The sequence below is a fragment of the Eschrichtius robustus genome, chromosome 9 (assembly GCF_028021215.1).
Source record: "Eschrichtius robustus isolate mEscRob2 chromosome 9, mEscRob2.pri, whole genome shotgun sequence".
Classification (NCBI taxonomy): Eukaryota; Metazoa; Chordata; class Mammalia; order Artiodactyla; family Eschrichtiidae; genus Eschrichtius; species Eschrichtius robustus.
Window position 1 is genome coordinate 52,178,535 of NC_090832.1, and position 72,089 is coordinate 52,250,623.

The following is a 72,089-nucleotide window of genomic DNA, read 5'->3' on the forward strand; positions in this document are numbered from 1 at the left end:
TTGGGAGTGGCAGATCATGTAGATTCTTCTAGGACATAGTAAAGACTCTGCCTTTAACTTTGAGTGAGATGTATAGCCACTGGTGTGGTCAGAGCATAAGGGATGATATCACCCAACTGAGGCTTTGAAAGGATCACTTTGCCTGTATGGTTGAGTAGACCACAGGGGAGAAAGACTGTTAGCAGGGAGACTGGTTATTGGCCTTGATCTCTGAGCTCTTCTGATCATCTTTGACTACCTTCTTGGCTTATATCCTTAGTTTTCCTCCATTCTACATATTTTGAAGGAAAGAACTGTCAAAATACAATTTTCAAAAAGATAAAAACATGACTCTCATACAAATATAGAATAAAAATGTGTCAAGTATTTACTAGCTCATTAATGTTTCTCAAACTGAATAAAGGCACTGAAAAAAAGAAAGAATATTGCTAGGTTAGATGCAAAACATGCTAATGTCCCTTAGGGTAATCAAACCATAATCTTTGGGGTTATCTTTCCTAGCAGAGAGAAATCTACACATTAACATGTAGCTTCATAGTGTCTGAGCTCTAATTAAATAGTAAAGAGCCAAACACAGGTTCATTCTCCTAGACTTGAAAATTAAGTAATCCTTGCTTGCCCCAGTGTAGTGACTCTTTTGCTTTACTTCTAAATTTGGGGTAAATTTTCTTAAAAAATTTCCATGAAAACAAATTTTTGAGAAGTCTCATAGATAGTCTTGATTCACATTTTTAACTTACTAGAGGAATCTGGGATGGTACTAAGGTCAATTTCTCTTCTTCTCTGGGTTTCTTGCCTTTTTTCTTTGATCTCTATCCTTTGCTGTTGCACTAATGTATGTAAGAGATGCAAAGTACCTGCATTTAGGCAGTGGCATTCCTTTGGTTATTAAGTTTACACTCAGAACAAGACCTTTTCTTGATCCTATTCTGATATTCCAGGGCTATTATGCATATCATCTATGAAAATAATGTTCTTCAACAATCATTAATTAATCAGTGTCTCAATCTCTGGTTGACTTACTTTACCTCCAGGGATTCAACCACCACAATGATTCCCAATTCTAAATCTCTAACCTAGGCCACTCTACTATATACCAGATATGTAATTTAAAATGCTCCCTGGGTATCTCTATCAGAAGCATCCTGAACTGACAATTCCAGCTGAATTCATTGTTTCTATTCCAGTCCAAATGTATTCCACTCTTCCAATATTTCTATTCTATTCCTGTCCATGGCACCACCATTTACCCAGTTATCTAAACTTGTAAACTTCGAGTCATCACTGGTTCACATGCCCATATCTACATAACCATCAATTCTCGTTCTTCTCTATCATAACTATCTCTTTAATCTAATCCCTCTTCTCTCCCACTTCCACCTCAGCCTCCTTTAGGCCTTTAATGTAGTTACTTTAATTAGGCTTTAGTCTTAGTACTGTTAAAAAAAAAAATCTCCACTGCTGTGAGTGTTCTCTTCCTAAAATGCCTGTATGATTATATCATTGTCCTGCTTAAATCTTTTAATGGTTCCCCACTGCCTACAGGATAAAACTTAAGCTTTTTAGCATAGAAAGTACCAAGTGGGCAGATTGCTTTTAGCACCATCCCTATAATCTCCATCAGTAACCCTAATAAACATAAGCTCTAAGTAAAAATAGTGTGCTTGCCATGCAGCTTCTGCTTTAAGACAAGTTCTCCAGTCTTTCCTTCTATCTAGACTGCTGCCACTCACTCCTCTGATAGAGACATTCTAGAGCTGCCACTGGGTGAATTCCTATTCATTCTATAAAACCTCACTCGAAAATCACCTCCTCTTTGAAAAGGTTTCTGACTCTTCTCCAAACCCCTAGGCACAGTTATTTCAATATTTAATGCTCCTAAAACACCTCCACATTACCGCCTTTAATATTTAACTTTATTGTACACAGTTTGATTTTATGTCCTATTCTTTGTGAGCACAATGGTGTTCTAGTGATCTTTGTTTATTCTAGTGCATACCACAATAAATTACTGTTTTTTTGTTTTGCTTTGTTTTTTGTGTCACATGTTCTAAGATACGTGAGATAAAAAGCAATTTAATGTAATTCTTAAACTTGTAGGAAGGAATTTTATTTGGGTTTATTTTAAATCTATGGTTCTTAATCTTTTGGATCACAGACCCCTATTAAAAACTATGATGAGGGGCTTCCCTGGTGGCGCAGTGGTTGAGAATCTGCCTGCTAATGCAGGGGACACGGGTTCGAGCCCTGGTCTGGGAAGATCCCACATGCCGCGGAGCAACTAAGCCCGTGCGCCACAACTACTGAGCCTGCGCGTCTGGAGCCTGTGCTCCGCAACAAGAGAGGCCACGATAGTGAGAAGCCCGCGCACCGCGATGAAGAGTGGCCCCCACTTGCCGCAACTAGAGAAAGCCCTCACACAGAAACGAAGACCCAACACAGCCAAAAATAAATAAATTAAAAAAAAAAAAACTGATGAAAGTTATGTCATTCTTCTCAGAAAGATATACATATGTACAAAATTCTATGAAAAAGTTTCGTAGGATTCACAAATGCCCTGAACCCACTGATAGCTGACAAGGTAAGAAACTATCTTTTCATTTTTATTAATTTTTTGAGTAAGAATAATATTCACACGGAACAAAAATTTAAAAGTAATAAAGTTTACAATGAACAGTCTCTCTTCTAGCCCTGTTCCCATACTACTCAATTCAATTCCTCTTCTATCAAAGTGACCACACTTAGTGTATCCTTCTGGAGACAGTCTATGCATATGTATGCATGAGCATTAAAAATTCTTTTTCTTGACACTTTCTTTTTTTCCATTTAATTTATGTTGGCAATTGTTCCACATTGGGTACATAAGACGTCAAATGCACAGAATTCTATTGCACTGCTGTACCCTAATTTTTTTACAATGTATTTTAAATTTTGAAACAATATCAAGCTTACAAAAAAGTTGGAAGCACAGTACAAATCATTTCTTTCCAGAACCAACTGAAAGTAAGTTGCTGAATCAAAACGACAATGAGATATCACCTCACACTGGTCAGAATGGCTACCATCAAAAAATCTACAAATGATAAATACTGGAGAGGGTGTGGAGAAAAGAGAACCCTCTTACACTGTTGGTGGGAATGTAAATTGGTGCATCCACTATGGAAAAAAGTATGGAGGTCCCTTAAAAAACTAAAAATAGAGCTACCATATGATCCAGCAATCCCACTCCTGGGCATATATCCAGAAAAAATGAAAAACTCTAATTTGAAAAGGTACATGCATCCCAATGTTCACAGCAGCACTATTTACAATAGCCAAGACATGGAAGCAACCTAAGCGTCCACTGACAGATGAATGGCTAAAGAAGATGTGGTACATATATACAATGGAATACTACTCAGCCATAAAAAGAATGAAATATTGCCATTTGCAGCAACATGGATGTACCTAGAGAACATCATACTAAGTGAAGTAAGTCAGACAAAGACAAATATTATATGATATCACTTACCGGTGGAATCTAAAAAATAATACAAATGAATGTATATACAAAGCATAAACAGACTCACAGACAGAAAACAAACTTATGGTTACCAAAGGGGAAAGGGAGGGGGAGAGGGATAAATTAAGAGTATGGGATTAACAGATACACACTACTGTATATAAAATAGATAAGCAACAAGGATTTACTGTATAACACAGGGAATAATATTCAATATCTTGTAATAACCTATAATGGAAAATAATCTGAAAAAAAATATATGACTGAATCACTTTGCTGTACACCTGAAACTAACACAGTATTGTAAATCAACTATACCTCAAAAAAAAGTAAGTTGCTGACCTGATGTCCTATCACCCCTGAATGCTTTCCTGTGTATTTTATATTTACAAATAAAAACATTCTCTTGCATAACCACAATACAATTATAAAAATCAGGAAATTAACATTATACATTACTACCATCTAATTCTCAGATCCCATTCAAATTTCGCTAGTTGTCTGAATAATGTCCTTTCTGTCAGGTGCAATTCCTCAATCTTTTCTTGACTCTTGTAGACATAACACTATAGATTACAGGCTAGATATTTTGCAGAATGAAACAACTTGATTTATCTGATGTTTTCTCATGATTAGAATCAGGTTATGCATCTTTGGTAGGAATATATAGAATTGGTGCTATGTTCTTCTAACTGCATTCTATCAGGTGGCATACAATTTCTATCTGTCCCATTATGATGACGTTCATGTTGATCATTTGATTAATGTGGGATCTGACAGACTTCTCCACTGTAAATTTACTCATTTTTTCCATTTATAATTAATACATATTTTTTTAGCAGATGACTTTGAAAATATGTAAATATTTTAATCCCCATGAAACATTCAGCTTATTCATTTATTTAAATATATCACTATAGGTTCCTGGTTTCCTGTTTTATTCAATGGTTTATGACCCATTGACCACCATTATTTGTTTTGATGCTCAAATTGTTCCAGATTTGGCCCGTGGGAGCCTAGTTAAGCTGGCTTCTGTGTGTTCTTGACACGTCCCCATCATTCTTTCAGCACTTCCTTACTTTCTGGTACAAAAAGATGATCCAGGCTAAACTTCTGCTTTTCCTACCCCAGCGGTAGAATTGGCTATTTCTCCAAGGATTCTTGATTCCTTTTAGTGGAGAATGACATTTAGAAGCCACAATCTATTTCTATATGCATTTGCAGCCACTAATAATACATACATTGCTAATTTTAATCCAACACTACAGAGTTCATTCTACTTTTCTCCCTTTTCATATTTGTAACTCCCTTCTTGGACAATGAGAAACCAGACTCCCATTATCCTTAATATATTTACCTATTTGATCAATCCTTCTGAAGGTAAGCAAACTCCCAGTCACTGCTGTACCCTCCCTTACAGGGAAACCCTTCTTACCCAACTCAGGATCCAATACCCTGCATCAGGATTCCCCGCCCCCCCACACCGTCATGTCTTCCTCTTCTTCCCTGTGCTCTGACACCCCTCTCTGGGCCTCTGACACCCCCACCCGACCAAGCATGGATGCCAACCTTACGCTACTTGATCTAACAGCTTTAGGATGGAATTGCTCCAGGAAGGGAAGTTTGAAATTGAGTGGTTTGCCCAGGATTTTCCAGGTTTTTGCATTGGATGCAGGTTTGTGCTGCACTCCAGGAACTCCTTCAGTCCTAAGGAAACCTGGACATTAGCCACCCCAGTAAAATAAGTTGTCTTAATTTTCTCAAATGTCATCCTATAACTTTTAGGTCTTTCTACATGTTAGAATTACCATTCTTAAGAGTTCTTTAGGAACCATTATGAGTAAATTATTAAACCTCCGTGGAAAGTAATATAGCACAATCAACAACATCACAAATGCACATACTCTCTGACCCAGCAAGTCTACTGCTAGGAATTTATCTTAAACATATACCAACCTGTATAGATATGATTATTACCTGCAATATTGTTTGTAATAGTAAAAGAATAAACAGGCATGTTAAAGAAATTATGGAACTTTACTCCCTTCCCATTAGGAACACAAAACAATAATCAAACAGACTGGCTAAAAAAGTAACTCTACCAACTCTCAGAAACATAAATTAGCACCATAAGATGAATAGGAATTAGGACAGTAGCTCTGCAATTTACAAGGCAAAAACGAAAGCGGGATGACACAAAACAGCCAGGAAATAATTCTTCTACCAAATCTGTTAGCAGATACTTGTCAGAAAACCGTTTTCCAGGTCACTAGCTAAATTCTTTTACAGCCCAGTAGTGGTATCAGGACGCTTTTCAGAGTGTCCCCAAAGATTGCCCTGGGCTTGTCAGAAACTGGATAGGAGTTTGAAATTGAGCGGTTTGGCGAGGATTTTCCAGGTTTTTGCACTGGGATACAGGCTTGTGCTGCACCCCAGGAACCCCTTCAGTCGCAAGGAAACCTGGACATTAGCCACCCAAGGACCAGGCTACACAGTGAGAGAACTTAGACCGGCGCTGTCCGACACAGCACTGCTCGCCAGATAGGGCTATTTACATTCACATTAAATACAGTTAAAAATTCAGTTCCCCGATGGCAGTAGCCACATTACGAGTGCTCCACAGCCGCAAGTGGCTAGTGGCTACCGTATGAGCGCAGATACAGAATCTTTCCATCACCTCAAGAAGTCTATCGGACAGCGCTGACACAGCTGAGTTTAAGAAAAAAAAAAGCTTGTAAGCCGCTAGGCTCCACTATCAAAAATAATCAACACACGTCATTACTCTTTCCAAATATTTTGAGGGGGAAAATTATGCTAAGAAATACGAAGTAAAAAAAACCTGCCAAGGCATGTGCCAGCAGGCTTTCTCAGGGAACTCACTCGTAATTCCCACGGCGGAGGCCGTCCGTCTTTCTGTGGCACATAACTCCTCAGACTTCTAGAACTCAGCGAACAACTAAAGAGGTGGGCAACCGAGGGCAAGACCCCCGAGATTTAACGGCTAAAAGCGGCCGACGCCTGTATTCATAGGGCAGGCGAGCCTCAGCTCGGGGCTCCACAGCCGACGCCACCCGGGTCTCGCGCGCCCCTCGGTCAGGCGCTTGGCACAGGATGAGAGCCCGAAACCGCCCGTGTGGGCGCGCTCCCGCACACGCGCCGGTCCGTGGCGCGAGAGTCTCTCTGCAACCAATGGGGCGGGGCGCCGCGCGCCGGAGGCGGGGCCGTGACGCGCGCGCCTCGTGACCCTGCTCGCGGCCTGCGCCCAAGGAAGCCGGAAGCGGCCGCTGTCCGCAGCACAGACTAGGGGCGGAGAGGTGGAGGTCTGCGCCTTGGGGTTCGTGAACCCCGCGATGGACCCGGACTGGACAGTCGCGCGGCGGAGGTCATCGTTGCTGCTGCTGCGGCTGCTATTGGTGGCGCTGCTGTGGTCGGGGCTGGCTCTGGGCACCTTCTCCTTGGGCAGCAGTTCCCACCGGGTCCTCCACGACCTCCTGTCGGAGGAGCAGTTGCTGAAGGTGGAGGACTTGTCCCTGGCTCTACTGCAGGGCGGAAGGATGGGGCCACTGTCACTACCCCCAGACTTGCCGGATTTGGATCCCGAGTGCCGGGAGCTGCTGCTGGACTTCGCCAACAGCAGCGCAGAGCTGACCGGGTGTCTAGTGCGCGGCGCCCGGCCGGTGCGCCTCTGTCAGACCTGCTATCCCCTCTTCCAACGGGTCGCCAGCAAGATGGACAACATCAGCCGAGCCGTGGGGGTGGGTAGAAGGCACACCCGGGACCTCTGGCGTGGATTGTTGGAAAGGGAGGAGGATGGAATGATGGTTAACTTGGGGTGAGGGGGTGCTCAGTTTCCCCATTTGTGAGAAAAGGGGGTCGGATTGGGACTGTGGAGTTAGGGGCATCAGAAAAGTGGGTGGCCATTATGGGGCTTGGGGTTTGGATTTTTGCTTCCATGGCTGCTGTTGGGCATCTTTTGGTACATATTTGCAGATAGGTATGACTAGTTTTCTTGGGGCTTCTGCACGCCAACTCTACCTTTCTTCACCTCTTTCCCCCCAGTCTGCCGCAGCTTCTTCCCATCTCCACCTGGAGTTCCCAGGAAGGACTCTTTCCTGAAACCCCAGGTGGAGTGGGGAAACTATAGTGTGCTGGTGGTAAGGAACTTGAGCTTTGTAGCCAGGCATTTTCAGATCCACCACTTTCTAGCAGTTTGACCTTGGATTAATTACCTTGGAGTCTATCTTGGAGTTTCCTCCTCTGTAGAATAGAGAAAAACCGCTGCCAGATGTGACTGTTAAAAAAATAAAAAGAGATAATGCATGAGAGTTAATTTTAGTCATTAATACAGCCTGGAGCCATTCTGCCAGGAGACCAGTTCTTCTCTGCTTATTCGAGGTGTACTCTGGGCAATTTATATTCTCTGTAACTGTTGTCTCATCTGTAAGATGGGTGTGAGAGGAACTCTGAGAAAACTATTACTACACATAGTAATAGTTCTCAGTAAATGGGAACTAAAATCTTACAAAATGGTAAATCTGCCCTCCACTCTTGGTACTCTTAGAGCTCTTCTGGTCATGTGGTTGGTGCTGTGAGGGTCTTGATTAAAAGAAAGAAAGAGAAAGAAAGAAAGGGAGGGAGGGAGGAAGGAAGGAAGGCAGGCAGGCACAGAGACATGTCCTTGTTCCTAAGTACCTTATAGGGGCTAGAGTAGGAAAGGATTAGAGTGTCAGGGCTGGCGGGAGTCATGAGGTATGGGCTGGATATGCCTTGTAAAGGAAAAACAGGAGAAATGACTTTGCGATTATGGAGTGGAAAGTTCCTCTTGTACTGAGAAAAAAAGTCTCGTGAAAATGTGGTTGGAATTATTTCATAAATCATAGTTGGTTTGACAGAATATAAACATATAGAGTTGCATCCTACTTTGTCAGCCTGATATTACTTGACATAAATATGTATTTTTTACAAAAATAGGGAATTTATTTGCATTAAATAAATTCTGTGGCCGGTCTCTGTAAAGAGCTACTTTTCAAGGTACTTTAAGTAAATGTAGACCTACATGCAGTATTTTTCAGGCATACTTCTACTGGGTATAGCAAGGGCTATATATATGTGTGTGTGTGTGTGTGTGTGTGTGTGTGTGTGTATACATATATATATAGTATATCTCACCATGATTTTAAAGTAAAACACCAAAGACTTGTCCCTGTCAACTACAGCAGGATATGATATGGCATCATATTCTGTTTTAAGCAATTAGGTGCATTGTTCTGTGGCCAGAATGACCGTGAGTCATTCTTTCTCACCTCTTTAGGATGAATCCATGTCCATGGATTGATTGAGAGGAGGGGATTATAACAAGGAGAAAAAGAATCAAAGGTAGAAATTAGCAAGCTATTTCTGTGGTACAGCAAGCTGATTCATTTAACTGTAATAGAGTTATCTGATGAGAATTCTATTTTCTAGTCACTTCCTCTTGGAATTACTGGGTCAAGGACTCCATATAGTTTTATTATCTCAAGGTAAAGAATACAGTGATTTGTGAAACCTGAATAGTAGAATTGACGGATTCCCTCTTACTTAGAGTCATACTTTCTTCTTTAATTTAAACTGAATAGAGATGTAGTTTCATTGAGCTGTTCAGCATCACCAGAGTGGTTGCCAGGATGCTTTGGCCCCCCAAAATCTCAATTGCTAATCTTCATCTTATACTTGGTTTGTTTAAAATTTATATAAGCAGATAGATAGACATATAGATATGTATATATATATATTACCTATGATTGGAGGTATGTATCTAGAAGTGTTCAACATAGTTTTAGTGTAGATTAATAAATTGTTAGGAATATAGGGAGAAAATTGGAACATAGCATAACGTAATCTCTGTCTTTCATTGGAGATCAGAAAATGTAGTGCTTCTCATTCACTAAAAAAAAAAATTATTGAGTACCTGTTATGTGCAGGGTAGTGGTAGTAACTAGGGATATAGCTGTGAATGAGCAGAGCTTGTAGTCTGGTAGGGGAAACAGACATTAAACATATTGTTATAAAAGTAATTATTTAATTCAGGTGTGATAAGTGTTGCAAAGAAAAAAATCCCAGATGCCACCAAAACATATAACAAGAATGCTGATCTTGAGCATTCAAGATCAGCTGGGAGTAGATAGAAGTGGTCAGTGATTAAAGCTGACAACTAAAATTTGAGAAGGTCGGGGAGGAGAGAGAATGTATACATGTAACGAAGTAGCAGGTGTGAAGACTCTGAATGGGAGTCTGGTGTATTTGAGGACTAGAAAGAACTTAAAGCACTGTGAGCCAGGAGGAGACTAGTGATCTGAGCCTGAGGAAGTGGGCAGGTGTCAGGTCATATTACCTATAGGGTAGTACTAAGGGTTTTAGTCTTTGATTTTAAAGCAGTGTGATATTACTGAAGGGTTTAATTCTGTGAATGATATGATCCGATTTGTACTTTAAAAGGTCATTATGGCTACATGAGAGAAAATGGAGGGGACAGGGACTGGGGAGGGTAGGGAAAGAGTATGTGTGGGGAAATGAATTAAGAGACTCTTGCAGTGATGTGAGAAATGTTGGTGGCTAGGCTACATGTGGGCCATTGTGACGGGGAGAAATGGATAGATTTCAGAGATATTTAGGAGGTAGAACTGACAAAACTTGGTAGTTATTTGAATATGGAATGTGAAGGAAAGGAACGATGATTTCCAGGGTTTTAATAAGAGCAGCTTAGTGAATAGGGTTGCTATTTAGTAAGATGGAGGGAGGAACCTGTTTGGTGGGGGAAGATCATGAACTTGATATTGAACTTGTTGATTCTGAGGTGTTTATGAGACACCTAGATGGAGATATTGCATATGTGGTTGAATATGTATGTCTAGAGATGTGGATTGGGGATAATCGGTTTGGGAGTAGTCAGCTTAAAAGTAGTGTTTGAAACCATGGTATGATGAGTTTGAGTAAGAAGTGAGAATACATAAGAAATGCTGGGTTGAAGATTTGGTTAGAGGATAAAATATTGAAAGAGACCAAGAAAGAAGAGTCGGAGAGATTAAGAAAAATCAGGAGAATGTGCTGTCCTATAAAAGGGAAAAGGGAAGGGGTGGTTATTTGTGTCAAATCCAGCTGAGAGGACCAGAAGTGAATCTATCAACATTGGCATTCTTGGTGCCATAAGAGCCATTTTGAGGGAGCACTTGGGAGTGAGAGTAAGATTAAAGTAGATTAAATAGTGAATGGAAGATGAGGAAGTGGGAATTGTGATACTACACAACTAAAAGTTTGGCCATAAGGAAGAGATAAGAAAGAGAGGTCACTAAAGAGGAATTGAGACTCAGGGATTTTCTTTTAATTTCTTTTTGTTCCTTTGTCCCTCCATCCCTCTGTCTCTACTTCCCTTCTTCCTTTCTTAAGATGGGAGAGACCTGAACATGTTTAAATGCTGATAGGAAGAATCCTATAGAGAGAGTGAAGATATAGGAAACAGTGGGAAAGTAAACAAGGTCAGTTTTCCTGAGAAGGCAGAGTAGTTGAGATCTAAGGCATCCACAGAGAGAGAGAGAGAGAGAGAGATGAGCCTTTGACAGGGGCAGGCACGTTCTGCACTCTAACAGGAGGGTAGAAGGAGAGGTTGGGTGTAGAGGGGTAGGCAGATCAGAGTTTCAGCTTGATGGTCTCTGTTTTCACTGTCAACCAGGAGGCTAGATCTTCACTTGAGAGTAAAGGGTGAGAGGGATATCAGAGTTTCAAGGGAGAGTGGAGAAGATTGCAATAGTGGTGTTAAAGAGGGGAGAATGAGCAGACAGGCAAGTGAGGAGTACAGTTTGGGATTATGGATTTATTGTGGAAATAATCTGCTTGGTTGTTTGCATTTTGCCAAATAGGCATGATGAAAGTGGATTGTTGGATTCATTGTGGTTAGGTTTCTGCTAAGTGGTTGTGACAGATTTGAGTATTAAAAGTTCTAAATATAAACCAAAGGCCAATGTTTTTTGTCATGTGCTAGGTGTTGGGAATACAAAGATATAAGACAAAGTTTCCATCCTAAAGGAACTTTTGTCCAGATGAGGAACCTAGACATATATAGATGGATATCATGCTTTAGGAAACTGAGCCTCAGAGTGATTAAGTAACTTACCCAAGGCCATGCAGTGAAAGAGGCTGGGTTTGAATCCAAAAGGATACCACTGCCTATTTCATAGAGTTGTTACAAGGATTAAGTGAGTTATACATTTAGAGCTTTTAGAACCATTAGGTATTCAAAAGTACATCATCATTGTTGGGATTATTCATCACTTACCTTCCATTCTCACTGTTGCTACTGTCTTCTCATTATACATGAACTATGGAAATAGTCTATTTAGTCTCCTGCTTCACCCTACATATTGTGATATAGACCTATGCTCTCCAAACTCTGCTTTTCATGCCATCTTCCTCAAAAATCTTAAAAAGTTTCCCACTGTGTGACTCTCATAACCCTCAAGACCCTTCATTACCTTGCCCTGACTTCTCCCTATACTGCCTCTACTTTCATAGAGGTACCTTCCACTGGCCTCCTGAATACTCCCTGAATACTACATAACCATTCCTATTTTCACCCCTCGATCATTTTATTTACCCCATTTTAGAACCTTCTTCCCTTTCTTAGTATAGGGCTTAGTTCAAATCCTGCTTCCTCCATGAACTCTCCTTATTTCTCCCAACTACACTGATGTCTTCCTCAACTGAACTATTCCGCACATTGACCACTCATACAGGTTATTCTGTATTGATTTTTTTTTCTTTATACAGCAGGTTCTTATTGGTCATCAGTTTTATACACATCAGTGTATACATGTCAATCCCAATCTCCCAATTCATCCCATCCCCACCCCCCGCCACGGCTTTCCCCCCTTGGTGTCCATACGTTTGTTCTCTACATCTGTGTCTCAATTTCTTCCCTGCAAACTGGTTCATCTGTACCATTTTTCTAGGTTCCACATATATGCATTAATATACGATATTTGTTTTTCTCTTTCTGACTTACTTCACTCTGTATGACCATCTCTAGATCCATCCACGTCTCAACAAATGACCCAATTTCGTTCCTTTTTATGGCTGAGTAATATTCCATTGTATATATGTACCACATCTTCTTTATCCATTCGTCTGTCGATGGGCATTTAGGTTGCTTCCATGACCTGGCTATTGTAAATAGTGCTGCAGTGAACATTGGGGTGCATGTGTCTTTTTGAATTATGGTTTTCTCTGGGTATATGCCCTGTAGTGGGATTGCTGGATCATATGGTAATTCTATTTTTAGTTTTTTAAGGAACCTCCATACTGTTCTCCATAGTGGCTGTATCAGTTTACATTCCCACCAACAGTGCAAGAGGGTTCCCTTTTCTCCACACCCTCTCCAGCATTTATTGTTTGTAGACTTTCTGATGCCCATTCTAACTGGTGTGAGGTGACACCTCATTGTAGTTTTGATTTGCATTTCTCTAATAATTAGTGATGTTGAGCAGCTTTTCATGTGCTTCTTGGCCATCTGTATGTCTTCTTTGGAGAAGTGTCTATTTAGGTCTTCTGCCTATTTTTAGATTGGGTTGTTTGCTTTTTAATATTGAGCTGCATGAGCTGCTTATATATTTTGGAGATTAATCCTTTGTCCATTGATTCGTTTGCAAATATTTTCTCCCACTCTGAGGGTTGTCTTTTCATCTTGTTTATGGTTTCATTTGCTGTGCAAAAGCTTTTAAGTTTCATTAGGTTCCATTTGTTTATTTTTGTTTTTATTTCCATTACTCTAGGAGGTGGATCAAAAAAGATCTTGCTGTGATTTATGTCAAAGAGTGTTCTTCCTATGTTTTCCTCTACGAGTTTTATAATGTCCGGTCTTACATTTAGGTCTCTAATCCATTTTGAGTTTATTTTTGTGTATGGTGTTAGGGAGTGTTCTAATTTTGTTCTTTTACATGTAGCTGTCCATTTTCCCCAGCACCACTTATTGAAGAGACTGTCTTTTCTCCATTGTATATCCTTGCCTCCTTTGTCATAGATTAGTTGACCATAGGTGTGTGGGTTTACCTCTGGGCTTTCTATCTTGTTCCATTGATCTATGTTTCTGTTTTTGTTCCAGTACCATATTGTCTTGATTACTGTAGCTTTGTAGTATAGTCTGAAGTCAGAGAGTCTGATTCCTCCAGCTCCGTTTTTTTCCCTCAAGACTGCTTTGGCTATTCGGGGTCTTTTGTGTCTCCATACAAATTTTAAGATTTTTTATTCTAGTTCTGTAAAAAATGCCATTGGTAATTTGATAGGGATTGCATTGAACCTGTAGATTGCTTTGGGTAGTATACTCATTTTCACAATATTGATTCTTCCAATCCAAGAACATGGTATATCTCTCCATCTGTTGGTATCATCTGTAATTTCTTTCATCAGTGTCTTATAGTTTTCTGCATACAGGTCTTTTGTCTCCCTAGGTAGGTTTATTCCTAGGTATTTTATTCTTTTTGTTGCAATGGTAAATGGGAGTGTTTCCTTAATTTTTCTTTCAGATTCTTCATCATTAGTGTATAGGAATGCAAGAGATTTCTGTACATTAATTTTGTATCCTGCAACTTTACCAAATTCATTGATTAGCTCTAATAGTTTTCTGGTGGCATCTTTAGGATTCTCTACATATAGTATCATGTCATCTGCAAACAGTGACAGTTTTACTTCTTCTTTTCTAATTTGTATTCCTTTTATTTCTTTCTCTTCTCTGATTGCCGAGGCTAGGACTTGCAAAACTATGTTGAATAATAGTGGTGAGAGTGGACATCCTTGTCTCGTTCCTGATCTTAGAGGAAATGCTTTCAGTTTTTCACCATTGATAATGATGTTTGCTGTGGGTTTGTCATATATGGCCTTTATTATGTTGAGGTAGGTTCCCTCTGTGCCCACTTTCTGGAGAGTTTTTATCATAAATGGGTGTTGAATTTTGTCAAAACTTTTTCTGCATCTATTGAGATGATCATATGGTTTTTATTCTTCAATTTGTTAATATGGTGTATCACATTGATTGATTTGTGTATGTTGAATAATCCTTGCATCCCTGGGAGAAATCCCACTTGATCATGGTGTATGATCCTTTTAATGTGTTGTTGGATTCTGTTTACTACTATTTTGTTAAGGCTTTTTGCATCTATATTCATCAGTGATAGTGGTCTGTAATTTTCTTTTTTTGTAGTATCTTTGTCTGGTTTTGGTATCAGGGTGATGGTGGCCTCATAGAATGAGTTTGGGAGTGTTCCTTCCTCCACAATTTTTTGGAAGAGTTTGAGAAGGATGGGTATTAGCTCTTCTCTAAATGTTTGATAGAGTTCACCTGTGAAGCCATCTGGTCCTGGACTTTTGTTTGTTGGAAGATTTTTAATCACAGTTTCAATTTCATTACTTGTGATTGGTCTGTTCATATTTTCTGTTTCTTCCTGGTTCAGTCTTGGAAGGTTATACATTTCTAAGAATTTGTCCATTTCTTCCAGGTTGTCCATTTTATTGGCATAGAGTTGCTTGTAGTAGTCTCTTAGGATGCTTTGTATTTCTGCAGTGTCTGTTGTAACTTCTCCTTTTCCATTTCTAATTTTATTGATTTGAGTCCTCTCCCTCTTTTTCTTGATGAATCTGGCTAATGGCTTATCAATTTTGTTTATCTTCTCAAAGAACCAGCTTTTACTTTTATTGATCTTTGCTATTGTTTTCTTTGTTTCTATTTCATTTATTTCTGCTCTGATCTTTATGATTTCTTTCCTTCTGCTAACTTTGGGTTTTGTTTGTTCTTCTTTCTCTAGTTCCTTTAGGTGTAAGGTTAGATTGTTTACTTGAGATTTTTCTTGTTTCTTTAGGTAGGCTTGTATAGCTATAAACTTCCCTCTTAGAACTGCTTTTGCTGCATCCCATAGGTTTTGGATCGTCGTGTTTTCATTGTCATTTGTCTCTAGGTATTTTTTGATTTCCTCTTTGATTTCTTCAGTGATCTCTTGGTTATTTAGTAACGTATTGTTTAGCCTCTATGTGTTTGTGCTTTTCACGTTTTTTTCCTTGTAATTCATTTCTAATCTCATAGCATTGTGGTCAGAAAAGATGCTTGATATGATTTCAGTTTTCTTAAATTTACTGAGGCTTGATTTGTGACCCAAGATGTGATCTATCCTGGAGAATGTTCTGTGCGCACTTGAGAAGAAAGTGTAGTCTGCTGTTTTTGGATGGAATGTCCTATAAATATCAATTAAATCTATCTGGTCTATTGTGTCATTTAAAGCTTCTGTTTCCTTATTTATTTTCATTTTGGATGATCTGTCCATTGGTGTAAGTGGGGTGTTAAAGTCCCCCACTATTATTGTGTTACTGTCCAGTTCCTCTTTTACAGCTCTTAGCAGTTGCCTTATGTATTGATGTGCTCCTATGTTGGGTGCATATATATTTATAATTGTTATATCTTCTCCTTGGATTGATCCCTGGATCATTATGTAGTGTCCTTCCTTGTCTCTTGTAACATTCTTTATTTTAAAGTCTATTTTATCTGATATGAGTATTGCTACTCCAGCTTTCTTTTGATTTCCATTTGCATGGAATATCTTTTTCCATCCCTTCACTTTCATTCTGTATGTGTCCCTAGGTCTGAAGTGGGTCTCTTGTAGACAGCATATATATGGGTCTTGTTTTTGTATCCATTCAGCAAGCCTGTGTCTTTTGGTTGGAGCATTTAATCCATTCACGTTTAAGGTAATTATCGATATGTATGTTCCTCTGACCATTTTCTTAATTGTTTTGGGTTTGTTTTTGTAGGTCCTGTTCTTCTCTTGTGTTTCCCACTTAGAGATGTTCCTTTAGCATTTGTTATAGAGCTGGTTTGGTGGTGCTGAATTCCCTTAGCTTTTGCTTGTCTGTAAAGCTTTTGATTTCTCCATCAAATCTAAATGAGATCCTTGCCGGGTAGAGTAATCTTGGCTGTAGTTTCTTCCCTTTCATCACTTTAAGTATATCATGCCACTCCCTTCTGGCTTGTAGAGTTTCTGCTAAGAAATCAGCTGTTACCCTTATGGGAGTTCCCTTGTATGTTATTTGTTGTTTTTCCCTTGCTGCTTTCAATAATTTTTCTTTGTCTTTAATTTTTGCCAGTTTGATTACTATGTGTCTTGGCATGTTTTTCCTTGGGTTTATCCTGTATGGGACTCGCTGTGCTTCCTGGACTTGGGTGGCTATTTCCTTTACCATATTAGGGAAGTTTTCGACTATAATCTGTTCAAATATTTTCTCAGGTCCTTTCTCTCTCTCTTTTCCTTCTGGGACCCCTATAATGCGAATGTTGTTGCGTTTAATGTTGTCCCAGAGGTCTCTTAGGCTGTCTTCATTTCTTTTCATTCTTTTTTCTTTATTCTGTTCCACAGCAGTGAATTCCACCATTCTATCTTCCAGGTCACTTATCCGTTCTTTTGCCTCAGTTATTCTGCTATTGATTCCTTCTAGTGTAGTTTTCATTTCAGTTATTGTATTGTTCATCTCTGTTTGTTTATTCTTTAATTCTTCTAGGTCTTTGTTAAACATTTTTTGCATCTTCTCGATCTTTGCCTCCGTTGTTTTTCCGAGGTCCTGGATCATCTTCACTATCATTATTCTGAATTCTTTTTCTGGAAGATTGCCTATCTCCACTTCATTTAGTTTTCTTGGGGGGTTTTATCTTGTTCCTTTATCTGGTACATAGCCCTCTTCCTTTTCATCTTGTCTATCCTTCTGTGCATGTGGTTTTTGTTCCACAGGCTGCAGGATTGTAGTTCTTCTTGCTTCTGCTGTCTGCCCTCTGATGGATGAGGCTATCTGAGAGGCTTGTGCAGGTTTCCTGATGGGAGGGACTGGTGGTGGGTAGAGCTGGTTGTTGCTCTGGTGCGCAGAGCTCAGTAAAACTTTAATCCGCTTGACTGCTGATGGGTGGGACTGGGTTCCCTCCCTGTTGGTTGTTTTGCCTGAGGCAACCCAACACTGGAGCCTATCTGGGCTCTTTGGTGGGGCTAATGGCGGACTCTGGGAGGGCTCACGCCAAGGAGTACTTCCCAGAACTTCTGCTGCCAGTGTCCTTGTCCCCACGGTGATCCACAGCCACCCCCTGCCTCTGCAGGAGACCCTCCAACACTAGCAGGTAGGTCTGGTTCAGTCTCCCCTGGGTTCACTGCTCCTTCCCCTGGGTCCTGATGCATGCACTGCTTTGTGTGTGCCCTCCAAGAGTGGAGTCTCTGTTTCCCCCAGTCCTGTCAAAGTCCTACAGTCAGATCCCACTAGCCTTCAAAATCTGATTCTCTAGGAATTCCTCCTCCCATTGCCAGACCCCCAGATTGGGAAGCCTGACGTGGGGCTCAGAACCTTCACTCCAGTGGGTGGACTTCTGTAGTATAAGTGTTCTCCAGTCTGTGAGTCACCCACCCAGCAGTTATGGGATTTGATTTTGCTGTGATTGTGCCCCTCCTACCGTCTCATTGTGGCTTCTCCTTTGTCTTTGGATGTGGGGTATCTTTTTTGGTGAGTTCCAGTGTCTTTCTGTCGATGATTGTCCAGCAACTAGTTGTGATTCTGGTGTTCTCACAAGAGGGAGTGAGAGCATGTCCTTCTACTCCGCCATCTTGGTTCAGGCCCCTAGTTTGTATCTGTATTGATTTTTAAAATATCCAGTCATCCACTTACGAAGACTCTACTTAAGTAACTGGTTATACTTAGCCAGCTACACCCACTTAGAGCACTTCTTGTTGGCAACAGGTCGCTAGGTGAAATAGCATATATCAGTTACTTACTAGGTGCCAGACATTGTGCTAAGTGATTAACGTATGGTATTTCATTTAATACTGTACCTGTAGGACTCATGATCATGAAACTGAGCCTCAGAGAGTTTACCTCAGCTGTCCAAGAATACCAGCTAGTAATCCAGGTTTTTCTGACTCTTTAGGCCATGCTCTACTTTAATCTGGTGGGTAAATTATCACAAAACATTGTTTCATCTTTTATGAAATCTTCTTCTATAGCTGATCTTGCTCTGAAAGCAATTCCAAGAAAAGGGCTTTTTAAAATGTTTTGTTCAATTTACTATTTTAAAGGCAAGCGTTCATTTGGCTGCATGTTTTAATGAGACAACAAAACTAAGCCACAGAAAGGGTAATCATCCCAAAATGATCTTCAGAGATATTTTAAAACAAGAATTCTGCTATTAAGCCCTCCTTCCCTCTTTTCTTATCCCACATGGCTGATCAGTTCTTTTCTAGAGTCAACATATTCTCTCTTTTATTACTAATGACGCTATTTAATTCCTTATCTGTATGTCTCTGGGGAGGTTCTGAAGACCCAGTGTTGATGGCATTCCTTTATACTCTTTGTATACTCAGAACTCCAAGATTCTTATAGTGCCTGGTAAATAGTAGGAGTTAAATAACTTTGAAAGAATGAAGAGTCAGCAGGACTTAGTTCCTTGCTTGGGGCAAAAGGGAAAGGAAATAGATAAGGATCCAGTAATTTAGGAACTTGAATTTATTATTTGCATAGTGTGAGTTTCATTATTAAAACGATCTGTGGAAAGCGTGTTCTTCTATCTGGGTACAAACTATTTCGGTACAAACTAGATGTATCACATTTTCTTGTGGATTTTAAGATTTTGAGCCAAAAAATGCCCAGAAGATGAAACAATGTTTTGTGATCATTTACCCACCAGGTTTTTAAAAATGTGTAAATAATATATGTTCATTGTAGAAAAATTTAGACAGTGTAAAAGAGGCAAAAAAGAAAATGAAAATCGCTCTATTTCCATTATTCAGAGATAACTACTGGTACATTTTGGTGAATAGCTTTCCAAAATTTTTTCCTGTGCATAAGGAGTAAGAAATATTACATGTGGGCCTAAGTTGAGATTGTACCATAGAAGCAAGTACTTATTTATTTAAGAAGCAAAGATTTTCTTCCCTTGCAAGTGAACCTGGTACCAATAAATGTTAGCTGCTATTGTTTTATTACAGTTGTTATTATTAATGACATCATTATTTGATTATAGCAAAAAAAAATTAAATGCTTATAATAAATATTTGAATTATTTTTATAAGGTTTTTTGCCTCAAGTTGTTGTTTGGGAAGTCTAAAAACATTCAGATTGTATTTTTCTTTCTTTTTCTTTTGTCGTTATAGAATTCCTCAGAGAGTCATAATTGTGCCAGAAGTCTCTTAATGGCAGATAGAATGCAAATAGTTGTGATTCTGTCTGAGTTTTTCAATTCCACATGGCAGAAGGCAAATTGTGCAAGTAAGTAATTCTTTCATTTTCATGTTGCTGTTATGGTTCAACAGTATAGATGTCATTTTATTTTAGTGAATTTTGAACTCTGAAAATTTCGAATATTTTTTATTACTAAGTTTAAATGAACTGTGATTAGCATCACGGTTTATTAGTGAGAACTACTTGGGCAAATACTGAAAGGCAGAAAAGTGTAGCAGTTAACAGTGAGCTTTGCAGTCAGACAGATCTGGATTTTATTCTAAGCTCTGCCATTTATTAGCCCTAACCTACTACTGTCAGACCTTGGGCATGTAATTTTACCTCTTGGAGCTTCAGTTTCCTCATCTGTAAATTGGTGGTAATAATGGAACCTACTTTATATGATTGTTTTGAGGAATAAATAAAATAAACTATGTAAAGCACTTAGCTTAGTATCTGGCATATAGTTAATGTTCAAGGAATGTTAGCTGCTTAATATAATAGTAATTATGATGTTCATAATAATCTGTCATCTGGTGGTAGGGGGAGGTGATACCGTCTGTTCTACCAGTTTTGCAGGCTTGTATGTATTTGTATAATGAAATGAGATCTATTTTCAAGCATTCTTTGGAAAAATTAAAATCACTATTTCAATTCATAAGTGTTTTGAATACCAACTATGTACTAGGAAATTCTTATTTTCTATGCCTTATAATTTTTTTTTAAATTTTATTTATTTATTTATTTATGGCTGTGTTGGGTCTTTGTTTCTGTACGAGGGCTTTCTCTAGTTGCGGCAAGCGGGGGCCACTCTTCATCGCGGTGCGCGGGCCTCTCACTATCGCGGCTTCTCTTGTTGTGGAGCACAGGCTCCAGACACGCAGGCTCAGCAATTGTGGCTCACGGGCCTAGTCGCTCCGCGGCATGTGGGATCTTCCCAGACAAGGGCTCGAACCCGTGTCCCCTGCATTGGCAGGCAGATTCCTAACCACTGCGCCACCAGGGAAGCCCTATGCCTTATAATTTTTGAGGAAGAAAGTTATAGTTACAATGTAACCTAAAGCAGACAAATAACTGCTATAATAAATTTATAGAGTCTTGGGGAAGCTGAAAATAAATCAGATTGGAGAGAATTTGAAATACTTCCTGGAGGAAGTACCTTTTGATCCTACACTTTTATGGCTGGGCATGATTTCAATAAGTAGAGATGAGAGGAAGGACAGTACAGATAGGGAGGCATCGTGAACAGAGGCACAGAGGTATAAAAGAGTAGTAGACGTTACAGGATACTGGAAGCACAGTGGGAGGTAAACTTGGAAAGGGAAGGTAGGACCTTGACCTATATAGTAGTTTATCACTTATGCCAACATTTTTCATACCGCTTAGAACACCAGCATAGTATTAAGAAATGGTTATATACTATAGTGTCTTGGGAATTTACAATACACATAGAATATTAAAGGCAGTGAGAAGGACTATAGGTTAAAAAAATTTTTTAAACATCATTTAACCTAGCACTTTCTGAGCTTTTTTTTTTTAAACTACAAAGACCCTTTTTTTTTTTTTTTTTTTTTGTGGAACCCCATTGGAAGAGAGAGACCAGTGAGGAAATTCTTACAATGGTTTAGGCAAGAAGCAAAGAAAACATGAAGTAGGGCGTGGGCTGTGGAAATAGAAAGGATAGAGTGAATTAAAAATCTGTGTACCTGTAAGTCATTAAGGAGCTTAACTTTTCTAAGGACTTTGTCTTTTTGTTTAGTTCATATGAAGGAAAACTGTAAATGGGAAAAAGACTCCCTGCTAAGTTTCTTTTCCTTTGTAGTATACCATGCATATTGAATATTAACTCTTTTAATTTTGTCTCTATTAATTCAAATTTTCTGGTAATTTGAACAGAGGCTTGGCTGACAGCTAACTTTTTTTTAAAGCAAATCTTTACTTTTTTGGAGTAAAACTTTTTAGTATAAATATGATTGAACAGAGTTTGCTTAACTTATACGGAAGAGCTGTTTTTAAGTATTCTTAAGCCCTTCAGAAAAATCCATTGATATAGGAAAAAATATGTTAATTGCAAATCATTTAAAATCAGTTAATTAGAATAAGTGGGGAATGTGTTGGGATTCACTTCTTTCGACTGATGTTACTTAATTTACATACTTGAGAGGTAAAGCATCTTTTCTTTAAAAGGTATTTTGTAATGAATTTACTAATTTAAAATAGCTTTCTTCTCCAGCTATTTAAAAAAAAAATAAAAAGGAAAGAAAACATTTTGCTGCATATTTACTCAGTATGGTAGGTATAAAACTCTTTAGAATAAATTCTTAGGGTTACCTTTGTTTTTCTGTGAGGCATCCTATCTTCAAAATATTCCTTGATTGAACTTCTTTTGAAGTAAAATGAAATGTTTACTTCCTAATTAAAATTAATTTGGCCAAAATATATGGCCAAGCAAGGTGCAGAGAAATATGACATCTTTTGGAGAATTAGATAGCTGATTGGGCAGGAAAGACAGGAAGACTGAGTTTTCATTCTGCTTACATTTGTACCCTTTGGATTGTATACCATAGCATTTAATACCTATTCAAAAATACATAAAAATTTTTAAAACTTGACAGACTGTCCAAATCTGCCATGATTATTCATATGTTAGATGTAATCAGAGAGATTGGCTATTTTCTTTTTCCAGATTATGCATTTTAAAAAAGTTATCTTCCATTCATTGTTTCATTCACATTTTAAAATTTATCATAATGTATATTCTGTATTTTATATGGAAATAAAATAGTTTTATAAATTTGTGCTCCTCAGCTGTTTTCCCTTGGGTATTCATTCTAAAGTAATCATCTAGGACTTCCCCGGTGGTCCAGTGGTTAAGACTTTGCCTTCTGATGCAGGGGATGTGGATTCGATCCCTGGTTGGGGAGCTAAGATTCCACATGCCTCGAGGCGAAAAAACCAAAACATAAAACAGAAACAATATTGTAACAAATTCAATAAAGACTTTAAAAAAAATGGTCCACATCAAAAAAAATCTTTAAAAAAAATAATAAAATAATCACCTTACCTAGAAATGAATAATCTTTACCGAATTACCTGGAAACACTTCTAATTATGTTCTCTGCAAATCTCTGTAATAAAGATAACATGAACATTTTCTGAAAAATTTTAAGAATTGTTCAAAAAACTTTGCAATTTTTACCAAAATTTAATAAAGCATTCTTAACGTAGTCTTCTGTTACAAAACAGTGAGAAAAGAAATTTGAAGGAAGGAAAAAATGAGCTAAAGAAGGTGAATAACAAGTCAGCAATTAAATTAAATAATATTTCTCAATGGCATGGCCCTTGGTTCATTTGAACTTCACAATAAGCCCTGTGAGGTAGAATGAGGGCTCAGAAAGTGTAAATGGACTGCAGATCAAGAGCCTAGAACTAAAATCAGAAGGCTTTAAGATTGTTCATCTGAATAGACAGTGTTCATGAATTAAGGCCTAATTTGGTTTTAAAGTGCTATTTGACAAATTCATTGCACAGTCTCCATTTTAAGAAATATTAGCCCTACACTTTAGCCCTGCAAAGTTTAATATCTATGCTATATACATGTTTGATATTATGGAAAACCTAGTCTTTTACTAAAAATATAAATGTAAAATACTCTTTTTTTTCTAAAGACCTATCAGTACTACATAAAATTAAAACTAGATAATGTGAAAAAAAAGTTTGTAATAAGGTTGCACATTTTCTAATGTTAATGTTCAGCAATGATCAGGAATCAGGCATCAGGTTCTCAGACAGTCGCATCTCTAGCAACCAGATCTGTTAAACCACTGATTTCATGGGATCCTCACTTTTTTATTTTCTTAATAAATGATGCTAAAGGCTTCTCTTTTCCTTTTACTTAAGAGATAATCCATTTGTTACCTATCCAGTCATTGATTTTTTTAAATCTTTGGCCTTTAGAAATAGGTAAAAGAATGAATACAAAAGATATTTACTCTTTTAATAAAATGGAAGAAAGCAATCATATCACACTATAATTTTAAATGAATTTGTGCCTGATCAGAAGTTTGCCTAGGATGTTGTCATTTTGTATTGTTGGAGACCAAAATGTGCCATTCCAAAATACGCCTCGTTGGCGTAAGGATTATTTTGAGCTGATTATTTTGAGAAACAGCAGACACAGGAGAAGCTCTGAAAACCGAGTAGAAATAACCATTTTGTATGAGAAATTTATATTTATTAAGGAAATCTCCACTTGTAAGGGTGTCTCCCTCTCTGTACCAGGAAGAAAAGGATGACTTTAAATCACTAGAGAGGGCTTCCCTGGTGGCGCAGTGGTTGAGAATCTGCCTGCCAATGCAGGGCACACGGGTTCGAGCCCTGGTCTGGGAAGATCCCATATGCCGCGGAGCAACTAGGCCCGTGAGCCACAACTACTGAGCCTGCGCGTCTGGAGCCTGTGCTCCGCAACGGGAGAGGCCGTGACAGAGAGAGGCCTGCGCACCGCGATGAAGAGTGGCCCCCACTTGCCGCAACTAGAGAAAGCCCTCGCACAGAAACGAAGACCCAACACAGCCAAAAATAAATAAATTAATTAATTAAAAAAAAAAAGGGCTAAGTTGACAAGCCTTGTTTAAATCACTAGAGAATCTTGTAAATGGAGAAGGCAGGGACATAATCTGCATGACCTTATGCTTGTTTACCTCACTTTTCCTGGTCATTTCCCCATAACTGACCTCCCCCACACCCATCTTTCTTTGTTTTTACCTGAAGATGATGTTCAAGTCTGACTTCTAAGCCACCCCTTTGAGTTACTCAATTTCCCTTTGTATCTTCTGTGTATATGCGAGATATACAAGTCAACAAACTTCTGTTTGTTTTTCTCCTATTGATCTGTCTGTTGTTACAGGGGACCCAGCTGAGAATTTACAAGGGTAGAGGGAAAATTATGTTTCCACCCCTACCGTATATGCATGAAAACACAGTATAAATATTCCCCCCCAAATCTAGATTATTTGCTTTTTTATTTAAACATAAAAAAAGACTGGTTGTGCTTGCTTCAGCAGCACATATACTAAAATTGGAACGATACAGAGAAGATTAGCATGGCCCCTGCACAAGGATGACACGCAAATTCGTGAAGCGTTCCATATTTTTGGCAATTATACTCCAAGAAAGATGTTAAAAAAATAAAAAATAAAAAAAATAAACATAAAAAAAAAGACTGGTCAATTTTCTCAGAACTTATGTAAAACTGTTAAATACAAGCTATGAACCCTTTTGTCTCAGTTAACTTTTTGTGGTGATCTAGTTATTAAATTTGCAAATACGGAGCTGATAAGTGATGCCAACAATAGAACTCTTCAATGGTAAATAATCTGGAGTCTATTCAGTCTGGCACCTAAAAGATAAAATGGGAAGGAAAAAAATTACAAAGGAAGAACAAAAACTACTGAGGTGTTTAAAAAATTTGTTTTTAATTGAGACTTAAACCAATATGTGATCCATTTTGTAAGAATATATCTTTTGATATAAAATGACTATTCCTTTTTCATCCTCTGTGCTAGAAAATGCAAAACTATAATTATATAAAAATCTTTTAAAGTTAATTTAAGGGGCTATTAAAATTTTTTTAAATAATATTATTAAAAATATAAACATGTAAAAATATAAAAGCTAAAATATTGTTTAAAAGAATACTTATAAAATTAATACACTGCCAAAAAAATCACCTTTCTACTTGATCTAGCTGTGGGTTGGCACCTAGTCTTTGCCATTATTACTTGATGAAAGGAAGTCTAGACACTCAATGAAAGAGAGTGCCATCCTAATACAACATTGTTAATCAAGTATACTCCAATATAAAAAAAGAGAGAGAGTGCCCTCCGTTACCACTACCATCTATTTTATCTTTAGAATATCCGTGTCTTTGAATGATATTAGTCTTCGTTAGAAATAAATTTTTGGAAACTGATTGAAACTCAAAAGGAGTGTACACAACTCTTCCAATTCATATTACAAATAACATGGAAATTAATTTTGTGGAGAGTGACTGTTGAGAAGTAAAGAAAATATATCAAGGATTTCTCCTCTTCACAATTTTAAAGCTGTTATCAGAAGTGTATTGTTAACGCATATATGTGGAACCTAGAAAAATGGTACAGATGAACGGGTTTGCAGGGCAGAAATAGAGACACAGATGCAGAGAACAAATGTATGGGCACCACGGGGGGGAAAGTGGCGGGGCAGGGGGTGGTGGTGTGATGAATTGGGAGATTGGGATTGACATATATACACTAATGTGTATAAAATGGATAACTAATAAGAACCTGCTGTGTAAAAAAATAAATTAAAAAAAAGTCTGTGTTTGAAAGAAAAAAGTTTAAAAGAAAAAAAAAAGAAGTGTATTGTTGACATAGGGATAGCCTGGTTATTGAGATGCTTCTTGGTTATCTTATGCATATGACAGGTGAATAATTAGTAGAGTGACCAGATTTGATGAGACCATGAATTGCTTTATGGTAAAGTGTTTTGGTACTTTGTTTTTGATTTTTTTCTTTTTTCAACTTTATTGAGATATAATTGACATATAACATTGTTTAAGTTTAAGGTGTACAGTGTGTTGATTTGATACACTTATATATTGCAGAATGATTACCACCATAGTGTTAGGTAACACCTCCGTCATGTCACATAATTACCATTTTGTGTGTGTGTGTGGTGAGGTCATTTAAGATTTATTCTTTTAGCAACTTTCAAGTATAGAATACAGTATTGCTAACTAAAATCACCATACTGTACATTTGATCCCCAGAACTTATCTTACAGCTGGAGGTTTGTGCCCTTTGACCAACATCTCCCCATTTCTCCCACCCGCCCCCAGCCTTTGGCAATCACCATTCTGCTCTCTATTTCTAGGAGTTCAGCTCATAGTTGACTGTATATGCAGGAATTTATTTCTGGACTCTCCATTCTGTTTGATTGGTCTCCTTTCCTCTGATAGGAGAAAATCTTCCCTGGTTGATGAAACTCCTGGAGAAGGGATTTATGACAACTGAGTTTCTTTTGGAAGCTCTGTCTTCAAGCAGATAAGGGGAATTCACAGAAAGCTTCTCTCTGCCTTGGCTATTTTCCAAGTGCCATCAGCTCAGAATAATCCTTATGGCAAATGTTCTGCCACCCTTCACTTTTTATGTCTTGATTCTTTAAAAATCAGTAATAAAACTTAATAGTTAACCAGAAGATCAATTAATCAGAACCCATCTTTCCCATATTTTATCTAAATGGTAACATACTAAGCATTGGACTCACTTATTTATATCTTATAACTTAAAATGTCCTAGTTTTCATACTTATTAAACTTAATTATGTTGTTTAGGTACAAAGTTCCCATAGTTTAATACTATGTTTTCTGAAGCTTGCCCTATTTTTCAGAAATTGGTAATTGTCTCTGTTGTTCTCTGTAAAACTAGTTTTGAAAAACAGCAGAGATCCTTATACAAACTCCTAATAGATGCCAAATACTTTACCTAAAGATGCATACATAATTCCTGTTATGATATTTAGTAGGTTTCTATGTAAGGTCTTAACTTGAATCCTTAACACCTTTAAGAATGCCTCTTGAGCTGATGCTTGAGCCCTCACTGAGAAAGAAGCTATGCTAATCTGTCCTTGATGAGGCTGCATTGATTATCTGAGATGAGGAAAATTCATAATGACCACTTCACTTAGTGCTTATAGGAAGCTTTATTACTACTAATATTTCTTAACTTACTAATTTCTAAAATATATAGCTTCTCACTGCTTATAACCTTATGCTCCCAATTCCTACAAAAGGATAAAAGAGGAATTTTACTGGAGTTCCTTTGTTTTAAATCAGAAAGTCAGGGCTTTTTAATAATGAAGACATTTAAAATCTCATTTTATAAGTGAACTTCTTTGTGCTTTATAATATCACTGTCTAATGATCATTGAAAAAATTTTGATGGTACTGCATTAATGCAGTAATAAGATGGCCAGTCTATATTAGCTTTGAGTTTAATTTTCAAATTATTTCAAGTGAAAAGGAATGGCTGTTAGTAAAATAAAAGAGATTAAGTTCTTTGTTGTTCAGAGAAGCTTCTTTATAAATTACTTCTTTCTGTTTATTTTTCATTATTCTATAAATTACTTTTTTATAAAGAAATTATTTCAGTTACATACTTTGTATAGAAGTATGAATCACTCATATTCATGCTTTATACTGCTTTTGTAAGACAATACAGGGACACACACACCCCCATATTGTGCATGTCAGTTGCCATGACGTGGCTCATTATACACAGATGTACAGTTGTTGTGGATGAAATTGTATTCCCTCTACTTCCCTCCAAAATATCAACTACAGAAACTGAAAACTTCTTCAGTCTCATTAGCACAATATAATATTATGCATATTTGTAACTGTTTGTTTTTATTTATGTATACTCTACCTCGTGTAAAAAGATTCAAGGCTACTTTGTGATGATATTAAACCAGGATTAAGAGAGACTTATGTTATTTTTTTTTTTAAGAATTTAGTGTGTGAACTTTTTGAAAGCCAACAGAGAGAGTAACATTTTTAAATAGCAAAGGGAAAATGGTATAATTAAGATAATACTTAATCAAGAGCCTGGAAAGTATATTTTGTATTTCAATGCCTTACTAACTTGATGTATGATCCTCAGTATATCACTTTATTTCTCTAGTTGTCTCCTAATTTGTGAAGTGATCCCTCAGATTTTTAAATGATAAGGTGAACAGTCAGAACAGGACTTACATGCTGGAGAAGATAAAGCTGCAGAGAATGTACAGTGTGTGAGTTCAGAGAGGGAAAGACTCTTGGAATAGGTTCATCAGCAGGGCCCCAGGTATGCCAGGTGCAGGCCAAGTCCTACACTAGGGGCCCACGTAAGGGGGTGAGTGGGGCTGGATTCCAGCTCAGCTTCTGGAGGTAGGAGCACTCTTTTGTAAATAATCTACCTGGAGGGAATGTCTTTTTCCAGTTTGCACAAAGGAGTCTTAATGTGCTAGTTGCTGCCCTGTTTACCAGTTTTAGGCTTCATCTCAGTTGCCAGCACTGATCAGTTGGTAGCGACTGCCTGAATCCCTGCATGGTGTAAGAAATCTATGGGTGGTGGAGGGAGGAGCAGTGGCATGTATTTATTGATTCCCAGTATTGAACTTTAATTGTTTAGAGTGTAGATATTTTATATTTGTAGTGTTTGAAAGTGCAGGCTCAGGAATCAGACTGAGTAGAAATTCCAGGTTTTTACTTACCAGTTTTATGACCTTGGGTAACTTCTTAATTCCTCTCTGCTTCTGTTCCTTATTTAGAAAATGGAGATCATAATTCTTGCCTCATAGGATTGTTGTAAGAATTGAATAAATGTGTTTAAAGTACAAGAATGGCGCTTGGAACATAGCAACTACTCAGTTAACATTAGCTTTCATTGTAGTGATTGTTGTTTATAATAGTGCATGCATCATATAGTGTGTTATATACCCTAATGTCTACTCTAAGGGAGGGAAAAAATCTTTTTCCTCTATCCATTTTAGGTTCTCTGGCTGGACTCTCTAATTAGACTGGCCAAAGATGGAGAAACAAGAGAAAACAAACAGAAGTTTATTAACAAGTGCATTGCACATGTACACACGGGAGCACCCAATGATCAGTAACCCAAAGGGATGGTTAGAATTTGGGTTTATATACCATCTTAGGATAATCAGAGGAGAAAGGGTTTTGGTCTTCTGGTTGAAGGAGGCAAGTTATGGGAAAGTGACCAGGAGAAGTATGGTAAACAGGATTGTTTAGTAAGGTTTGTTAGTAAGGTTTGTTTAGTAAGTTAGAACCATCTCCATTGGTAAGAGTTAGTTGTTAAGAGTCCTCCCTTTTCTTTTTCTTGAGAGAGAGGGACATCTTTACAAATGGAAATTTCCTTTACAAGTGTAAATTTTATCTACAAAATAAAAACTTGTGCCCTGTTTTTAGAGTTTTTCCTGAATCTGTAGGTTCTTAAAGGCCTTTATTTTTTTTAAATTTATTTATTTTTGGTTGCGTTGGGTCTTTGTTGCTGTGCGCGGGCTTTCTCCATTTGTGGTGAGCGGGGGCTACTCTTCTTTGTGGTGCGCAGGCTTCTCCCTGCAGTGGCTTCTCTTGTTGTGGAGAACAGGCTCTAGGCGCGCAGGCTTCGGTAGTTGTAGCACACGGGCTCAGTAGTTGTGGCTAATGGGCTCTAGAGCGCAGACTCAGTAGCTGTGGCGCATGGGCTTAGTTGCTCCGCAGCATGTGGGATCTTTCCCAACCAGGGCTCGAACCCATGTCCCCTGCATTGGCAGGCAGATCCTTAACCACTGCACCACCAGGGAAGTCCTTAAAGGCCTTTAGCTCAGAATAATCCATATGCCAAAGAGGCATATTTTGAGTTGGCATATTCTGGTACTCTTCACTACCTATTCAGTGTATCTCTTATCCATTGATTTCTTTCTGTTTGCATTGCCACCTTTCTCCTGGATAATTGCAACAGCCTTCTATCCTGTCTCTCCACTCCCAGCTGAAAGATTATAATAGATGGCCCTGCGTGTGTATAATATACAGCTCTCAGTTAAATTTAAGAAGAACAAGAGTATGGTTGAGTACTAGAGAATAGAAAGTATTTGAACATCCCTTGTGGAGTAATTGGTAGGGCATCTACAAGGATTGTTTTGTGGCCCTGAAACTAGTTTGAATTGAGTCCCCTCATTATAACTTTAGAATTTTCTATAATAGTGTTCTACAACCACAGTTGGGAGTAGAGAAAGTTAATGAAGGTTTTAAATATTTGTGAGTATGTGGAATGTAAAAAGGACAAGGATTCTAGGAAAGTGAGATTGAAATGGTTGACCATGAGTTCCAGGATATGATGCCAGGCACTTGAACCTAGATCCCAGAGGGTAAGCTGAGAGCACAGGGAGAGGTAAAAGCAAACTGAGGATAAAGAATAAGTTCATCCAAGAAGGGAGAATAGATTAAAAAATTGTGCTATGTTCATACATAGAAAACAATTCACAGGAATGAACTTGAGCTAATGCTAAGTGAGAGTAGCAAGTTGCAGAGGAATATCATTTATGTAAGATTTTTAGAAAGACATAAAACAAGTGTATTTATTTCCAGGTTTTACTTGAAGTCCCTTTATCAGTATTTTATGCAAAATTCTCGCCAGCTTGTTTCTCTGGTCTCCCAACTCACAACAGATTAGAAAGAGCAGATTTTAAAAGATTAACATCTTAGATGCAATAACTGACCCACTAGTGAAGATGGAAGAGACCCAGAACTACTAAATTTAACACAGAAAACAATCAAACAGCATATGAATTTAGCTAAAATTAATGCAGGATAAATAGTCTTATGCCTAAACAGCACTAAGAGTACTCCTATTAAGGCAGCATTTGATAACTGATATTCATGATTAAGACTTTGCACCATCAAAAATCAATTTCAATTTTACTTGGTATATGGTTTTTACAAAGAGAGAAAAGTATGTGACTATTTTAATATTTTCATTAAAATGGTTATGATGTAAAAAAAATCTTTTGGAAACTAAAAAGGTTAAGCTTCATGTATTTGGAAAATTCTCTTAACGTGGAACACTTCATGCTTGTTTGAATAAAGGATTACGATAGTTTGAAACAGAAGATAACAGCTTGAGAGATAAATGACTATATGTAATTGTTGCTTGAGATATATTAATATAGTTTTTGGTTTCTTGACAGATTGTTTAACGAACAAAAGTGAAGAATTATCAAATAGCACAGTATACTTCCTGAATCTGTTTAATCACACCTTGACCTGCTTTGAGAATAACCTTCAGGTATTTTATATATGACACTTGAAATTAAAATGCTGCCTTGTCCAAGTGAATAATAAATAATTCCAATTTTTATAGCATTAATTGTTGATATTTATCTACATACACAGTGTAGAGGTAGACCTGGATTTCTGCTAAATTCTTCTATTACTAGCCCTTAGGCAAATCATCAAAACTTCAGTTTTTTAATTTGTAAGATGGGAATAGTAAGATCTACCCTGCCTACCTTCCAGTATTTTGTAGTCAGGATCCAATGAGTTAATGAGTATGAACATATTAACTGAGACATGTGATTGTTTAATTAAAACACAGCATTGTTCTATCTGACAATAATTTTTCTTGACTTTGTTTATGCAATAATGTATTTTACAATTGTATGATTCTGTCTATAAAAAGCTTATTCTTTGCCTCAATGTTTGCTTAAATATATTCTACCTACTTTAAAAGGTGCTGTTTAATAAGGTAACTTTGAGTTTTGAATTATAATATAAAAGGTAGCCTTTAAGAAACCTACCTTATTGGGTTTTGTTTTCTCCACCTCTGACCCTTGAATGTTAGTACTGGAATGTTCCTGGTAGTGGTGAGGGGTGAAACTGGAATTCTGGTAAAATCCTAGTTTTGAAACTTGCTTTTTAACAAGTAGGTAATCCCCACAAATAGATAGAAATATATTTAGGATATAGGTATGTATGACTTTCTCTTTAATAAATGTGATAACATAGAATATGAATTTCCCTGAGTATAATAAAAACTATTAGATGAACATTTCCCAAAATATGTTCTGCAAGATTTTAATAGATAGCCCATAAAAAAGGTTTAGTATTCTTAATAAGGGTAAGAAATGCTTTAATACAGGACTGCAGAACTTTAGTGGACTAATGTACATTATATAGAACTTCAAATGGTAACTTTGTATACAGCATTTACCAAGCCTATTTGACTAGGAACTCTTTGGTTTTAGAGACCAAAGACACTAGTTCTGATGAATGTACTTTAGGGAAATTAGCATTTTTCCTGGGATGTTAGTTGCAAATATTTTTTCCTCATTTGTTGTTTGTCTTTTTATCATACTTCTCTTTTTGATATGAAGAACATTTTAATTTTTATGTTGTTAGATTTACCAAAATTAATTTAATGGCTTGTGGATTTTGTGTCACACTAGAAGGCCTTTTCCCACTTTGAGATTATTTTTAAAATTTCTCCTGTGATTGTTTTAGGACTTTCATGGTTTTGTTTTATATATTTAAACATCATTTATCTGTTTGAAATTTATTTTGGTGTAAGATGTGAGGCTTAGCACCAACCTTTTTTTCCTGATGGCTTCTTGACTTTCAAAACATGATTTACTAAATAAATCCATGAAATGAATTTTAGAACCAAGTTCAAAATAATCAATCATTTTGATATTTTATTAGAATTGCATTACATTTTAGAGTCATCATTTGGGAAAAATTGACCTGTTATGATATTAAGCTTTCCTATCTAGGAGTACAGTATATATTCACTATTTCTTATTGCAGTAAAATAGAATATAAAATTTACCACATTGCAGTTTTTAAGTGTACAGTTCAGTGACATTAAGTACACTCACATTGTTGTACAACTCTACCACCATCCATCTCCAGAATGTTTCATCTTCTCAAACTGAAACTCAGTACACATTAAGTAATAACTCCCCATTTCCTCCTTCTCTAACCCCTGGCAACCACCATTATTCTTTATTTTTTAATGTTCTCTAGCACAATTTTACTTACTTATTTAAATTTCATATAGGTTTACACATTTCTTAAGTTTATTTCAAGGTATTACACAGTGTTTGGTGCCCTTATGAATGATATCTTTTCTTCCCGCACTACAGATTTTAACTACCTATTTTTAAATGGTTTTTTTTTTTTGGAATAATTTTAGACTGACAGAAAAGTTGCAAAGGTAATACAGAGAATTCCTGTATATCCCTGACCTAGTTTCCCCTAATGTTCACCTTATGTTACCAAGGTACATTAGTCAAAAATACGAAATGAACATTGGTATGTAACTATTAACTAAATGCCAGACTTCATTCTGATTTCACCAGTTTTCCTACTAATGTCCTTTTCTGTTTCAGGATTCATTCCAGGATAATGCATTGCATTTAGTAATTGGTTACTCCTTAAAATTTCTATAATATATATAGCTACATTTCCTTTCTATTTCCAAATGCTGTACTTGTGAGTCCTTTTTTCCCTTGAATTTTCTTTAGGCTTGTTGAAGATACATTTATATTTATTGATCTTTTTGAAAACCCACCTTTGGCTTTATTTATCAGTTTCTGTTTTCTTTTTCTTAATGTGTTAAGTTATGCTTTTGCATTTATTAATTCCTCCTGTATTCTTTTGGTTTTGTCATTTTTCTATTTCCTTGAATTGAATGGTTTTAAAAAATTAATTAACTAATTAGTTAGTTTATTATCAAGGGAGAGGTATGAGCTGGAGCTGTAGATTTGAGAGTCATCAGGTACAGATGGTATCAAACCTGGAGACTTGGATGTGAGTGAGTGTAGATAGAGATGATGAAGAGGCCCCAAGGACTGAGTTCTGGGCAATGCCAATGTTTTATAGGTTGTGTGTGTGTGTGAGTGTGTGAGTGTGTGAGTGTGTGTTTGAAAGGGAAGGGGAACCAGCTAAAGAGATAGGTGGTAGCAGTGAAATTAATGGTATTGGCTGTGGCAGTGCCTTCTGGCTCAGTGATGAGGCAGAGATGTGGGTTTAGGTTCCAGACCAGCTCCACCTTATGTAGTATGTGTTTGCAGGTGGCTTCCCTGGGAACCTGGACTGTCTGGGTGACTGTGGAGACTGCTTTTTGTGGGTGGTCCCGCAGGCAGGGTGGGGCTATTATTCCAGCCCCTCACTTCTCCAGAGGACAGTAGGTGGTTGCAGGGGATAGAGGGTCACAAGAGACTGTGGTTCCGGCTAGTTTCTCTGGGAGTGGTGTGACAGCTGTCATACAACCTTCCTGTGATGAAATGTGCATGTCATGCTTCTATAATTAACAGTGCTATCAAGGGCCTGGGTTTACTCTTCTGTTCTTGAGTCTCTTCAGAAAAGAAATCAGGAATGGCACATGCTGATGTCATCATTTTCCCAGAATCCTACTTCCTCATTTGCTTTAAACGTTGCAGGGCTTTTTGTTGTTTGACTATGCCACCATTTAGTCAGTCAGTCCCTGTATCGATGGAGATTTTTGTTTGGTTCAGTATTTTACTATCACAAATATGGACAGTCTTTTGCAGGTATTTGTATCTTTATCTGTCTGGTAGATTCCTAGAAGTGAAATTGCAACGTCAAACGATATGTACATTTTAAGTTTTAATATAAATGACTAAATTATACTCCCCCATCAAGGTACTGTGCTCCATTTTTGATCAAACACATTTAGCTGAATGTACACTTGTTCTGTGAAAAACAGGCAATGGGCTATTTCTTGTGGCAGAACTAAAGAGAGTCTGAGTTTCTCTGTCAAGTAGATAGTAAGGGTAATGTTGTAGGGGCTACATCAGCTTAATTCCTTTAATTTTTCCTTTTCTCTTTCATTCTGATAGTCAGTTAATATTATTTCTCCAGGCTATAAGGTAAAGAATAAAGGGAATAGAAAACAAAAGTGTGAATTGACTGTTTAGCAAACTTGTTCTTGAAATACAAGTGTCAGTCCCAGAAGTGGAAAACATTGAGATTCACTAACATAATGTCTTATATCCAGTACCTGAGGTTATATTTTAGGTTATACGATTCATTGGTGTTAGTCCCTTTTTGTTGACTTGAAAGGGCTGGATTAAAAGCCTTAAAAGCCTTGGGGTAAGAGGGCTGGGGGAGGGATGTAGTTTGGGTGCCTTTTCGTAACTCATTATAAAGTCTTCTCTGTCTCAATAAGGCAGACTTCAGGGTTCAAGTCAGCACAGGCAAGGGGATACTTTATTTGGTGAGTGTAGGATAGATAAGGGCAGATGTATAAATGACAAGATAACTTAGTAAATTTTTGGTATTTAGGCATCAATAATTTGGTATATGAGCTAGTGTTGCCCTCAGTTAACAGTGGCTAGTGCAGTGGTTTTCAAAATGCAGGGGCAACTAGAAAGTGCCAAATATTTTGCTGTGTGCTACATACCAGTCTCTATTCCTTGGGACCTGTAATACAGGTAAGGGTATCCCTATTTTATAGATAAAACAGAGGCTCAGAGTGGTTTAGCAACCTGCCCCACATCACAGCTCAGCACTTTAACATACTCTATTATTTCCTCCAGGAGGGCAAATAAGTTTTAAAAATGTAATGTTTATTGTGTGTATTATATGTGCCTTTGACATTTTAGGGGAGCGCACACAGTCTTCTTCAGTTAAGAAATTATTCGGAAGTATGCAAAAACTGTCGTGAAGCATACAAAACTCTGAGTAGTCTGTACTGTGAAATGCAAAAAATGAATGAACTTGAAAATAAGGCTGAATCTGGAACACACTTATGCATTGACGTGGAAGATGCAGTAAGTACCTTGCTTCTGATACAACACGTGGTTTGCAGTGTTGTTGAATATGCCTTCAGTATTATTATTGGAATTTGCATATGGTATCTTCAACCAGAAATAACTAGTTGCTAAGTAGTAAAGTTTTAGAATATCCTGATGTGTCAAACTAAAATGGAAATTAATCAGGTACTTCATAAGTAAGTTGATAATTTGGTATATTTGACTTCTTTTTATTAAGTATAGTTGATTTACAATATTATATTCGTTTCAGGTATACAACATAGTGATTTACTATTTTTATAGATTATGCTCCATTTATACATTTTGTTTTTTAAGTTTGATAATGTGTGTCATTTTCAGAGGTGTGGGTGTTGTTAAATGTTTTCATTTCAGTTTCTTGTGCACTTGTTGCTAATTCAAGAAGTCTCTAGGTTTTGCTACAATATGTTTCTGAAGCCATTCCTCAGTTACTTCCTATCCCGTTGCTTTGTTTATTTCTTTATATCTGTTACCATCTGAAAAGTTTTGTTTACTTATTTGTAGTCTTTCTCCCCTTACTAAAATATAAACCATATGAGAACAAGGACGTCATGGCCTTTTAGTTCACTGTTCAGTATCTAGAACAGCGCCTAGCAAATAGTGGGCCCTTAGTAACATGTATTGATTGAATGAATAGTCAACAGAAACTTTTTCCTCAGTTGAATAGCCTGCCTTTACATGGGGCACCACTAGATGGCAATCATGCCTTTATATGGGAATACGATGCCTGACTATTGAGGCGTTAGAGGAAACTGAAAATTTATTGGCAAAAAGCAGAGAACTTGTGGTCAAAATTGGTAAACTTAATGTTTGAGAATGATGAGTGTGAATTATAGCAGCTCAGAGTGATCTGAGTGGATCTGTAATATATAGAATGGTAAAAAGCACTTAAAATGGATACACCATGGGGATTTTTGTTTGTTACTGCTCTGTTACTAATGTTTAGAGTAGTACCTGGCTTCTAGTAGGTTCCCAATAAATAATAAACATCTTTTTAAAGAATAATAGTCTATTTTTTTTTAAATAAAGAAGAAAAATGAATATTGGGTCTATGACACAAGTTGGATTACACAGCAAATCAACATGACCAACCTATTTTAGAACATCCATCTTTGCAATAAACAAAAATTACAACAGACATACAGTGCACCATTTGTAAACCATATCTCAATTAAACAAAATCCAGGCAAGAACAGTTGTAAACACTAAATTTGATAGTTTCCTTACATCATTTAACCTGTTTGACAGAAATCATGAGCTCAGTGAAAGTGAGATACTGCAGCCCCTAAGTGTATCTAGGGGCTAAATAAGATATTAATATTGTCTAATAAAGTTTCCATGACTCATTAGATAGTATGTACTTAAAAAATTACTTGCCATGAGTATGAATCTTTCATAGTATCTTAGATAAGCTATTAAGCATGTCATAGATATCATCTCTTGAAGAGAAGCCCTATAAAGTTGATATTTTTATCTCCATTCTAAAAATATTGCAACAAGCTCAGTGAGATTACATAGGTAACATATGAAAGAAAATATTTTGTTTGTTTGTTTTTGTGAGACTTCCCCTCCCCCCCAGTTTTGTTGAGATGTACTTGACAAATAAAATTGTAATATATTTAAAGTGTACAGTATGATGATTTGATATACATACATATTGCAAAAGGATTCCCACAGTCTAATTATTGACATTCATCACCTCACATAGTTACCCTTTTAAATCTTTTTTAATGAATGAAGCACAGTATATTTCTATTGATACAAGTTCTGTGTTTGAAGTCTGTGAAAAGCTGACATTCTTTGGACAGTATTGAATTTACAATATGAAATTTCTGTATGGATATAAATTTATACAATGACGAATCGTGAACCAACTTATTTCCCTGACAGAAGAAATTGTCCTCAACTATTAATAGATTTTTTAGGGATGTGTATTTAGTCTAAATTTGGGGTTCTTGTTATTGACAAAATAATTGTATGAAATTGAAGACAAATTAAATATAAAATAGAGTAACATTATTTGTTATTGTTTCAGATGAATATTACTCGAAAACTTTGGAGTCGAACTTTCAACTGTTCAGTCCCTTGCAGTGACACAGTGCCTGTAATTGCTGTTGCTGTGTTCATTCTCTTTCTACCTGTTGTCTTCTACCTTAGTAGTTTTCTTCACTCAGAGCAAAAGAAACGCAAACTCATTCTACGTAAGTTTCTTTTTATGGTTGTTCATTGATTTAGATTAAAAACCTGTATTTTAAAAAAATCTAAGCCTGTTTTAGAAATAATATATACTCTGAGAACTCAAACTATATTAGCCTAAAACAGCTCTCTTCTTCAAATTTTACAACTGTGCTTACTAACAGAAGAGATGTGTAAGTTAAGTGACTTTATAATCAAACTTTAACATACAGTATCTTTCAGAAGCTTTAATTGAGAAAGCTAGATTCCCTGGAATAAGGTTGACAACAACAAAGGAATAGCAACAAAGGCTTTGCAGACCTGAAATAGCCATAATAGGGAGATAAATAGTAGAGAGGTCTTAGGCCCATTGGCAGAACCACCCATGACAGAACCACCAAACAAGTAGCAGGCAGGGAGAAACTGTAGCTTACACACAGACAATTTGTTTATGAACAAATTGGAATTGTAGTTGCAAGAAAGTTACTTGACACATAGCATGTGCTCAGTATGTGTTCATTCCTTTCCTTTCTCCCCATCAAATAGGGCAGAGCAGAAAAAAACACTAACTAGAAGGTCCCAGCTAGCCAAAGAAAAGTGACCTCCAAATCTCGTAGGTTTCTTGTTTATTATCAGAATGAAAGTATGGGCTTATCCCTTAGTAATTTTAGTTTTTTTAAAAGAATGTTTTCTGGAGAAAAATAAGTCAGGCTTTTTTTCTCTCAAATATTATTCCTAGTCTAGGAACCTATGATATAAAAATTCTTTCCCCTGTAAATTTCTTTCTGGCATTTCTTCATGATTTATCTAACTTCACTTCTAATATATCTAACTTAAAAAAAAAAACAGATTGCTTGTAGATCAGTTTACATTGAATTTGTAATGTCACCTCAAAAAGCTAGCTACTAGAGGAGAGAGTCTTTATCATGAGTGTATTTAGTAAAGTATTTTGAAGATTGCCAGCATTCTGTAAATATGTAATAACTCGGGCCTAAAAGTGCTTCTTTAGAGTAATAACAAAACATTGCAGGGATCTCACCGTTGAGAAACTATATTTTTCAGGGCTTGGTGTACTTTTAAAGTTTAGCGTCTTATTTGCTTTGCAAATCTATTTAACTCTACAGAAGATATATAGTACTTCTGATCAGTGTTTTTGTTTGTTTGATTGTTTTCACAATAAAAGTCATTACCATCCATTTGCTTGTATAAGCCACAAATCTTGTAGTCGTTTAATTTCTTTTAATATCTTTCAATATCTTAACTCTTTTTCTTTTCTTTTCTTTCCCCATTCCCTTATTCCCTCCCCTACCCCTTTTCAATTCATCAGCGAGTACTGCCAGCTCTATTTCCAAAAAGATATCTTAAATTATCTTTTCTCTATCCCCATTGGTAATACCTTAGCCCAGGCCATCACCGTCTCTTACCAGCACTAAGGCAGAGGTCCCTTAACTGGTATCCCTACTTCTACTTCTTGACCCACTACAATCCATTGTCGGTATAGTGGCTAGAGTAAATTTTTAAACATAAATTTTACCACGTGCTCCTCTCCCATTTGAAGCCCTTCCCGTGTACCCATCGCACCTAGAATAAAATACAGACTTATTCCAAGGTCTGCTTTCCAAGCTGCATGTGACCTGGTCCCCATCTGCCTTCCTAAACTCCTGTGTCTACCCCTCTCCTTTCTCATGATGCTGTATGTAGGCAGTCTGGCCTTCTTTCTGCTCCTCTCAAACACCAAGCTCATTCACACTGCCCTCTTTCCGAGGTTCTTGTATTTTTCCCTCTCTGCTTTCCTTGACTGGCTCCTTGTCATCCAGGACTTAGGTCAAAGGTTACTTACACAAAGAGAACTTTTATGACCCCCCCAACCTAAGAATACACCCTTTTTAAAATTCTTCTGTATCATCTTTCTTTAATAGCATTTAATCACTATTTAGGCTATTTAAATTAACTTTTCCACTTATTTTCTACCTCATTTGTTTGTCTACCCTGACTCAACTGTAAGTTCCATCAGAAAAAGGATTTTGTTTATGTTGCTCACCACTATATCACCAGCATCTAGAAAGTACCTGGCCCATAGTAGATACTCAAAAATATTTGTTGAATAAAAGAACATTGTACTTAATGTTAGCAACTCCTAGAGTGTGTTCCTTAAAATACTAGTCCTGTGAAATTCCTTTTCATGAGCTTCGTAATGTACCTGAATATAAATTAAGGCCTCTGAGATTACATCCCCCAAACTTGACAATAGGACCTTTGCATAATACCTATTAATGTTTCATAGAAGCATTGTTTATGAATTAAATGATGAACTTAAGGAAATGCTAGTGTAAGCAAATAGTTCTTGTGCTGATACCTCATGGAAATTTTAATTTACTTTTCTTTATGCTACCATTTTATATGCTTCCATTCATCAAGTCCTATGGTAGGAATTAGGGATTTAAAAAGGAACAAAGCACAATAGATGCCCTCAAAGAACATACCGACCGTAATCCAATCATTACAACAAATGTAGTAGAAGTGCATACAGTGTGGTTGGACCACAGAGGGATAGAAGACGAACTCTGCATTTGGGGTGTTGGAATTCCCCATTAGAAGATCCCTGGAGTAGAATTTTGGAGGATGTAGGGATTTATCAGATAGAGAATAAGGAAGCAAGGAAGTTGTAGTTATATGTACTCACTGGTATTGCTACCTGGTTAGTTTAATGAATTTGGTAAATAGAAACTAGATTACTTTTAATAATTTTAAACAACATTAAAAAAAAAAACCCTTTTGATTTAGTTTGCTTCCCAAATCCACTGAAGGCTTAAGAAGTAGACTTTCAGTTTAGGCTGAAGCAATACACTGGTCCAGGAAGCCATGTTGTCATCTTCCACTTAAGAGTTGTCAGGGGAGACCCTGACAGAAACTAGAACAGTGGTTCTCATCCTTGGCCACATACCAGAATTGTCTGCAGAGCTTTCAAAACACAAAAACAAAAATTAAATGCCTGAATCCCATTGCAGACCTTCTAAATCATAACCTCTATTCTAGTGTTGAGAACCTCTGAAGTAGAGAGATTCCTAGTTATCCAATGTAAGATACTTTCACTATGGCATGGTTGTTTTTAATTTCTGGAACATGAGAAACATTCATGTTTAACTAAAGAACAAAACATATTATCAAGCCAAATAGCCATGATTTTCTTATTAACTCTAATGACTCAGTCCCATTAGCATCATGATCAAAACTGATTGTACATATTTTATTAGCTGCCATATATGTTTGTGCACATGTGTGTAATATCCAACTCACTTTTCTTTGTAAGCCATTTGAATGTGTTTTTTTTTAAACATTACAGAGTTCTTTCACTGAATTCTTTTTTTTTTTTTTTTTTTTAAATTAATTAATTAATTTATTTTTATTTTTGGCTGTGTTGGGTCTTCGTCTCTGTGCGAGGGCTTTCTCTAGTTGCGGCAAGCGGGGGCCACTCTTCATCGCGGTGCGCGGGCCTCTCACTATCGCGGCCTCTCCTGTTGCGGAGCACAGGCTCCAGACGCGCAGGCTCAGTAGCTGTGGCTCACGGGCCTAGTTGCTCCGCGGCATGTGGGATCTTCCCAGGCCAGGGCTCGAACTTGTGTCCCCTGCATTGGCAGGCAGATTCTCAACCACTGCGCCACCAGGGAAGCCCTCACTGAATTCTTTTAAGAGAAATTTAGATTTGGATTTCTAGATTAGACTTTCAAATATATAATTTTATTGTTATACTTTACAGCACTTCCATTTTTAAAGTACTTTCATTTTTATTACATATTTAAGACTATTGTTCAGGCTGATATAAATTATGTCTGTTTTATTTGGTACTGCTTCTAACAAAATCATGTGCAGCTTCTAGCAAAGTTATATCTTTTGAGGTTGGTAGAAAAAAATAGATTTAGTTTTAATTCTTATAAGATTGAATCTATTCAGATTCAAACATAGAATTAATAGATGAATACTATAGTTTACATAAAATAATGAATAATCATGTTTAGAGAATTAAATTTAAGTTAAAATATAATACTTTTGATTTATTTAGCCAAACGTCTCAAGTCCAGTACCAGCTTTGCAAACATTCAAGAAAATTCACACTGAAACCTACAGAATGGAGAATTGACATCATATCCCATGGATGAATGGTGGAAGACACAGCTTGGTCCAAAAGAAGATAAACCGTGATTTAACAAGTCAAGTTCTTAAGAAATGCAAGGACTTCAGATTTATTTTTAAAAAAGAATTTTCAATTTTTCTTTCCTGTTCCACCCCCTTTTTAAGGGTTTGGGTATTTTTAATTTACAGGCATAGCAATGTTGTCTATTTTAAAGTGCATTTGTTATAATAACAAAAGATGCAAGAACAATCTTGTTTTATTTTGTAGGCATATTGTTACTATTTGAGACTTCCAGTATCTCCTTAGTTAACATAGTATCTCTAGTAGCAAAGTTTTTGAGAACTAACATTTAAAAATTAATCAGTTATAGCAAAGACTTTGAAAAAAATTTACTTGCCGAAAAGTAGCAAGTCCAAAGATTAAGTTTCTCACCATTGCAGTATTATTGTCACATATATTTAATATGTCATATATTACAAATAATATGTAATTCAATCTCTGGTTTCCTTAAAGTCATTTTTGAAACCACTAGTTATAAACCTCCCCCAAAATTTTTAGAAATGGAAAGGCACATTACATTTATCTTTGTAAAAAGATTTATGGTAACTGGTTTCTTACTTGACTTTTATAAATAGTGTTTTACACCTTATTTTTGCCTTTATTTCATAAGTAATTTGAAATCACTGGACTGCTTTATTATATTCAGGGTAAGATGGATTCTTTTTGTACCAGGGATTTACATTGTGGATTATATTATTTGGCAATTTATAATTTATTACCACTTTAAATCAAATGTAACATTGTCACAATGTATTTAAATTATGATTTTTTAATAGGGATTTTCTCTTGGGATATATGGGGAGTTTGGGAGGGGAGAAAAAGGAGGAGTAAAAAAAAGCTTAAGATTCAGAAAATAGACAGGGACCAGAGGGGATGCTCACTATAAGAGTATTGAATGGTTTGTACTGGGGGGTGTGAGTCAGAAAGAGAATCTGATACAGAAAGTAGTTCAGTTAAGATGATGCTTATTTTTTTTCTAAATTATTTAAATCAGATAAAAGTGATATATGATTGAAATGAAGTCAGGTAGTTCACACTCGAAAACAAATTCCTTTTTGGAATGTTTATATCAACCTTTCAAAAAAAGCTTCATTTCAGAATTGTTCACATTTTTTTCCCTCAGGTTTTTAGCATTAGGTGTTTCACTTGTTAATTCCTTCTAGCTGTCTTGGTGGAAATAGGCTTTCTTTTCTTTTTTCTTTCTTTCTTTCTTTCTTTCTTTCTTTCTTTCTTTCTTTCTTTCTTTCTTTCTTTCTTTCTTTAATATAAAGCCTACTTTATACAGAAAAACAGTTTGCTTAATTGGTACAAGAATCAGAATCCCTTTATACACTGTAAAATGCTCTTATAGAGAGACAAAAAAGTGTTTTTGTTATTTTTTAAAATGTTTACCATATATGCAGAGTGAAAGAGAAGGCTCATCCTTGGATATGCAACATATCCAAAAGCTGTTACAGTTTTTCTAGTCTGCTGTGATCCATTTAAAATGTGCTGGGGTTTATTCTGCTGTTACTGTTCATGCTGCTGATGCTAATAGCACTGTCTTGATTTGAAGCATATGGTTGAGGGCCATTGAAAGCAATCTTTCATTAATGCAGATAAAATCAGTTTACATGTACAAAGTTACAAAATGGCATATTTGATTCTGTAAGAAGTGACTCTTTGAGCACCTTTTAATATCATGTATTTCTGAAAACCATTGCTTTTGAATATGGTTGCTAATAAGCACTTTACAAAAGAAAAGGCAGCCTTTAATATTTTTCTGGTTGAGTCATTGCTCTTTAGAAGTAGCATCAGCAATAGATTTCAAAAATAAGCATTAAGCATTACAGTAAAGTGTATAAATATTTCATTTGTAAAGTCGTATTGAAAAGTTCTTTGCATAGTTCTGAATTCTTAGATTCACAGCATATGTGTGTGCACCAGAACATCTTCAGTTTTTTGGCACTTTGAAATAAACTAGCTTAAGGAAATTAAAGTGCTATATTTTATTTTTATTATTTATTTATTTATTTACTTATTTATTTATTGGCTGCACTGGGTCTTCATTGCTGCACGCGGGCTTTCTCTAGTTGCGGCGAGTGGAGGCTACTCTTCGTTGAGGTGCTCAGGCTTCTCATTGCGGTGGCTTCTCTTTGTTTCAGAGCGTGGGCTCTAGGCGCATGGGCTTCAGTTGTTGTGGCACATGGGCTCTAGAGTGCAGGCTCAGTAGTTGTGGCGCATGGGCTTAGTTGCTCTGCGGCATGTGGGATCTTCCTGGACCAGGGCTCGAACCTGTGTCCCCTGCATTAGTAGGTGGATTCTTAACCACTGCGCCACCAGGGAAGTCCATATGCTGTATTCTTACAATAAAGTAAGCTACAGAAAAGAAAATGTTATTAAGAAAATCATAAGGAAGAAAAATATGTTTACAGTACTGTACTGTATTTATCGATACTACAAGGATAATCAATACAATTGCTTCATGGTAGCCTAGCCTGCTCACTAATGAATGAATTGTTATAAAATTTTTATGGCACGCATTATTGCAGTCATATTCATGATACAGTATTGGAAACATAATTATATATTTAAAAAAAACACTTCCCTGTGATGATAGGCTGATACACAGTTTCTCCAATTATGAAAGAGAGAGGCATACTGTACAGTTATGTAATTCTTTGAAAGCAAAGTTATAAAACAGTAAGAAAACTAATATCATTAATGTTATGTTAAATATCACTCACCTTGTGCCTATGTAGGGATAGGCTATCCACTTCAATACAAGTCTTGCACATGATGTTCTACACATATATTTTTGTATATATGTTGAAAAAAAAATCTGTGTATGAATAGACCTGCACATTTCAAAGACATGTTGTTCAAGGGTCTACTGTACCTTAAAGAAATCACTGTTGCCTTCTGGCTTGCAAATTTTCTGATGACAGGTCTGCTGTGATTCTTATATTTGTTCTTCTTTATGTAACATTTTTATTTTCTGACTGCCTTCAAGATTTCCTCTTAACTTTCAATTTTCAACAGTTTTACTACGATGTGTCTTGGTATGTTTTTCTTTGTATTTATTCTGCTTGGGATTCTCTGAGCCTCTTGGATTTTTTGGTTGTATATCATTAATTTTGGAAAATTCTCATCCATTATACCATCAAATATTCTTCTGTCCTGTTCTCTCTCTCTCTTCTCCTTCTGGGACTCCAATTAGATTTATGTTAGACCATTTGATATTGTCCCACAGCTCTGTTGGATACACTCTTCTGTTTTTATTCACTCTCTTTTTCTTTTATGTTTCAGTGTGCATCATTTCTGTCGACCTACTTCAGGTTCACTGATTCTTTCTTGTGCTGTGTCCAGTCTATTAATAAGCCTGTCAAAATGATTCTTCATCTCTTGATACTGTATTTTTATTCCCAGGGTTTCCATTTAACTCTTTTTTATAGTTTCTATCTCTCTGCTGAAATTCTCTGTTTTTGTATGCTGTCCACTCGTTCCACTAGATCCCTTAGCATTTTAATCACAGTTACTTTAAATTCCTGTTGGATAGTGTCAATATCTAGGTCATCTCTGGATCTAGTTCTGTTAACTATTTTATCTCTTTTTTTTTTTTTTTTTAATGAATTTGTCTGTTTTTCTCTTTTTTTTTTTTTTTTAATTTATTTATGGCTGTGTTGGGTCTTCGTTTCTGTGCGAGGGCCTTCTCCAGCTGTGGCAAGTGGGGGCCACTCCTCATCGCGGTGCGCAGGCCTCTCACCATCGCGGCCTGTCTTGTTGCGGAGCACAGGCTCCAGACACGCAGGCTCAGCAATTGTGGCTCACGGACCCAGCCGCTCTGCGGCATGTGGGATCCTCCCAGACCAGGGCTCGAACCCGTGTGCCCCGCATCGGCAGGCAGATTCTCAACCACTGCGCCACCAGGGAAGCCCTATTTTATCTCTTGACAGTGGATCATTGTCATTTTTTTCTCTTGCTTTTTAATGTGTCTTATAATTTTGGATTGAATGTCAGACATTGCCTGTAAAAGAACAGTAGAAACTGAGGTAAATAGTATTTATACCTACAGTGGGCACACCTCTCCTTCTCTTGGGCCATTAGTATGGGGGTACCAAGTAACTCTCAGTAGTAGTTGATCTGGGCTTGGGTTTTATTGTTGATATTGTAACCTTCAATATACCACAGCTTTAAAATTCATCCAGTGGTGAACTGCTGCTACTTTGTGTTTAGTGAGTGGCCTAGAATGCCAGGGAGTTTTTCTCAGTGTCCCTGCTTCACCCTCTTGCTTTCAGCAGACTGCACAACTGTACTACAAGTGGAATCTCTACAAGTCCTGCCCCTCCCTTAGCTCTAGGGATCTGTTGCTTGTTTCTTTGAGCAAGTTTTGTGGTTGGGGCAGGCAGTGTTTTCCCCCCTAGCCTCAGTCTCATGCAGGCCCTGGGCTCTTGAGCTTTACAGGTGCACCTCCTTCTCCCCATGGCAGTCAGACTCTGCATTGTAATGGGGGGGGGGACAGTTCTTAATTGAGAGTAAGTTTCCTGTCCCTCTCTCACTGGCAGCAGACCTAATGCTTTGCATTAGGGCAGGATCCTGGTCACAGATGGGTTTCCTACCCCCCTCCAGCATCTGATGCTTTTTCCCTCAACTCCTTCTCTACTACAGCCTTTTCCTGGAACCAGGGAACAGGAAGGTTTTGTACCACTCCTCTAGTGGCAGATGGCTCTTTCTTTGTATAAAAGAACATGGGTTTCATGCATTTACCCCAGTGGCAGATGGTTATCTGCATGCCTGTGTCACCAAAGGGTGGCTCTTTCAGTTTTCCTGATCTACCCCCCATTTTTCTTATGAACACCCAGTGGAGGCCTATGGAAAAGAGCTGGCAAGTGAGGGCAGACTCTTCTTGTATCTGTGGCTCCTGGGGATTCTAAGCTGTCACACTGGCCCATACTTTGTCTTTAAGCATTTGTTAAAATTTCGGGTTTTTTCCTCTTACTGTTTTGGCTGCTACTCTTCCTTCTGTACTCTGCCCAAAGAAACATAGTTTGTAGGAGCAGAGCTTCTTGTTTTTCTATATCCTAAGTGGGACTGGAACTCATTGATTGCTTCTTTGTTGTCAAGTTTTTTCTTGACAGCAAATTGCTGTGCAATTTGTTTAATGGGTAAAGAGATGAAACAAAAAAAGCAAGATTGATAATGATGGAAAACATAAATAGGAACTAAATCCCAAACCAAAAATATAGTAGCTGAAATTAACTCAGTGGAAGGGTTTTATAACCAATAAGACATGGTTGAAGAGATGATTAAGAATAAATTAGAAGAATATCTCCAGAAGGAAACCTGGAGAGAAAAAAGTTTGTAAATACACATGGGGGTGGGGTGGGTAAGAGATATAGGGGATATCGTGAGAAGATTTAATATAAATGTATTTAGAGTCCCTGAAGCAAAGGAGAGAGAAAAATGGAACAGAAACAATTTTTGAAAAGATAATAGCTGAGAATATTCCCAAACTGGTGAAAAACATTGTCACAAATTAAGAAGCCCAAAAAGGATTTAAAACAAACCCAAAAACCTAGTCACATTCATAGTAAATGAAAACCAAGGAGAAAATCATACATACATACAGCTAGAAAAAAGAGACATTACCTTCATGAGAGCAATAATTAAACTTATTGTTAGATTCTCAAGAGAAATAATGAAAGCGGGAAGGTAAACGGAGTATTTTCAAAGTGCTGAAAGTAACTGACAATCTAGAATTCTCTGCCCAGCAAAAATGTGTTCTTCAAAATTGAAAGGGGAATAAGGCATACCTGGGCATAAAGTCTGAGAGAATTATCACAAGCAAGGCCTGCATTAAAGGCAATACTAAAGATCGTTCTTCAGGCAGAAATAAAATGAACTTAGGTGGAAACCCAAAGGCACAAGAAGGATAAAATAGATAAATAAATCTGAATAATTATTGACTGTCTACAACAATAATGCCCTGTGGGATTAACATATATATAATGAAAACACATAACGATGGCATAAAAACCAAAAGAGGATTCTTGGAGTTAAAATGTTTTAAGGTCGTTGTATTATGTGGAAAGAAGGTTATTTCTTTAGGCTGTTTCTGGAAGTAAAATTGATTGTCAAGTGGGTACTGGTAAAGAATTTTTTTGTTTTTAAATTGGATTGAAGGTACATTCGGACTCAGATCCAATTCCACTCCTTTCATGACATCTTTTATGATTTTCTTCTGCTCTTGACTCTTCATATTTAAGGAAGCAGCTTGTCATAAAGGAAAAAAATGAGGCCTTTAGAATCAGACCTGGGTTTAAACTCCTGCTTTTTCCCTTCCTTGGACAGGCAATTTACTTCCCCTTCCTTGGACAAATGGGAGGTAATAATACTGGCCTCACATGATTATTATGCAAATTAAATGAGATTATGTATATGAAGAGCCTGCAGTACAGTGCCCAATATCTAGTACTTCATACTGCTCAGTAAGTACTAGTCTTTTTCCTTTTGGACTGTACTATGCACAAATTGTACTATGCAATTTGGCACTTGATTAGACACCCTCTCACACTGTTTCCTAGGTTCCTTATGTTTGGGATTATTATCCCTCCTCTCCCGACTAGATTGTAATCCTTTCCAGTTCAGGAACTATATCTCTTTTTCCTCTTGTACCTGTAGTTCAATGAAGGGTTTTTGGAGTCAGGGTAACACTTGTTAGAAAGCACGTGTAAACAATATAAAATACATTCCTGAACTACACACTGTTTTGTAGCAGGTCCACACAGAAGGATGTTTGAGACCTTGAAGAAAAGTCCTTCAGCTGCCCTTGAAAAGCATAAATGGTGAAAACATAACTATTTAATGGAAAGAGAGAAGTGCTATCTTACCATTCAGGAACCCTCCAGTTTAAGCACTGAAGATTCCAGGCTAGAGCCAGTATCGAGTGTCATGGATTGCTGCCCTTAAGAGTAGCATCTTAAGTTGCATATAATACCTTCTCTGGGCAAGAGTCCCATCTGCTTAATCTCTGCTAAATGAGTGTATATTAGATCTGACTCTTGAAAAATACCAAGTTGAATCAGACAGTTAAACTAAAATCAACATGATAACCATAACTGGTTTAATTTATCTTGCCTTTCAGTAATCCCACACATTACCTACTTATTTGCTGTAATGAACATGCCATTCAGCTAAAATAAGATTAACTGCTTAAACTGCAGCATTACAGGCAGAGAACGTTAATGCCACTTTGTGTTTCATTGTAAGGTTCAGCAGTTAAGCAATACGGTGTTGTCGTTTCTTCCTTTGTAATCAAGATGGTTTCACTTAGGATTAGTGCTCCCCAGCTGATTCTCCTGATGGAACATTTGAAGCAGCACATTTATATGTCTAGGTTATAGCCTGGCAGCAATAACAATCTTCAGAATCAAACCTGTTGGCCTCATCAGCACTCAAATTACACTGCTCTTTGTGAAGCCCCCGTCTGCTCTAACGGTGATGAAAATCTCGCCTGCCATGCAGACTGTGGAAGGGAAGTTGGAAGGGGACTTGACCATGCATCTGGAAAATAGCACTGTGACTCAGGTGGAATCAGAGTCCAGAAAATTAACCCAAGTTTCCCCCAAGTGAATGCACATTTGCCTGTTCTCTGCGTCAAGGTCAAATCCCACTTCAATGGATCTTTCTAGACTGTTCGAGCCCCACTCATCTCTCTTTTCTTTGTACTCTAATTGCAATTATAGTTCTCCCTACATTACTTAAGACTGATTATTTAGTGATTTATATGATTCATATCATTGTTCTATATGGGCTAAGACTATCTCTTCAGTTAGACTGCAAGGTCTCAGAAGTCAGGGACTAACGTCTATATGGTCCTGAACCCAAAAGAAGGGCCCAGTAATTGCTCCTTGACTGAAGGAAATAACCTCTGTGTGATGTGACCCATTATGACTCTGCCTGGATAGTCTGGAGAGGAGACCATTAGCCTCGGCTGAGCCTGCAAGGAGCCCCATCCTCATCATGCCTTCTCTTCCGTGGAGCATATTCCATTTTTGTGGTTTGTCAAAGAGAGTCAATATGGTGACCAACAGATTTTTCCATCCATTCATTGATTTATTCATTCAATAAAGATTTATTAAGCACCTGCTGTGTGCTAAGTCTTATTGTCAGCACTCTAAGAACTGAGAAACTTCTTGCTGGCTATTTTGGCTGAAAGGGGGAAAACGGTTTAAAAGAGCTAGAAGAAAACTCCTTTCTTCTCAGACACTACCCTTCAACCCCAACTTTTGAGCAGAAGCACACTTCTGTAGAGCTTTCTTTCCCCGTGTTTATTCATCACTTCCTCCCATTCTCATCTCTCCTCCTACTTAAATTGCTGTCATGGGTAGGAGTGCTCCTCCCCTGCCTCCCTGGCTGTGACAATAGCAGGCAGTTGAATTTTCCTGTGTGAAACTCATTTGCTCAGGTCTCTGCTGGGCAGGCTGCACTTGCTATGTTGGATGAGTTCCAGCATGCTCCTCTGGATAGGATCTCATATGGATCAGGATTCCTCAGTGGGCAGGAAGAGGGTGGGGAGGGAAGAGGGCAATTAGGTGGGTTCTGCCCTCTCTGCCCAGGGCGTCTGATGAATTCTTTAATGAATTATAAGCAAGGAGCTCTGTCTTGGATATACCTCTACCCCCAGCCTAATAATTGTTGACCAAGTTTTGACCCTTCCAGGGAAAAGCCAGAGCCTCAATTGCCTGGGATGATCTGAGGCTGGTTTGGGGGTATTGGAACAGCTGCCTGCTGAGCTAGACCTCTTGGGAAACCTGAGGTCATGCTCTTGACAGCAGTGAATCCAATAGTGATGCACCCTACTCCCTTGCGTCCTTCATTTTCCTGCTAGAAATAAGGATATACTAGAAGGATCGACTCTTAGAGCCAAGATAGACCTTAATCACCTCTATTCCAGGCCTCCTTATTTCTCAGGTGTAGAAATTACAACTAGTCAAAGTGGTTCACCCAAGCAGACGGAGCAGTAGTGGCAGAGCCAGGGCTGTGACCCAGATCCCCTGACTCCCAGGCTGGAGCTCTGATACTCCATGCCATCTCTCACTATTCCCTTCTCCATCACTCTGTTCCCATACCTCCTTTTACTGCCTCTCCATCTATTCCTTCTCTCTTGACTGACTCATTGTTTTTCTTCTCACAATTTCAAAAGCAAAAACTACCAGTGTAAGAAGGAAGACAGCAAAAATGAGCAAAATTGACTTCCTCAACATTCTCCTAAACACCTTTGATTTGTCCATAGTATGCTAATGAATATTTCTTAGATACCAACCTGCTTAAGCATTCATCTCGTTGAATTTACTGTGGACTCATAGAAGTTTATTAAGTGGATTTCTAATAGAAAGAGCATGTTGTTTAACTTTTTTTTACTTTTTTTTTTTTTTTTTTTTTTTTTTTTTAGTTCAGACTTGTACAAGTGACAGAAATCCAACTCAGACTAGCTTAAGCATTAAAGGAGATTTATTGGATTACCTAACTGGGAAGTCCAGAAATTGATCTAGCTTCGGGTTTGACTGGACTGAGGAACTGCAGGGAGGTTGCCACCTGTGCCCTCTACCCATTTGTCTATATTATCTTCATTCTTTCCTACTGCAGACAGGTGTTCTTCATGTAGTGAAAAAAAATATGGCTGCCGTCAGTCCCCATTGACATACTTCCAAAAAGCAAGACCCCTTCTCCTCCAGCTCCAAACTGGTCTCAGAAAAGGGCTCTAATTGGCCCAGACTGGGGCACATGCCCTTCCCTGGATCAATCACTGTGCCCAGGAGAATGAGGTGTTATGATTGGCTGGGCCATCCCTGGTTGGGGAGCTAAGGTCCTGCATGCCACGTGGCAGGCTGTCTCCACCTCTCGATACGAAATGTATTCTGTAATTCCAGTTACAGTCAATGTCTTTATCCAGATTTGTGCTCTGACTGCTTGGTATGTTTGGGCAGTGGCAACAGTCTAAGACAAAGTCTACTGATTGCTCATGTTTGGAAACCAGGCTCTGAGCAGAGTTCAAGGTGGGGCAGAATGAGACAGTACAGCTTTCTGTTTTGTTTTTGTTGTTTTTTCTGGCCTGGCCACAGCAGCATGCGGGATCTTAGTTCCCTAACCAGGGATCAAACCCGTGGCCCCTGCAGTCGAAGCGTGGAGTCTTAACCACTGGACCGCTGGGGAAATCCCTCTGGTTTTCTTTTAGTTTCACACCATACCTCTTCTGAGAGGCTGAAAACCACTATAAAATACCCTCTTCTACTGTCAAGATGGCACTGGTTTTTTTAAAAAAAATCTCCTTGCCTTCTTTTCCTACTGACTGTGGTGAGGAAGGAGAGCGGTAGAGAGGAAGACGTCTTTAACAGAGGTTGCTTGTTGCCCCCAGTGGTCGCTCTTCATTTCTTCCATAGCTATAGAAGTTTGCACTGGACGCCTGACTTCTCAGGATAAAGACATTTCCCAGCCTCCCTGATGTGGGGGAGAGGAGCGGCATCCAGCTGAGGTTAGTGGCCCACGGGCTCACAGCAGGAATGTTGAATGGCAACTTCTAGGACCCTTGTTTTAAGAGAGAACTGGTGTAGGTGAGTCCCCACATTCCTCCTTTACTCTCGCGCTACTACTACACTTCACTTCTGATGCCAGGTGTGTGGGGTTTGACACATCAAGAAACTCTCTGGCACCAGCTGGGTGTCCTACAATCTAACTCCACTCTGACACTACCTGGAGATAGCCTCAGATCCCACCCCCACTTCAGATGTCAATCACAAGTTTCAGCTTGTCACCTATACTTCTGACTGACTGGCTATAATTGGGGCTCCCATGACTCTCTCCTTGTGAATGGCTCAAAGAACTCAGGGAAACACAGTTACCAGTTTATTATATAATTAAGGATATGGTAGAGGATATGGATGAACAGCCAGATGAAGAGGAGAGGTCCAGAAGGGTCCTGAGTGCAGGAGCTTCTGTCTCTGTGGAGTTGGGGTACGTCACCCTCCCCACATGTGGATGTGTTTACCAACCTGGAAATTCTCCAAACCCCTGATACTTTGGGGATTTTTATAAAGGCTTTGTATGATCAATTATTAACTCAGTCATCAGCCCCTTTCCACACCTTCCCAGAGGATAGGGGTGGGAAGTTCCAAGCTTCTAATCATGGATTGGTCTTTCTGGTTACCAGCCCCAATCCTGAAGCTATTCAAGAACCCACCAAGAGTTACCTCATTAGAATAACAAAATTCCTATCCAAAATTCCAAGGGCTTTAGGAGCTCTGTGTCAGGAACTGGGGTCAAAGGCCAAATATTAGAACAAAATATGCTCCTAGTGCTCTTATCACTTAGGAAATTACAAGGGTTTTAGGAGCTCTGTGCCTGGACCTGGGAGGCAGAGACCAATATATATTTTCTATTATTTCACAAGGCCCGTTATCTTTCTCCCCTTTCTCCATCCTGCTGCTTGGAAAGTGGCTGTGATGGCTGGAGCTCCATCTTGAAAGAAAAGGACAAGGGCCATGCATAGCAGAGAAACAAGCCTGAGTCCTTGACACCATGGAGCCCCCTACCAACTCAGGCCTGCCCACTCAGATTTTATGTGAAGGAGGAATAAACTTCCATGTTGCTTAAGCTACTATTATCTTGAGATTTTGGTCATTCACAATTAAACCAATACCAATTGATTTAGTATATTTCAGGTGGAGCAGATGAGCAGAGGAATTCTATTTTGTACTAAAGGACAAGGGAAAGTGTCATATCACCCAGGAAGGGCTGAGTGTGTGATAGCCTGGAGTGAAAAGGGTGAAAAGCTGGCCAATCGTTTTGGGGGGTTGGTAGGAGCAATGCTACTTCCTAAAAGTAACCAAGGCCAAGGCTTTTGAACTCCCTTCTTTCTCTGCTATTGGTCCTTAATCTTAAACCAGTGCAAATCCCTTGAGCATTCAATGTCCATATTGGTAAACTAATAATAATGTTTTATAATGTGTTTGGCTTTTAGTTTCACAAGTAAGAAACACTGAACAATTAATAGAGAGAAAATGCAATATCACAGCTTGAAAATTGAAATATACTTAAATAGTAATAAGAAAGAAGCACTCCAACTTATCGACAGTCTTCTCTTTTAAGCACTGTGCTAGGCTAAGTACTTTATAAACATTAACTCATTTAATTCTAACAACAATTTTATGTGCTGAATGAATTAAATACTGTTTTTAGCTCCATTTTCTGGATGAGATACTTAGAGATACTTAACTGACACTTGGAGAGAAAGATTAAGCATACCTAGAATCACACAGTTAATAAGAGCAGATCTGCATGACCCCAACACCCACACTCCTAAGCAATACTCTGACTGAAGTTGTGAAGAAATATATTCTACAAAATCGAGATCTCTTTTAACAATTTCATGTTAAAATGAGTGTCGGTTGGTGTAACAGTCAGGTTCCCCACAGGAAACAGAATTTATCCCAACAGGTAAGACAGTGCAATGGGGAGACTGTAATAAAGGGACTGCCTCCAGAGGTGTGGGTGGGGTTAAGGAAATGAACGAAGGATTTTGAGGCACCCAGAGTCTGGCACCAGCAGGAAGCCATTAATTCCCCTAGGGATGAAGGGGAAGAAAAATTGGTCTTGGAGCCTGGCGAGAGCTGGAGCTCCCTGAGGGGAGCCATAAGTGTGGAACATCACAGCTATCAACAGAGACGCAGCTACTAAGGAGGGAGGGCAAAGAATAAAGCCTGACCCCTCTCTCCTCTTGCCCTTTCATCAGAAGGGGTCAGTCTCCTTGGGCACAGAGCAGGGCTGGGAAGGATGGAGAATGGGTCAGGAAGGCAAGCAGAGGAATTACAGCCAGCACCGTCCATCTCTGAGCTACAACAGCTCTGTAATCAGCCATCATTCAGACTTTTCTAGAAAACAGACTCTCTGGGCAATTCTTTGAGGGAAAAATCCCACAGGACTGAGAGCAGCTCTCAGAGCTCAGGATCCACTCCCTTTCTTCCCCTGCTTTGCAAGGATAACCCTGCTGCAGGGAATCTTCAGGACAGCATAGGCAGTTCAGCCCTGCAATCCCAGGGTTCTCTTTTCCTCCATGTAGCCTCTCCAGCCATCCTTTAGGACAGTCTCAGCCTTTAGTGCTGTATTCCTTCATGCCACAGGAGGAGAGGCAGCTGTCAGAGTAAAGAAGTGAGTGGATGATGGTCAGACAAAAGCTGCTTCAATGATTAAGACATATTTTTTACTTGGGCCCGGTCTAGTCATTTATTTTTGGAAAATCCATGGATATTATATCCACAGGAACCAAAAATTAGTTTCCACTTGCAGTAGACACCTCTTAAATGGTAAGCAATGATGGGCCAAGGCCCGTACCACTATCAATCGTGTTTACTTCATATTATTCATGGATTTTTTTTAAAAGGAAGTAAGAGAGGTGCAGGGAATCTGTGAGAAAATATTTTGTGGGAAATGAAGGATAAATAAATTGATAATCTATTGTCTTTTGACTTCTGAAAAAGGAAAAATTCTAAACTCCGAAGCTTCTCCTCAGAGGATATTTTACACCCATTAACTATGAAACAAAATTGGTATTACAAAGAAAAGGAAAAGGTAAATTCTGACCACTTAAGCCTCTGGGAAGCATGAGTGAGAAAGTGACACTGCCAGTCTACCGTACAATCTTGTTTTAATGAGAAAAAGTCTGAAAAATCTTCAACAGCCCACACAGTCCAAATCAAGCCTTTTATAAGCAGATGTTGCCACCTTTGGGGCCACTAGAAAATCAAATCAAATCCTTGGGCAAATTATAAAATGGTACCCTTATGAATTACAGAAATAATGAGTCATTCTACTCTTCAAATACATGGTAATAAAACCACATTATATCTCTGTTTTTATGGTTAAGTTTTATTTTTAAAGTATTTTTTAAAGTTATATTTTGGTAAATCATTTTTCTAACTTTGTGTTCTTTCACAAAGCAGTTTTGTCATATTTTTCTGTTTGTCATGATCACTAAACGGCTATTATATTTATATAAATTAATAATACCAGTTCTGGCTTCAATAGGCAAAAAAATAAAATTTAGGAGAAAAGAATATTTCTTTCTTACTGAAAAAATATATACTTCTGGTCTTTACATTTTCATTTGGGCTTTTGCCATGCCACAAAAAAAGAAAATGAAGCCGTCTGAAAAGTGTTGACATAGATGGGGAATTTCTTTTAGCAAAGAGTGCTTAAGAGGAAGGTGGAATTACTCACTAAGTCAATATTTTCTCCCCAAAAAAGGCTCTGCAGAATTGTAGTCTTCAGAGATGCTACTCTCTCTCTCTCTCTCTTTCTCTCTCTCTCTCTGAGACTCATAATGTACATTAACATATTAAAGGCTCTGGGAATTACTGCAAGAAAGTAATCGCTTAACATTTGTTTTACTCACCATTGTTTTTCCCTCCACAAAACCCTATAATTCCCCATTGAAATGATTAAGAAAAAACAAAAAATATACTTTGGGGAATGTGGCCTTGAACTGAAGTTCCCCTAACTACAGTATAACTCACTGTAAAGATTTTTGTTGTCAAATTGTTTTGAAATTTTTAAGCCATCCCAGGAAGAGTCTGATTTCAATGAACCAAATCTAATCTTTAAGTAGGAGAACTGGCCTTTATGTCACATGCCCAAGCACCAGCAAGAATGACATCCAAGACCCTTGCTTTGTTCTTTGCCCTATTCACACCTGAGTTTCTGAGAAGTTCCTGACGTCCTCTGCCTGAACTTTCCCCTTATCTCTTATTTTTGGCCTCATAAAAATCCCCTAGGGAGGGCTTGGGGAGACAAAAACCAAAACACATTTGATAATCCTCTGGTCTTGGCTCCCTTCCTCTGCTCTGATTCACATTTACCCCTTAAATTCTATCTATCTCCTTCCAGACACTCCAGAAATAATCCAACCAGATTCAGCTTATTCTAAAGCCCTGGTGCTGGATTGTGTCCACTCACTCAGTCATTGAAGGGGTATTTCTGGCCCCCTAAGTTGAGGCAGGCAGTGTGCCAGGCCCTGGGGCTCCTGCAGTGGCCCAGATAGACATGGGCCTGAGCTCACAGGGTTCTTGATCTAATGAGAATGCCAATGTCAGGAACCAGGCAGGTCCTAGGTAAGAAAACCAGGGATTACTAACTATTAAAGAGCAGGGAGACTGGAATTTAGTCATAATAGGCAATTATATTTTATTTAAAATTTAAAATTTAATATCCTTTTCAATAAAGTGGTTTTTGTTTCTTTGGCTGTTTTAATTTTATATGAAAAGCAAAGTTGGCTATAAACGCATGATGATTTCCCTCTAGATTAACCGATCTTATAGATAATATAAGGGTAACCAAGTTTACTTGGTGGCTGCATATTCTAATTTCAGTAAAATAAGTAGAGACCAGTTAAAAGCTTCTTCAGGACTGGTGTTGTAACTCAAAACTTTTAAATGCTAAGTGAATGGTAGGTGTTCACGTATGTAGAGACAAAAATTTTTTATGAAGAACATTTTTAGGTACAAATTCTTTTGAACTGACGATTGTGATTTTTTTAAAGGTGCTCCTCAGGATGGGTTTGGAAGGAACTGCTGGGCTTGGATATTTGGAGAAGAGTGAGGTTTCTGGGAATCGGATCAGAAAACCTGGCTTAAGGCAGACAATGGTCTCTTTCTCTTCCTTGCTCTCTGTGAATATGAAATTCTACCTATCCCAACTTCTCCTTTTCCAGACACAGAGACTGGCAGCTTTTTGGAAGCTTCAGCTGTTCCCTCCCTCAAGGGTGGTGGGCTTAGGGGCTGGAGGTGAGGTGCTGCTTTGGGTTGGGGGGGGGGAATTGTGGTCACTTCCACAAGCCATTTTGGGTGAGAGAGATTTTATACAGGCTTTTAGGTCAAGATATAGTCAGGAGCAACTCAGGGAAAATTCTCCACCAAACCTCAGGTTCCTAGCACCAGAACAAAATCTTTTTTTTTTTTTTTAAAGGAGGGTGTGTGTCTAGACTAGAGGAGGTAGAGGAGGAAGTGCTCACCTCCATAAAATATGGTCATTATGCCCCAAGTACCCTTACCCATAGGCAGAGCAGGTAATCCCTGATTCAAAAATGACAGCCCATGAATAAGTCCTGGGATGTAATGTACAGCACAGTGACTATAGATAATAATACTGTATTGCATATTTGACACTTGCTAAGAAAGTAGATCTCAAAAGTGCTCATCACAAGAAAACAAATTTTAACTATGTATGGTGATGGTGATGTTAACTAGACTTATTGTGGGGATCATTTTGCAATATATATAAATATTGGATCGTTATATCATACACCTAAAAAACTAACATAATATGTCAATTATATCTAAATTAAAAAACAAAAACATCCCCCAAACAAACAACAAACAGCAGTCAATGCAACTGCCCACCCATCTACCACTCTAGCTTCACCCTTTTTGATTGTTTGTTTGTTTTTTATAAATTTGTTTATTTATTTTTGGCTGGATTGGGTCTTTGTTGCTGCACGCGAGCTTTCTCTAGTTGCAGAGAGCCGGGGCTACTCTTCGTTGTGGTGCGCAGGCTTCTCATTATGTGGCTTCTCTTTGTTTCGGGGCACGGGCTCTAGGTGCATAGGCTTCAGTAGTTGTGGCCTGCTGGCTCTAGAGTGCAGACTCAGTAGTTGTGGTGCAACAGGCTTAGTTGCTCCGTGGAATGTGGGATTTTCCCAGACCAGGGCTCGAACCCATGTCCCCCGCATTGGCAGGCGGATTCTTAACCACTGCGCCACCTGGGAAGTCCCCACCCTTTTTGATTCTTGAGAGCTTTCTTTTTTAAAATCGTATACTCCTTGGAGGAGTTATAGCTTAATTTAGGAGTTATAGTTTATCAGATAACATGTCCAAAACTGAGATGATTTCCCATCTTGGTAAACGAGTACCAATGCCCACACAGTTGCTTAAATTAAAATCACACCCTTTCCCTGTATTCCTCATGCAGTCCATCGCCACTTCTTGTCAGTTTTTCCTCCAACGTATCTCAAGTCTATCTACTTCTCTCCCTTTCCCCTGCACCATCCTAGCCCAAGCCTCCCTCATAGCTCATTGGCAATGCCCTCCTATGAGCCCCTCAGTACCACCCCATGGCCATGAGCTGTAATTGCTGTTTACTCACCTGCCTCCTCTCACACAAGCTCAGGGCCTGGTGTATCGAATAGATGAGTGAATCTGAGTGACACTATTTTCTAAGTCACTGCTGGAGACAGGAAGTTGGGAATTCTACTTAGTATACTCAAAGAGAATATTCTTTCCCTAGGTCTGGCCTCTGGACACTAGAAACAAATAAACAGACAAACAAACAACAAAAAAAACCCCACAGATATATTTTGAAGGATAACTTGACCTGAAATGAATCCTAATCAGTTTAGACAGTAAAATATAAGACTTGATTTAGAACCAAGAAACTTTTCTAAGCTTCACCTATCAAAGAATCTTCAGGGCTTTTTCGTCATGTCGAAATCCTTGATCAAGCACACTGCAAAGGGCTTAAGAGGCGATTCTGGATAATTTAAGCAACTAGGATACTTTTGAATTAAGGTTGTTGGGAAGAAGCCCAGGCAGAGTAGAGATCCCTTTTAATCTTTTGGACTTCAGGGTCAATTTGTCAGGTAAGGAGGGAAAGCTACCTTCACTTTGTTTTTCTCACATTCTGTCTCTTCTTGCCTCCCTCATCTTTCATTATATTTTCTTCATCCCTCCTCAGAAACATCTCCCTGCTTTCTAAAATCACAGCTCTTAGAGCTGGAAGGGACTCAGTAGACTCTCTAGTATCTGGCTTAACATCCCCTGAGGTGAAAACCTAGGCTCAGAGACTTGAAATGATTTGCCCACAGCAGTTGGAGACCAGTTTTTCATTGATGACCCCTAATTTGTCCCACTATGTACTGCTGCCTTGCTTCTTTCTCTAAGAGAATAGTAAGAAGAAAGAAGGCTCCAGTACTGGCAGGAAAAAAAAAAGTTTATTTTTCTTTTATTTGAAAAAAAAAAAATAACATGAATTTGTGCTTTCAAAATATTAATTTCCTGAGTTAAAGAGTTAAACTCAGGTCACAAAACAAAAGAGAAATCCTGATTAAATTAGAAAATAAAAATACTTTGAGTAGAAGTTTATCATTAGAGCTCTGATTTGTTTCTCCAGTTCACTAGTTAGCTGCCCAGTAGTTCTTAAGTTCAAAACTCTGATAATGTCCTTCTAATCATACTCTATTGAGCCACGGGGACCCTTAGCCCTAGACTAATGCAAGAGGCTTAGAACTCTCTCACATGCCTTACTTGTTTCTTTACTTTCTTTTCATGGATTTTGTTGACTACTTCCCAGATGTTTGAAAGGTACCCATTCAATGTCTCTTTATACAGGTGCACCATTAAAAATTAAATTTGAAACAAAAATAAAATATCAAATAGATTATCCTTAATAAAAATATTCCTAGGGAGGGCTGCTCCCAATTCATTAGGATCTGTGGCTCATGGGGTAGACAAAGACTGACTTAATAATGCTTATAGTATACTGGGGTTTATAGAGATCCAGACTGCCCTGTTGGTAGCCTGCAGAGGAGCCAGTGCACACAAATGGAAAGCATCCTCCAAACAGTCTGTGAGAGAATCATGCGGTCAATGCAAACCCCTCACTTTGTTTAGCCTGCATTGTCCTCATGAACTGACCCCACCTGCTTCGCCCAGGCTCATTGCTGACCGCTCTCCCCTTGTTCACCATGCTCCAGCCCAGCTGTTTTCCATTGTGTTCCTCAAATTCCAGCTGCTGTTCCACACTTCCAGGCCCTGCCCCTGTCCTCACCTGATACCTTGACCTAGAACGCTTCTCCTTCCTAGGACTGGCTCCTCATCCCAAGGGAAGCCTTTCTGAGGCACTTTACCTGAAGCAGGCATCACCTCTATCCACTCAGTCTCCAGGCCATGATCCTAATTGTTTCCTTCATAGACCTGCCATAATCTGAAATTGAGTTAATTTTCTACCGTTTGTCTGTGCCTCTCCCCTCCCCCCAGAAGGTAAGTTCTGTAAGAATTTTCTTGTCTTGTTCACCGTACATAGCCCCAGCATCTCTACCTGGCACAGTGTAGATGCTCGATAAGTATTTGTTGAATATATGAAGTAACAAATAAAACAAGCTGGAGGATAGTAGATTATTGTTCAAATAGCAATGAGCTGTGCAATTATGATGTCAACTGGATTCAGAATTGCCTGCCAGGAATGAAGTCTCCAAGAATATCACTGTGGACAGGGAAACACAGACTCATCGGCCCAAGGCAATTTCTTTCTTTTTTTTTTTTTTTAGCATTCTTCTATCCAACTTCATTTATTTATTTTATTAATTTTTATTGGAGAATAGTTGCTTTACAATGTTGTGTTAGTTTCTGCCGTACAGCAAAGTGAATCAGCTCTGTGTATACATATATCCCTTCTTTTTTGGATTTCCTTCCCATTTAGGTCACCACAGATCACTGAGTACAGTTTCCTGGGCTATACAGTAGGTTCTCATTAGTTATCTGTTTATACACAGTAGTGCGTATATGTCAATCCCAATCTGCCAATTCGTCCCACCCCCCCACCCCCAAGGCAATTTCTTCTAATTGGAATTTTCCTAAAACTAGGCTGCATTCTAACAGTCCCTTTTAATGTTTCCCATCACATATCAGTCTGAATTCCTCAATAAGAGAATAACCAAGCAGTATTGGGAGGTTCTAGAGACACAGAGATGAGAAAGCCTCCATCCCTTTCCTGAGAGATCTTGTACTCTAAGGGGGTAAAGACATAAGGGGCTTTATCTTTGGTAAATTGCCCAGACCACAGAATTTTCATTAGTACATGAAGCAGTCTCAGGAGTGTTGTTCTACAATATGAGATTTTGAAATGGTTCCTGAATCCTTCACCTTTCAAAGCCTAGGATCCTTTGGACTCCACGAAAGTGCCCAGTGTTTCAAAACAAATAATGATTTTTTGAAAAAAAAAATACTACCCATTACTGAGCTCCTGTTATGTGCTAGACCCTACCCTGGGCATTTTTTACATTGTTTTTCTCCCGAGGTAGTTCCGATTATATTAAACTCATTTTTACATATGATGAGACCGAGACTCAGGAAAATTCAGTAACTGGTTCGAGGTTACACAACTAGTAAGTGAAAGCCATGAATCAGATCTCAGTGTTTCTAGTGCCAGAGCCCATGTTCCTTGCACTATACCACAGGCTCTTGTTTCAAGTATTCCAGGACCCAGTTCCTCCATTTTTCACCTACAGTGGATCTCTTCCTAACTTCCCTTTTCTGTATGTGTTAGAGAACATGTTATACACACCAGGTAAAAGCCCTGTAGATCCAGGCAGTCTTCCTTACAAAGAGGGTGCAGTCCAATGGCACACTGTACTAATGGAACCATTGAATAAGGCTGCAGGAGCTCTAAGGATACCTAGAAGACACGGGGCAAAAATAACACTAAACTATCAATTACAGATGTGACTGATACAAGACCCTTAATCGGCTCAGCTTCTGTTCCCACTTTGGTAACTGCAGAGCCCTTCTGGGTGACACCATTTATCCCCTAGGTCCGTTCAGGTTTCTCTTATCTCTTGCCTTAGCATAGGTATTTTCAGTTCCTAATGGTCACCTAAATAGTATTCATTGATGAAAAGCAGCTGTGTCTTCCAAGGGGCGTGACTTCCCCAACGAATGGCAACAGTGAGTGCTGGTTTCCCACTGGAGCCAAACTCTTCCTCCATCTCAGGGAAGCAGTTCCATTCCTCCTAGCCCCTGTGGATATGGTTTTTATTTTTTTCATTCAGATGTTACTACTTGAAAATTGCGGTTTTATTCCAGCTCATTAAGGCTTATAAATATTATGATTTGACATGTCACATCCCCCAGTCAATTTCACCTTCATAAACTCTGGGTTGTTTGGACAATTGCAGAAACTAGGCAGGGAGGGCGTAGTTGGCAGGAATGAAGACGATCACCCCCTCCCTTCCTGCACACAGTATCCAGCCCATGGCAAGGCACTGCTGGAAAAGTAGACTATGAGGGAGAAAACCCTTTAAAAGTAATTATTACTCTGCTGAGGAAATAACATTGACTTTCCTTCAAACCACTTCTTTGGAGTATCAGGCAAATATCGAATATCTTTCAACCTCTTGAGTTTGAAATGGTTTTGTAGGTACATGTGACTATTGACTTCGAAACAAAGGCTTTTGGAACTAGCTGCTCTCCTCTCTAAATATGTTTCATAAGAAGGCATATGCCTATGGGAGAAGGAGTGGGATGAGGAACTAGGGAAATAATAGAAAATAAAAAGAGGGGGGATGGGGGAAGGGTAGGAGAGAGGAAGAGTCAGAAACAAAGGATACATGGGGTTTAAGTGTTCTGCTTCCTTTTCCTTTTCATTAGTGCAAATGATGGGGCTACCCGTGGATTTCAAATCCACTTAAGCTCTTCTTAGGGGCTGGTTGTGGCCTGAGGCACAGGCCGGCTCTCAGAGGAGAGCTTGGCAGTAACAGAAGCAGAAGTCAGACAAAAAGGCTCTGACATGTGAGCTGTCGGGTGATGTCAACAACAGCTGACCTATCATAAGACCTTAGGAAGTAAACCAATGGGAATCTTGTTTCAGAGCATCCAGTGCGGCTAGCTCCCCGCTAGGTGCTTGGAAACAGATTGACTAGCATAATGGAGTGATTTTGTAATCTGTCATAATACCATAAGCCACAGATCCACAGACTTTGACCCCTCACAGATATAATAAGCTCCTTTGAATAAATCTGCACATGTTCTCCCTATGGGGAGGGTGGGAGGGGGCCTTTCCTCTAATTACATATCCAAAGCAGATGTTTTGCCTGAGAACAAAGCATTATATTCATTAGCAGCAATCTTATAAACCAGGTTCTTTTTACTAGCGAGTTAACTAATTGACAGTTAAGAATTTGTATTAATAATATACTGCAGCCAGGCATTGCTTAATCTGACAGTTTCAGTAAAAATGTAGGCAAGCTCTGCAAGCCAGCATGACTGCCAGCCTTTATGTAGGAATCCTGCTTATCCAGGGTCTTCAAATCCCAGGTCGAAGTCCAGGAGTCAGCAGAGTTACTCGCTTGGATGATTTTTGTTGCTGTTCCGTTTGTGACACATCTGAACAAGGAAGTGATTTTGTCCCTGTTTTCTTAAAATCTTATTGGCATGATTCACTTATTCTCCAAACTATCCAGATAGTGAATTATCCTGACTCTTCCTTTCTGCTTTTCTGTGTCCCACACTCTCTTTTTAAAAATTTTATTTTACGGTGTAGAAAGAACTATTTCTCAAGTCATTAGCAACTCCATCAAAAGTTGTGTAAGTGATGGTAGAGATGGTGAAATTGAAAATCTATCATCTCACTGCCCTTTCCAGTCTTTGCCTTCAAAATTCTACCCATGTTTTGAGACCCAGCTTAAAGACTTCCTCTTCCACGACATCTTCTCTAACTTCCCCCACTCATGAAAATCAAATATTTCCCTCTTCCGCTCTCCCAGCATTTTCACCAAACCTCTCTTGTGCCCATGACTCACCTGATTGTAACCCCCTTGAGACAGAATCTGTCCTATCTATGCTCTCATTCTCCCTCCCAAGATCCCTTGCCTATAGTTAATACTTACTAAATATCTGCTAGGTCACATTGAAGTTACTCTTTATTGTAGCTCTAATCTCAGTCAGTCTGTAAACACACATTTGATCTCTGTTTTTTAATAGCTATGTCTAGAATCTAGTCCTCTGTGGCAGGACCTTTAATACCTCTTGTCCATCTCCCCGCTTAAGTCTCAGCCTCCTTGAGAGAGATCTTTCTAAGACACAGATATGCTCACGAGACTCCTCTGCTTAAAATCCTTCCACAGTTCTTCATTCATTCATTTATTTATTCATTCATTCATTCAGTCATTCCCCAGATATTTACAGAGCATGAGCTGTGTGCCTTGCATTGTGTTGGGAGCTGGGAATTCAGCAGTGAACAAAACACTCCAAAATCCTGCACTTGTGGAACTGATATCTGTGGGGGAAACAAACAATACATAAACAAGTAAGTATATAGTATGTCAGATGGTGATAAGTACTACGGGGAAAAGAAAACAAGTGAGGGGGATCTGGAGCGAGCGAAGGGAAGGCCAGCGCTACCCTGGCTTGGTCAGGAAAGGCTTCTGGGTGAAAGCCACTGAGTAGGGACTAGGGGAAGTGAGGGAGTGAACCAAGTGGAAACCGGGGTGAGGAAAGCTCCCCAGGTAGAGGGAACACAGAGGAAGGAAGGCACTGCGGTGGAGAGGAGCACACCAGTGTGCTTGGAATTGGAGGCAGAGGTCGGGAGAGATCACGCTGGATTTGGGGGGCATTGTAAGGACTTTGGATTTTACTCTGAGTGAGATGAGGAGCTTTGAATGATTCTCAGCAGAGGAGAGTTTTGATGTAACCTCAGCTTTGAAAAGATGGCTCTGGCTATCCTACGTTACGTAGAATGCTGGGAGGGCTGCATAAGGACAGAAGTAAGGGGACCTGTTCAGAGGCTATTGCCACAGTCCAACACAGATGACAGTCACCTGGGCCTGGTGGGTCATACAGGTGGTGAAAAGTGGCTGGACTCGCTGTCTTGTAGAGGTAGAGCCAACAGGAGGACTTGCTATTAGAAGGGATGTAAGGGGGCAGGGGGAAGAGAGAGAGAGAGAGAGGCCTATGGACTTTTCATCGCAGTCTTCTATTTGGCCCACCTTCCAGTGCTGTCAGCTCCCTCTCGCTTTCTGTATTCTATGCTCTGTTCACACCCATCTTCTCCATGTCCCACACTCACATTCTTTCACATGCCTGGGTCTTTGCTCATAATAATCCCTCCTACTGGGTGCCAAAATGTGGTCATTTGTTCACCAAGCAAACTCCTCTTCCTCCTTCAAGACTTCTGAACTGAAACATCCTCTGTGAGGTCTGCTTTCTTTTACACACACACACACACACACACACACACACACACCTGAGCAGGTTCATCCACAACCACCTCTCTTTCCTATAGACTTTTACAAATGCCTCTCCTGCACAAAGCTCACTTATTTGTTCATGTTTCAGGCTTTTGGGGCCTCCTGGAGAAAGTGTGCTCCCTGAGGGTGGGACTCTGTCTTCTTTATCACTCTTGCCCTTCCACAATAAGTGGAACATAGTGGAGCTTCGTTAAGTGTTTATTGAATCAGTGAATGAATGAGAGTCATGGAGGGATGTGCCTCTTCCTCTGACTCCCTCTTCCTCCTCTCCTTTCCGTGCAGAAAAATGTTTTGTTTGTTCCCCCCCTCTCTGTAACCACATAAGCACTCATGCTACCTGGCAGGGCATGTGACAGAAGGACTTGATCGGATAAACACTGACTTAGCTTGGAAACTCAGGAATAAAATTTTATTTGCATCTTAAATACGTTTAAAAATATCAAATGAATTTAAGACTGCTTTAACTATCCACCAAATCAGGCTGTGTTGTAAGGAATGACAGCCTCCAATTTCACTCCCAGCAAAGCTTTCTTAGAGGTCATGGAATAGAAAGGCTCATGGACCAAATTAAATTTCTTGAATAACATTATTTATTGAATCTATTTAAAACACAGAATGGGAAACGGGGGGACATAGATGGGGGGGCGGTTAACATCCTTAGGATGAGGGCAAGCAGCATGGAAGGAAGATCAGTCTTCTCTCTCTGCTTGTGTTGTAGTTAGAAGGACCAGAGTTGAGTTTGGACAAGGTAGGGGGGTTCAGTAGAAAGAACTCACCTAGAGCTACCCCATGCTTGCTTTATTGCAAAGACACAGGGCAAGTACACCCACACAGAGTCAAAGCGTGCCAATTAGTTTACTAAAGCTATGAGTTTCATCTGCATTTCTGGGGCAGAGCACACATGGGGCCATAAAGGATGATACTGAGATCACTGAAAGGTTACTGATTTAGGGATGACATAACTACCAGCCTAGAGGTAGCATAATCCATAACGTATGACATGTCTTTCTATCCCTTTTTGTCTATGAGTAACACTCTTGTTGATCTTTTTTAACATATAACATATTTTACAAGTTACCAATTACTACCTAATACTTAGCACATGTTATGAATTCTATGTTTCATAGGCTATTTGCTCACTCATGTGTACTTATCAGATCCTGAGTTTTATTTCTCATAAACTACTCATTTACTTTCTATCTATGCTGAATCCTTCTTATGAGTTTTATCCACCTTACGTGTTTTTCTTTCTTCTATAGTAGAATTGGATATTCTCAAATAACGCAGCAAGCACATACACTATAGGCTGGAAAAGAGAGATTCTAAAATGCCAGTTTAAGTGTATCTGTGCCCTAATGCAATGTCTAAGGGAGATAATTACACCCAGCAATTTTTTTATTTATTTATTTATTTATTTTTTTTATTTTTAAACATCTTAATTTTTTTTTTAATTTTTATTTATTTATTTATTTTAAACATCTTTATTGAAGTATAATTGCCTTACAATGGTGTGTTAGCTTCTGCTTTATAACAAAGTGAATCAGTTATACATATACAATATGTTCCCATTTCTCTTCCCTCTTGCATCTCCCTCCCTCCCACCCTCCCCATCCCACCCCTCTAGGAGGTCACAAAGCACCGAGCTGATCTCCCTGTGCTATGCGGCTGCTTCCCACTAGTTATCTATTTTACATTTGGTAGTGTATATATGTCCATGACACTCTCTTACCCTGTCACATCTCACCCCACCCCCTCCCCATATCCTCAAGTCCATTCTCTAGTAGGTCTGTGTCTTTATTCCCGTCTTGCCACTAGGTTCTTCATGGCCTTTTTTTTTTTTTTTTTCCTTAGATTCCGTATATATGTGTTAGCATACTGTATTTGTTTTTCTCTTTCTGACTTACTTCACTCTGTATGACAGACTCTAACTCCATCCACCTCATTACAAATACCTCCATTTCATTTCTTTTTATGGCTGAGTAATATTCCATTGTATATATGTGCCACATCTTCTTTATCCATTCATCTGTCGATGGACATTTAGGTTGCTTCCATGTCCTGGCTATTGTAAATAGAGCTGCAATGAACATTTTGGTACATGACTCTTTTTGACCTATGGTTTTCTCAGGGTATATGCCCAGTAGTGGGATTGCTGGGTCGTATGGTAGTTCTATTTGTAGTTTTTTAAGGAACCTCCATACTGTTCTCCATAGTGGCTGTATCAATTTACATTCCCACCAACAGTGCAAGAGTGTTCCCTTTCCTCCACACCCTCTCCAGCATTTATTGTTTCTAGATTTTTTGATGATGGCCATTCTGACCGGTGTGAGATGATATCTCATTGTAGTTTTGATTTGCATTTCTCTAATGATTAATGATGTTGAGCATTCTTTCATGTGTCTGTTGGCAATCTGTATATCTTCTTTGGAGAAATGTCTATTTAGGTCTTCTGCCCATTTTTGGATTGGGTTGTTCGTTTTTTTGTTATTGAGCTGCATGAGCTGCTTGTAAATCTTGGAGATTAATCCTTTGTCAGTTGCTTCATTTGCAAATATTTTCTCCCATTCTGATGGTTGTCTTTTGGTCTTGTTTATGGTTTCCTTTGCTGTGCAAAAGCTTTTAAGTTTCATTAGGTCCCATTTGTTTATTTGTGTTCTTATTTCCATTTCTCTGGGAGCTGGGTCAAAAAGAATCTTGCTGTGATGTATGTCATAGAGTGTTCTGCCTATGTTTTCCTCTAAGAGTTTGATAGTGTCTGCCCTTACACTTAGGTCTTTAATCCATTTTGAGTTTATTTTTGTGCATGGTGTCAGGGAGTGTTCTAATTTCATACTTTTACATGTACCTGTCCAATTTTCCCAGCACCACTTATTGAAGAGGCTGTCTTTTCTCCACTGTATATGCTTGCGTCCTTTATCAAAGATAAGGTGACCATATGTGTGTGGGTTTATCTCTGGGCTTTCTATCCTGTTCCATTGATCTATATTTCTGTTTTTGTGCCAGTACCAAACTGTCTTGATTACTGAAGCTTTGTAATATAGTCTGAGGTCAGGGAGCCTGATTCCCCCAGCTCCATTTTTCGTTCTCAAGATTGCTTTGGCTATTCGGGGTCTTTTGGGTTTCCATACAAATTGTGAAATTTTTTGTTCTAGTTCTGTGAAAAATGCCAGTGGTAGTTTGATAGGGATTGCATTGAATCTGTAGATTGCTTTGGGTAGTAGAGTCATTTTCACAATGTTGATTCTTCCAATCCAGGAACATGGTATATCTCTCCATCTATTTGTATCATCTTTAATTTCTTTCATCAGTGTCTTATAATTTTCTGCATACAGGTCTTTTGTCTCCTTAGGTAGGTTTATTCCTAGGTATTTTATTCTTTTTGTTGCAGTGGTAAATGGGAGTGTTTTCTTAATTTCACTTTCAGATTTTTTGTCATTAGTGTATAGAAATGCAAGAGATTTCTGTGCATTTATTTTGTATCCTGCTACTTTACCAAATTCATTGATTAGCTCTAGGAGTTTTCTGGTAGCATCTTTAGGATTCTCTATGTATAGTATCATGTCATCTGCAAATAGTGACAGCTTTACTTCTTCTTTTCCGATTTGGATTCCTTTTATTTCTTTGTCTTCTCTGATTGCTGTGGCTAACACTTCCAAAACTATGTTGAATAATAGTGGTGAGAGTGGGCAACCTTGTCTTGTTCCTGATCTTAGTGGAAATGGTTTCAGTTTTTCACCATTGAGGACAATGTTGGCTGTGGGTTTGTCATATGTGGCCTTTATTATGTTGAGGAAAGTTCCCTCTATGCCTACTTTCTGCAGGGCTTTTATCATAAATGGGTACACCCAGCAATTTATGCCTCTCACCACCTGCAGTGCATCCCCATGATTGGCTTATTGAAGAACATGTTTAAAGGCAAAAGAAAATGAAAGTCATAAAACCTCTGGGATCGTTAATTACATAAACCCATGCTGGCTGGTTAATAATCATAATAGTTCATCGGAAATTTTTGTTTTCACTCATCTTAGTAACTCAGAATCTTTTTATTTTCTTGCTTACTCTCAAGAAGTCCTAAACTATTTCCGAAATGGTATTGCTCAGCTGAAAGAAAGGAATTCCAGGGGCAGTTATTTATTTGTTTATTTGTTTGTTTATTTTGGATTCACTCATTTTTTATTGTGCAAATTGCTTTTTAAAAGTAAACTTTTTTGAGAGGTATACTTTGCATCCAATAAAACACACCCATTTTAAGTGTACAATTCAATGGGTTTTGACAAATATTTGCACCCATATAAATACCACCACAATCAAGACATAGAGCATGTCCATTATTCTCCCAAATTTCTTCATTCCCTAGCAGCAGTTTGACACAAAAAGGAAATCTCCGAAGCGCCCATTTTTAAAGGATTTCACTTTGCTTAAAGCCCAATTCGTGCCTTTGTGGGCAAATTGAGATAACTTTGTAAAACATCATTTAGCAATTTCTTTCCAATAGGTGCTGAATAGTGCTTATCCAACACATTGTTTTTAATTATTGGTGTCAATTAGGAGTACAGGTGCTTCTGATAATTGGTGTCAGCCTTGCCTTCTGCCCCTATCTTGAGAAATGTTCCAACCACCTTTCCAGCAATACTTCTTCCCACCTCTGGACCCACAGCCATGGTCAGACAGTATGTGTGATTGCACTTTACATGTACCACATTCAACATGCAACACAATACAACCTCTGTGCACTTGCTCACATGACGTTCCAGCCCAGAAAGCCCTTCTCCAGGGACCAGCTCAAGCCCTGCCTCTCTGAGAAGCCTTTCACAACCCACCCAAACTGTTGATCACCTTCTCTCCAGCACGTCCACACTGTACACGCTCAGCACACATGGTTAGCGTCGCCAGTTTAGTGTCTTTTGTGTACCTGTCTCCTCCACAACTGGATAGTAGACTCCTCAAGGGCAGAGACCTCCCTTTACCCCAGTGGTGTCCAATGCCCAATGAATAGTCACTGAATGACTGAGCCCATGAGACTTTCCCTGGCAGGATATATTACATTTGAATAGGTCCCAAAACACTGCTTGACTCACAACAGATAATTGGATGTCTAGCCCATGCTCTAGCCAACAATCTCAGAGGGACACAATGGGAGTGTTGGGTCCTGCACTCTAATATAGAAGCCATTCTGCCTTAAAGAAACCTGATATATGACAATCCAAACTTACAGAGTATATAAATCATGCATATTTTTTGGAGAGCAGGAAAGGGGTTGCACAAAGGGGAAGGAAGAGGAGGAAAGAAAGAATGTCCATAATTACTTTCCTTACAAATTGTTGTTTTACTGTACAGAAAGCAGTCATCACAGGGTTCCTGGAGTGCTTGATTCTGTCCTCCTATACGCTCCTGTGGGACTTCCTCCATCATGCATCTTCTCTCTCTCCAATTCCAGACTTCTCCTTTCTACTGGGTCTTAGCCCCCATGCCACGAACAACTCCAGTTTTCTTTAGGTAAAAAGAAAAAAGAAAAAAAATGTATC

General features: G+C 38.5%; 1 protein-coding gene and 1 non-coding gene across 2 annotated transcripts; both read left to right on the forward strand.

Annotated features, from left to right (window-relative positions):
- Positions 1–6,764: 6,764 nt before the first annotated feature.
- Positions 6,765–43,716, forward strand: OSTM1 (osteoclastogenesis associated transmembrane protein 1). The gene is made up of 6 exons (XM_068550949.1): positions 6,765–7,257; positions 19,693–19,807; positions 31,526–31,623; positions 35,963–36,130; positions 38,187–38,352; positions 42,387–43,716. Exons 1-6 carry the CDS (start codon positions 6,853–6,855, stop codon positions 42,440–42,442), a joined length of 1,008 nt encoding a protein of 335 aa, XP_068407050.1. The 5' UTR covers positions 6,765–6,852; the 3' UTR covers positions 42,443–43,716.
- Positions 24,807–24,913, forward strand: LOC137769732 (U6 spliceosomal RNA). Its single transcript, XR_011075049.1, has one exon. It is a non-coding gene; the product is annotated as a U6 spliceosomal RNA (small nuclear RNA).
- Positions 43,717–72,089: the final 28,373 nt, after the last annotated feature.

Excerpts from the sequence above, each read along its gene's own strand:
- OSTM1 (XM_068550949.1), top strand. The coding sequence starts at position 6,853 with ATGGACCCGGACTGGACAGTCGCGCGGCGGAGGTCATCGTTGCTGCTG. Across the intron at positions 7,258-19,692 it reads ACATCAGCCGAGCCGTGGGG|AATTCCTCAGAGAGTCATAA; the intron begins GTGGGTAGAAGG and ends TTGTCGTTATAG. Across the intron at positions 19,808-31,525 it reads GCAGAAGGCAAATTGTGCAA|ATTGTTTAACGAACAAAAGT; the intron begins GTAAGTAATTCT and ends GTTTCTTGACAG.